Source organism: Choloepus didactylus (assembly GCF_015220235.1).
Source record: "Choloepus didactylus isolate mChoDid1 chromosome 25 unlocalized genomic scaffold, mChoDid1.pri SUPER_25_unloc1, whole genome shotgun sequence".
Classification (NCBI taxonomy): Eukaryota; Metazoa; Chordata; class Mammalia; order Pilosa; family Megalonychidae; genus Choloepus; species Choloepus didactylus.
In genome coordinates, this window is record NW_023637606.1 from 2,264,764 (window position 1) to 2,323,603 (window position 58,840).

General features: G+C 50.6%; 2 protein-coding genes across 4 annotated transcripts; one reads left to right on the forward strand and one right to left on the reverse strand.

Annotated features, from left to right (window-relative positions):
- Positions 1-18,529: 18,529 nt before the first annotated feature.
- Positions 18,530-32,495, forward strand: TLE6 (TLE family member 6, subcortical maternal complex member). The gene is made up of 16 exons (XM_037823810.1): positions 18,530-18,578; positions 20,144-20,280; positions 20,996-21,079; positions 21,683-21,768; positions 22,759-22,804; positions 23,838-23,879; positions 28,391-28,453; positions 28,540-28,819; positions 29,486-29,589; positions 29,792-29,829; positions 30,468-30,720; positions 30,816-31,066; positions 31,323-31,464; positions 31,735-31,885; positions 32,128-32,204; positions 32,391-32,495. Exons 1-16 carry the CDS (start codon positions 18,530-18,532, stop codon positions 32,493-32,495), a joined length of 1,908 nt encoding a protein of 635 aa, XP_037679738.1.
- A 2,701-nt stretch (positions 32,496-35,196) lies between these two features.
- TLE2 (TLE family member 2, transcriptional corepressor) lies at positions 35,197-58,600 on the reverse strand. 3 transcript variants are annotated; one of them, XM_037823929.1, is made up of 20 exons: positions 58,310-58,600; positions 58,119-58,216; positions 57,684-57,747; positions 57,258-57,302; positions 54,958-55,020; positions 53,948-54,022; positions 53,553-53,736; positions 53,192-53,211; positions 49,493-49,600; positions 48,071-48,115; positions 47,294-47,443; positions 44,630-44,711; positions 43,725-43,885; positions 43,029-43,105; positions 42,052-42,301; positions 40,800-41,047; positions 40,561-40,708; positions 38,946-39,096; positions 37,554-37,630; positions 35,197-35,509 (listed from the first exon to the last, which is right to left on the reverse strand). In XM_037823929.1, exons 1-20 carry the CDS (start codon positions 58,331-58,333, stop codon positions 35,402-35,404), a joined length of 2,178 nt encoding a protein of 725 aa, XP_037679857.1. In that variant the 5' UTR covers positions 58,334-58,600; the 3' UTR covers positions 35,197-35,401. The 3 variants fall into 3 exon arrangements, with proteins under 3 accessions (XP_037679857.1, XP_037679856.1, XP_037679855.1); XM_037823928.1 differs by having other exon boundaries at positions 44,630-44,768; positions 53,553-53,733; positions 58,310-58,599; XM_037823927.1 differs by having other exon boundaries at positions 44,630-44,768; positions 58,310-58,599.
- Between the last annotated feature and the right edge of the window lie 240 nt (positions 58,601-58,840).

Consider the following 58,840-nt stretch of genomic DNA (forward strand, 5'->3'; position numbering starts at 1 on the left):
CACACGCCTCACATTCAGGGCAGACGCCTCCAGCAACACACCCAAACTGAGTTCTCCAACTGAACCCCACAAGAATCATTTCCCCACACACCGCGGGGACAAGGTGGAGAACTGACTTGAGGGGTATAGGTAACTACCCAGCAGATGGCATCTGCTGGGTAGTTAGAGAAAGTGTACGCCACCAAACTGTGTTTCTGAAAAATTAGATAGGTATTTTTTTTTACAACTTGAAAGAACCCTATCAAGCAAAGCAAATGCCAAGAGGCCAAAAACAACAGAAAATCTTAATGCATATGATAAAACCAGACGATATGGAGAATCCAAATCCAAACACACAAATCAAGATATTGAAAGAGACAGAATACCTCGCACAATTAATCAAAGAACTACAATCGAGGAATGAAAACATGGCAAAGGTTTTAAAGGACATCAAGAAGACCATGGCCCAGGATGTAAGCGACATAAAGAACACCCTAGAAGAGCATAAAGAAGACAATGCAAGACTAAATAAAAAAATAGAAGATCTTATGGAAATAAAAGAAACTGTTGGCCAAATTAAAAAGACTCTGGATATTCACAATACAAGACTAGAGGAAGCTGAACAACGTCTCAGTGTCCTAGAAGTCCACAGAACAGAAAATGAAAGAACAAAAGAAAGAATGGAGAAAAAAATTGAAAAAAACCGAAATGGATCTCAGGGATATGACAGATAAAATAAAACGTCCAAACTTAAGACTCATTGGTTGTCCCCAGAAGGGGAAGAGAAGGGTAAAGGTCTAGAAAGAGTATTCAAAGAAATTGTTGGGGAAAACTCCCCCAACCTTATACACAATATAAATACACAAAGCATAAATGCCCAGCGAACTCCAAATGTAATAAATCCAAATAAACCCACTCCGAGACATATTCTGATCAGACTCTCAAATACTGAAGAGAAGGAGCAAGTTCTGAAAGCAGCAAGAGAAAAGCAATTCACCACATACAAAGGAAACAACATAAGACTAAGTTGTGACTACTCAGTGGCCACCATGGAGGCAAGAGGCAGTGGCATGACATATTTAAAATTCTGAAAGAGAAAAATTTCCAACCAAGAATACTTTATCCAGCAAAACTCTCCTTCAAATTTGAGGGAGGGCCTAAATTTTTCACAGACAAACAAATGCTGAGAGACTTTGCCAATAAAAGACCTGCCCTACTTCATATTCTAAAAGGAGCCCTACCAACAGAGAAACAAAGAAAGGAGAAAGAGATATAGAGAATTTTAATAGACATATATAGTACCTTACATCCCAAATCACCAGGACACTCATTTTTCTCCAGTGATCAGGGATCTTTCTCCAGAAGGCACCATAAACTGGGACATAAAACAAGCCTCAAGAAATTAAAAAAAAAAAAAATTTGAATATACTCAAAGCACATTCTCCAACCACAATGGAATACAAATAGAAGTCAATAATTTTTGAACTGTAACTCCACTATTTACTTCCTACATGATATAAAATACACAAACTCTAATGGCAAATCAGTGGTTTTGAACTCAATGTAAAATATGTAATTTTAGACAACTTTATAAAGGTGGGGGAATGGAGGAGTATAGGAACATAGTTTACGTGTCCTATTGAAGTGAAGGTGGCATCAAAGGAAAAAAGATTGATATGGATTTAAGAGGTTAATTTTAAGCCCCACAGTAAACACAAAGAAATTATCAGAGAATATAATCATAGAGATGAAAAGTAGAGTTTGGGTTAGGAGAAATGGGGGAAGGGGCAATGGGGAGTTAAGAAATGAGTGTTGCTGTTTGAGGTGAAGGGAAATTTCTAGTAATGGATGGTGGGAAAGAGCATTACAACATTCTAAATGTGATTAATCCCACTAACGGATGGCTAGGGAGGGGGTGGAATGGGAAGATTTAGGCTGTATATGTTTCCACGATTGGAAAAAAAAAAAAAAAAGACAGTCTAAATAGATGACAATTGAATGCCAAGGATGAGCCTGGATGGAATTGGAGGATGGAGGACAGGTGGCTCAAAGGGACACACTTGAGACATAAGGAAAAGGAAATATAGAATGTAAGCTTCATATCATTGTTGAATCTCTTGTACTTCTTAGCTGCACTTAATGGGATTGCATAAAAGAATGTTCTTGTTCATGGGAAGTGTATATGTGAATTATAGTGTATGTTCAAGGATGTGTGCAGCTAGCTCTCATATGTTCAGAAGACAGAGCAATAGATGATGGATGATAGATAGGGAGGGAAAGAAACAGCGATGTGACAGCATGTTAAAGTTGATGGATTGAGCTATCGGGGGAGGGGGTCAGGGTGTGATGGAATTTTGTGTGTGGGGTTAGTATTGTTTTTGCAACTGTTCCTATAACTTTGAATTTATTTCAAAAAAAAAAAAAAGCCAATCCATTTCTGGTATTTTGCATAACTGCAGCATTAGCAAACTGGAACAGATGTATAATCAGCATTAAATCCCAAAAATAATGTTGAATGAAACAAAAAAGTTGATAAGTTGCTGATGAATATGCACAGAAGGATTCTGTGATGGCAGTTTTAAAAAACATACAAAATATTACCAATACCACTTACGGGTACACACATATGTTAAAAAAAAAAAAAAAAATCCACACACAAACACAAACACAAACAAACCTCCAAAAACATTGACTAGAAAGTTACATATCAAATTAGAATCCTGAACAGAATAAAAATTTTCCCCACCTGGGGAACTCCTGATATTCTCTCAAGCGTTAGGGATTCTCAAGCCCTTGATCCTGGGGCTGGCCCTCAAGAAACTTACTCCTGCAAGGGAGAAACTAAGCCTACTTGTCAGTATGCCTAAGAGTCACCCCCAGAGAACCTCTTTTGTTGCTCAGTGTGGCCTCTCTTTCTAAGTCCACTCGGTGGGTGAACTCACTGCCCTCCCCCCTACATGGGACCTGACTCCCAGGGGTGTGACTCTCCCTGGCAACACAGGATATGACTTCTGGGGATGAATCTGGACCCAGCACTGTGGGATTGAGAAAGCCTTCTTGACCAAAAGGGGGAAAATAAATGGAACAAAATAAAGTTTCAGTGGCTGAGAGATTTCAAATAGAGTCGAGAGGTCATTCTGGAAGTTATCCTTATGCATTAGATATTCCTTTTTAGTTTTGAGTGTGTTAGAATAGATAGAAGGAAATACCTGAAACTGTTGACTATAATCCAGTACCCTTGATTCTTAATGATGATTGTATAAGTATATAGCTTTTATAGGGTGACCATTTGATTGTGAAAACCTTGTGACTGACACTCCCTTTATCCAGTGTATGGGCAGGTGAGTAATAAAATATAAATAAATGATGGGGGGAATAAGGGGTATGGGATGTTTTGGGTGTTTTTATTAATTAATTTATTTTTGGAGTAATGAAATGTTCTAAAATTGACTGTGGTGATGAATGCACAACCATATGATGATACTGTGAGCCACTGATTGTACTCTTTGGATGGATTATATGGTGTTTGAACATATCTCAATAAAATTGCATTAAAAAAAAAAAAAGAATGGACCTAAACAGGATGCCTAGATAGATCAATAAAAATACAATGGTGATAAATCTAAAAACAAAATCCGTGGAAGCACACTAAACTGTGAACTCTAAGTTAAACCATGGACTTTAATAGTACAATTATAAAAATGTGATATCATCAATTGTAACAAATGTTTCACTCCAATGCAAGTAGTTGGTGTTGGGGTGGTGTATGGGAATCCTGTATTTCATGCATGATTGTTCTGTAAACCCACAAGTTCTCTAACAAAGAAAAAAAAAAGTTAGAATGCTGCCTACCCCTGGGGAGGGAAGATGAAAAATGTACCATTTTACAAATATGTGCAGCAAATATGGCAAGATGTTAAAATGTATATATTACTCCTGTATTTTCCTTCGAATTATCCCATTAAAAAGCAAATATGGAAATCTTATAAAAAAGATTGAGGAAAAAACTTCAATATGGAAAATTCTCTCCATGAGAATTCATCAATTAAAAAGAATAATAATACTGATATCACAGAATCTAATAAATGTCTACTCTACGCCATGCATGACTGTAGATGGGGTTTCTCTCCTTGGCACTACTGACATTTGGAGCCGAATCATTCTTGGTTGTGCAAGGGCCTTCCTGGGCACTGTAGGGTGCTGACTGATATCCCTGGGCTCCACCCACTGGATGCCAGTGACACTTCCCTCTCTAACTGTGACAATCAAAAATGTCTCCAGCCATTGTCAAGTGTCATCTGGGGCTCAAGCACGACCAGTTGAGAATCTCTTCTCTAGACCCCTTATTTGATCCTAAGCCCATGGATAGCCCCTGTAACTCTGCAGCCTGCTCTTCAGTGTTCTATGGCTTTTACATGAGGACAGTGAACATCATGATGAGTTGACAATAACAGTAATCAACTCTTTGCGTAGCACTCATTGCCTGCCCAGTGCAGGACTAACAGCTCGCGAGGCAGGTATTGTCACCTATTTTCATTTTACAGATGTGGAGACTGAGACGCTGAGAGAGGCTTACCAACTTGCCTAGAAACACCCAAAAGAGCTGATGAAGGCTGGCGCCCAGTTTCCCCAAGAAAAATCTCCCTGTGACCGGATGCGAGTGAGACGGTAAAAATCAGCTCGGAATGAGAAAGCATCTGCCCTGACATTTATCAGTCTGAGACACCCAGGTAAAGCCCGCTGCAAAATTAACAACAACAAAAAAACGCTATTTCTTCCCACGACAAGCTGCAGCTGTGCAGTGTCAAGACAAGCCCTCCTTCTCTGAGCCGTTCCTGGGGTCTAACTCGCTGAAATCCTTGGCCACTAGAATCGTACACCGTAATTGAAATCATGCAGGTTAAGAATTAAACACCCCTTTTCTTGCCTGGGGAATCTAATCCTCTTCGACACAGAAAAAGCCGCCTCGATTTCCAGCCTAGGTGCAGAGCTTCGGATAAGGGGATTCTGGACATAACAATCCACAGCTGTTTTATCTCGGTGGATCCCAAGGAGGTAGCCGGGGACACTTAACAGTTCCAGCCCTGCTTTGATTTGAATCCATGCAAATAAGCGATGATCCATTTAAATTTCACCTAAAGTCCACCTTTCCCCCAAATCCTCTGGTGGGACCGTCGCGGGCTCCAAAGTCTGGGGATTCCAAACGCCCCAAGCCCCCAACCAAGGCCTCCCAGGTCCACCGGCCGCCAGCGCCATCTCCGCGGGTGCTATTCGCCATTAAGGTGGCCCCGCCCCCTGCCCTTTGAACTCCGCCCCTGTCCTTTGACCCTCCCGGCACTGCCCGCCATTCGCCGCGTCCCGCCCGCCTACCCGAGCCCGGGTCGCCGTGGAGAAGTGGGGTCAAAGCCCTGTCGTGGAAAAAGAAGCAACCGCCCTCACAGCCGGTGGGCGGCGGAGGAAAGCTACCCCTGCCACCAGCTCGAGGACCGGCGCTTCCGCTTCCGGTTTCTGGTTCGCCGCGAGCGGAAGTGGCCCAAGGAAGGGGGAAGCCGGAATGTGGTGGGCGGAGCCTCAGTGACGGAGGGGCGGGTGCATCCCCCAATCACAGGACGGGATACGCTAGTTCCCGCCCACATGGAGCACCATTGGATCCGGTGGCGGGATCGCCCCTTGAGGGCGTGTCTGAGGGCACAGCCTGACCGTGTGGGCGTGGTCGGGGCTGGGCCCGCCCCCTGGGGCGTGGCCAGGAGACCGAGGGGCGAGGCCCCGGAGAGCAGTTAATGCTTAATTTCTCCAGCATTTTCCACGTGCTAGCACACACCCATAGGAAGACATTCCCATCCTTAACATTTTTTTTTCTTGGAATGTCACATCTTCCAGCAATGGGGTCTGATTTCATGCATTTCTCTCCATCTGGCTTTGCTCTCCGATGAAGTCTCCGTGAAACTCCGTCCCGGCCTCTGGATGGCGATCCGGCTCCATTTTTTTTACATTTGCGAATATTTTTTTGTTGCAGTTCATTGGGTCATCTGAACACACGGGAAAAATTCAGGAGATCCAAGTCTTATCCTTTCCCGTTATCCCCTTCCCCAGAGACAAACACTGTCACCACCTCCTTGGATGACCTCCCCAAACCCAGCAAAAATGTGTGCTTTTTTCTCCAATAAATACTCATGAAGCATCTTCTGTGTCCCAAACTCTGCTCTCCGTACTGGGGATGCAGCAGTAAACAAACCACAGAAATCCTTGTCCACTGGAGAGGGACAAACTGTAAACCATATGAATAAATGGAATATATAATATACATAATACATACCAAGGTGGTAAGTGTTAAGGGGACTGTTAGGATAGGAATCGTGTCCCCCAAAAGGATATGTTGATTGAAGTTCTAACCAGTGGTACCTGTAAATGTGACTTTGTTTGGAAATAGGTTTGTTGGGGATGGAATTCATTAGTTAGGTTAAAGTGACATCATACTGGAGTAAGGTGGGCTTAATACAACTAGTGTCTTCATAAGGAGGAGGAGAGACCCAGAAGGACAGACAGACACAAGAGACAAGGTGGCCGTTTGGAGACGGAGGCAGGTAGTGGAGTGACTGCCACAAGTTAAGGGATGTGTGGGGCCACCAGAAGCCGGGAGAGGGGCGTGGAACAGTCTTCCCTGGAGACCTCAGGGGAGCATGGCTCCACTGACATCTTGACTGCCAACCTCTGGCTTCCAGAGCTGCGAGACAATCAAGTTCGGTTGCTTCGAGCCAGCCAGTTTGTGGTTCTTTGTTTTGGGAGCCCCGGGAAAGGAAAGCAGGGGCAAACGGGCAGGAAAAGAGCCGGGGGAGGCTCTGAGCCCCGAGCCCTTCCGCCCCAGCCCTCCCCCAGGCCCTGCCCAGCTGCTGATCACATCACATGCAGAGAAGACTCCACTCTGCCCAGCTACCCCAGATCCTCCCTTCTGAGGGCCCAGCTGCAGGCTTTGCCAGGTTCAAACCATGATGCTTCCCAGGGGGTTCTGGAGGGCTGGCCCAGGGTGACTTGCAGAAGATCAGATGAGCCCATAAGGTCTGGAACAACAGCTTGGAAGTGCATCGAATCAGCAGGTTTGATTTAGGGAGAACTGCAAATCCGTACACGTCTGTGTTCTGGTTTGCTAATGCTGCCATTTTGCAAAACACCAGAAATGGATTGGCTTTTATAAAGAGGGTTACAGTTATAGTATTAAGGCCATGAAGTATCCAAGGTAAGGCATCAACAATAGGGTACCCTCGCTGAAGGAAGGCCAATGGCGTCCGGAAAACCTCTGCTAGCTGGGAAGGCACGTGGCTGGCGTCTGCTGATCCCGGGTTGTGTTCCAGATTCTCTCTCAGCTCCTGTGTATTCTTCAAAGTGTCTCTCCTGGCTGCAGCACCTTCTTCTGTCTGTGAACACTTTTATAGGACTCCAGTGATTTAATTAAGACCCACCCTGAATGGGTGGGATAACACTTCCATGGAAATTATCCAAAGTTCTAGCCCACAGTAGATTGGGTCACATCTCCATGGAAACAATCAAAGGATTCCAACCTAATCAACACTAATACGTGTGCCCCCACAAGATTGCATCAAAGAACATGGCATTTGGGGGGACATAATACAACCAAACTGGCACAGTCTGCCTATTCAGAAAGTATGATTTCCTTATCCTATAGTGTTCCCAAATGAACTTAAAATGTGAGAGCTAAAACTCTAGAACATTCAGCAGGAAACAGATGTTTCCTTGTAACTTTGGGTCAGGCAAAGATTTCTTAGACAGGACACAAAAATGGAACAATCACAAAAGGAAAAAAAAAAAAAGATAAATTGAACTTCGTTAAAATGAAAAACTTTTGTATTTTGAAAGCTGAGGTGAAGAAAACAAAAAGGCAAGTCATAACAGAGAGGAAATATTCACGAAACATATACGACAAAGGCTTTGTATTCAGAATATAAACAGAACTCCCACTCTCAAAACTGTCCCAGTTTGCTATTCTTTGTAAATAGTATTTAGGGATAAAGCGAGACAGAACGAAATTTACTCATAGTGTTAAGGGGAGAAACTTTCATAATGTAGATATATGATTGCATAATGTATATTTATATATATAAATACATATTTTTATGTATGTATATATATTTATATATAAGATGTGTAATATTATATATGATATATAATATAATATAATATGATATTTATTTATATTTATATTGTATTTATACTTATATTTATAGAGAGAAAAGAGGCAAAATGTTAACATTGGGAAAACTGGGTGAAAGCTCCTCAGGAATTCTTTGAACTGTTCTTGCAATCTTTCTGTAAGTTTGAAGTTATGTCAAAATTCAAAGTTACCCCAAGAGAGTTTCTCGGTTTGGACAGAGAAGTAAATGGAGAGCCGATCGATCATCTACAAAGAATTCTGTAGGTGATTGCATTTGTTTACAACCGTTTGCTTTTGTTCTTTTCCCTGTATTTCTGGTTTTATTGCTGGCTTTTCCAAGAGTACAACTGGAAAGATGATTCCAACATGGAATTTTAGGCTGATTTATCGGTGGTAGTAGACAGTGGGTCCAAAATAAAGCTGTTTACCCAAATCACCCAGAAGCTTTTCCTTTTTTTTTTTAATTCTGATTTTTTTTTCTTGCAATTATTGCTGTAAGGCAGATTAACTTGGACGGTGACAGGGAAATTTCATTAAGTGAACTCTAAATGATCGTTGCCTGGAAACTGCAGCCGATGTTTTTTTTTTTAATTGTTATTTTCTTCCCGTGGCCTCTGGTGCAATTGATGTTCACAGAAGAATGTCATTTTCTTATATTTCTGCTAGCATGCCTATGTTTAAAGTTAATGTTATTTACAAACACTCCATGGCCGCCAAGCATCCTTTTTTAATGGAAATTTTTACTGAGCTCATTGGAGATTCATCTGCAGTCGTAAGAATTAGTGCAGAGAGACACCCTCTGTACCCAATCCAGATACTCCCGTGGTAACTAACATTTTGCAAACATATAAACAAAATCACAACCAGCACACTGACACTAAGACAATCCAAAGTTCTTATTCATCTGTATCTATCTATCTATCTGTCTATCTCACCATCCATCTCTATCATCTATCTATCTCACCATCCACCCGTCATCTTTCTAAGCTATTTATTCATCCATCCATCCATCCATCCACCCACCCATCCATCCAACCTATCTATTTACTCATCCATCCAACCATCCATCTACCCAGCCATCCATGCATTTATCCATCATCCATCCATCCTTCTATCTTACCTATCTATTTATTTATCCATCCATCTATCCATCTATCCATCCATCCACCCATCTATCTAACCTATCTATTTATTCATCATCCATTCATCTATCTATCCATCCATCTATTCATCCATACATCTACCTATCTGTCTATCCATCCATCCATCCATCCATCCATCCACCCATCCATCCATCCAACCTATCTATTTACTCATCCATCCAACCATCCATCTACCCAGCCATCCATGCATTTATCCATCATCCATCCATCCTTCTATCTTACCTATCTATTTATTTATCCATCCATCCCTCCATCCATTCATCCACCCATCTATCTAACCTATCTATTTATTCATCATCCATTCATCTATCTATCCATCCGTCTATCTGTTCATCCATACATCTACCTATCTGTCTATCCATCCATCTATCCATCCATCCATCTCTATGTATCTATCTCTCTATCATCTATTTTCTATTTAGAGTTCTTATAGAGTTCCCCAGTTTTTCTGCTACACATTTGTGCACGTGTGTATGTGTAGTGTGTGTGTGTGTGTGTGTGTGTGTGCATTTGGTTCTATATAATTTCATCATCTATGCAAATTCGCATATCACCAGCCCAGTGAAGATACTATTTCCTCGTGGATCCCTTGGGTTGCTCTTTCATAGCCACATCCCTCTCTCTCCTATCTGTCCGCAAACCACCAGGAAGTTTTGGAAAAAGACAGTGACCACCTAGTGTTCACTAGGGCTGCCTAACAGGGGACCACAAGCAGGGTGGCTTAAGACAACAGAAATGTATTGTCTCTCAATGGCTGGAAGACATCGGAAACAAGGCATCAGCCAGGACTTACTCCCCCTGAAACCTGTAAGGGGGACCCCTTCCCGGCCTCTTCCGGCTCCTGGCGGCTGGCAGGGAGTCCTTGGCCCCCTTGGCTGGCGGAGGCAGCAGGCCCCCCCTCTGCTCCATCCTCACCTGGGCTTCTCCCCTCGTCTGCATCTGCATCTGAATTTCCCTCGTCTAAGGACACCGGACATGTTGCCCAGTGGCCCACCCTAACCTGGTCCCGCCCAATTTTAGCCAATCCCATCTTCAAAGATCCTGTTTCCAAATAAGGGCTCAGTCCCTGGACAGGGGGTTAGGACTTGAGCATATCTTTTGGGGGGACCCAGTTCAGCCCCTTACACCCACTATGAAGCCCCCAAAATCCACTCCTCAAACTACTGAACTAGAAGCTCCAGGCTCCAGCTTAGGAATCTGTGTATTTTAAAAGGTGCCCAGCTGTTTCCAGGGCTGGGGCGGGGAGCTTACAAGAAGAACCAACCCCATCCTGTGATGCCAGGCAGTGAGGAGGCCTCAGAAAATGACAGGGGGTGTTTAGAAGATAGATGATAGATAGATAGAGATGGATGGGAGGATGGATAGATAGATGATAGATGATAGAGATGGGTGGATGGATAGATGATAAATGATAGAGATGGATGGATGGGAGGATGGATAGATGACAGATGATAGAGATGGATGGATGGATAGATAATAGATAAATAGATAGATGATAAAGATGGATGGGTGGGAGGATGGATAGATGACAGATGATAGAGATGGATGGATGGATAGATAATAGATAAATAGATGATAGATGATAAAGATGGATGGGTGGGAGGATGGATAGATGATAGAGATGGATGGATAGATAGGTAGATAGATAGATGATAGAGATGGATGGATGGATAGATAATAGATAAATAGATGACAGATGATAGAGATGGATGGATGGGAGGATGAATAGATAGATGATGGATGATAGAGGTGGATGAATGGATAGATGATAGAGATAGATAGATAATAGAGATGGATGAGTGGGAGGATGGATAGATAGATGATGGATGATAGAGGTGGATGGATGGATAGATGATAGATAGAAAGATAGATGATAGAGATGGATGGATAGATAGATAGATATGATGGATGGACAGATAGACACATGACAAGTAGATAGAACTTAGATGATAGCAATAGATAGATGGATGGATGGCTAGTAGATATAGATAGATAATAGGGCAATATAACAAATGTGGCAATATGTTAAGAGTTGGTAAATCTGGGGAGAGGGGAGAGGGGTAGGTTGGAGTTGACCAGACAACTCAAAATAATTGTAAGGAGAGGAAAAAAAAGCAAGGAAAAAAGGCAATTACACACTAGTACGAACAATTCAAATGTCCATCAACTTACAAACGGATAAATAAAACATGATCACCCACACAATGGAATATTACTCAGAAATAAAAAGGAATGAAGCTCTGGTTCACGCTATAGTATGGATGAATCTTGAAGACATGATGCTCAGTGAAAGAAGCCAGACACAAAGGCCTCATATTATATGCTACCAAGCATATAAAATATCCAGAAAAGGTAAATCCATAGAGACAGAGAATAGATTCATGGCTGCCAGGGGCTCAGGGGAAGGAAGGAATGGGGAGTGACTGCTAATGGGTGTTGGGATTTTTGAGGGGTGATGAAAATGTTCTAAAATGGATTGTGATGATGATTGCACAAATCTGTGAACATCCTAAAAAAAATTGAATTGTTCACTTTAAATAGGTAAATTAGTATGTGATTCCTGTGTCAATAAAGCTGTGAACAATTAAAAAAAATAAACTAGAGTGAAAAAAATGAATACTTTTCTCTGACTTCTAAAGTAGAGCTATCCAATGGAGGTATACCATGAGCCCCATGTGCAATTTAAAATTTTCTGGTAGCCACATTTAAAAAAGGAAGAAGAAACAGATAAAATTAATTTTAATGGTATATTTTATTTAATCCAATATGTCCAAAATATTATCCTTTCAATATCTAATCAGCATTGCGTGATGCATACAGCATCTCCCACCTGATCAGGGGTTGACATCGCCATGTTCCCTTCCTGGCCATCCATCTCCAAAATTCCCTGGGAGCTTACCGAGCTTTGGCTGCTATAATCTTAAACACTGCCTGACCCAAGCACATCTTGTTTTGAGAAAAGAGCACAAACCAAGGTGTTTTCCCAAAACTTGCATGCATTTAGGACTTTTGTTCCCCAGCCCTACAAGAACCAGTCTCCACAGGTTGGACATACTCTAGTGAACTTCTCGCCATCTTGCTGTCGATTGTGAGGGAGTTGCAGCTCTCCATACTTAAGTCCACCAAATAAATGTTTAAGGACCGAAAGCCCTGCTATTCTTTGGAATTGCAACTGGCCCTGTTGTAGGAGGGTTTGGGACTCTCCTAGATGGATCTCCCCTATATTTCCTCTTTTGTTCTGCAGGATGCGACAGGTATAAAATTATTAATGAGATAAGTTAGATTCTGTATTTTTTATACCAAGTCTTTGAAATCCTATGTGCATTACATACAGCACATCTCAGTTCAGACATTTGTTTATATTACAAATGCATAAACTGTATTCAGAGTTCACAAAATTTACAGTTTTAAAGTTAGATTTGCACACCTAAAAGGGTCCCAAACATACTTGAACCTTTTACTATAAATTTAAGGTGCCCATCTCACCCCGGCTAGCCCAACACTGTCCTGATTTGAGTACTGAACATCTGCCTGGGCAAATCTGGATAGTGAGTCATCCTAATCGAGTGTTCTTTTATAAATTTAAATTTTAATCCACTAAATTTAAATAAAATTAAATATCCATTTCCTCAGTTCCATGAGTCACATTTCAAGCTATCAAAGCCACGTGGACAGCACACCCCAAAAGAAAATAACATTTATGTAGGCCCGGTCATAAAAACATCCAGTATTGATCCAACTGAACTTAGTGAAAACAGCATGAAGAATTTGGCGTGATGGAGCTGAATCAGCCATTGTCACATGAAATCAATAACATCTGCCAGTGCAGATCCAAAATAACTGCCTGACAATATACCAAAGCTAAATGCATATGGGAGGGGAATGCAGGAAGGATATGGGACTCCTGACATTGGTGATGTTGTTTGACTCTTTATTCTACTTTAGGTTAATGCTATCTTTCTTTTTGTTGCTTTCTGGCTGTCATGCTTTTGTTGTTGTTTTTCTCTCCTTCTTTCTCTTTTCTTTTTTTTTTGTCTCTCTGCTTTCTTTCACTCTTCCTCCTTCTTTGTGGAAGAAATGGAGATGTCCTTATATAGATATATAGATAGTGGCAATGGTGGTAAATACATAAATACAGGACTATACAGGGAACCAATGATTGTTTACTTAGGATGGAATGTATAGTGTGTGAACAAAACCGCCTTAAAAGAAATAGATTGATGACAAAAACTTGAGGGCACTATATTGAGTAAAATAAGTCAGACACATAAGGACAAATATTGCAGGGTCTCACTGATATGAACTAATTATAATATGTAAATTCATCAACATGAAATATAAGTTACCAGGATATAGAATGAGGCTAAAGAATGGGGAGCAGTTGCTTATTATGAGCAGAATGTTTAACTAGGGTGAACTGAAACGTTTGAAAATGGACAGGGGTGATGGTAGCATGTCGTGAGAATAACTAACAGTGCTGAATGGTGTGTGAATGTGGTGGAAAGGGGACTCTCAGAGTCACACATGTCACCAGAAGAAAAGTTGGAGGTTAAAAAATGGGAATGTATAAAACAGTGAATCTTGTGGTGGACAATGTCTGTGATTAACTATACAAATATTAGAAATCTCTTTCACAAACTACAACAAATGTATGACACTACAGAAGTTAATAATAGAGAGGCATACAGGGGAAAAATATATAACTACTGCAACCATATACTACAGTTAGTAGTATTTTAACATTCTTTCATCAACAGTAAGAAATGTACTATACCAAAACTATGAATCAGTAATGCAGGGGGGCGTGGTTAGGGGTGTGGGAGGATTTGAGTTTCCTTATTTTTGCCTTTATTTCTTTTCTGGGGTAATGAAAATGTTCTAAAAATTGAAAAAAATTGTGATGATGGATGCACGGCTCTATGATGGTACCATGGGCAACTGATTGTACACTTTGGATCTTTGGATAATTGTATGGTATATGAACAATCTCAATAAAATATATATATATAAAATAAATAAATAACTGCCTGAGCTTTAATATTTATAGCCAGGCTTCTTAAGCTGTGGACCCCAAAGCAGCAACCTGGCCCCCCACCCCCAGAACTGCTGAATCAGAAACTCTGGGTTGGGATCAGGAAGCTGTGTTTTAACACAGTGATTCTGATGCATGTTCAAGTTTAAGAACCACTGATAAAAGGACACGAAGGTAGATACTCAAAGAAAAGATCGAGGACCTGGCAGGTGACAATAATTTTTCACCTAGAAGGAAGGAGCTCCCACCTAATTTAAAAGTTTTCCCACTGCGAGGATGTGGAATTGCTGGTGGGAACTTAGTATGGTGCAGCCACATTGGAAAAAACGCTTAAACACACGCTTCACCCTGCAACATAACAATTCCACTCTGAGGTACCTACTCAAGAGAAATGAAGGCAAGTGCCCACACAAAGACTTGTTTGAAGGCTCGTAACAACTTTATTCATAATCACCCCAAATTGGAAACAGCCCACATGCCCCCCCAACAGGGGAATAAAATAAAATAAAATGTGAAAATGTGGTCCAGCCTTACAGTGGAATACTACGCAGCAGTGAAAAGGAACACAGACCACAATAACGTGATTGCCCACTAAAAATAAAATCATGCTAAGTGAAAGAAGCCCCACACAAAAGACTACATTTTATGATTTCATCTCTGCGACATTTGTAGAAAAGGCAAACCCGTAGAAACAGAGCTTTGGGGGTGGGAGAAAGGGCTTGAATCCAACAAACAGCAAGGAAATTTTTGAAGTGATGGAAGTTTTCTAAAATTGGATTGGGGTGATGGTTGTACAACTGCACAAATCTACTAAACATTGGCTAATGGTACACTTAAAATGGATGACTTCACGTTACATAAATCAGACTTCAATAAAACTGTTAAAAGTTCTACCCATAGAGGGTGACAGAGACCACAGGTTCAACTCAGAACCAGCCAAGGAAAATGGGTCTAAAGAGCAAGGTCTATTTTTCCAGTCGTCCAACCTTATAAAAGGAGTGAACCAGACTCTCCAGAATTGCATCTGCAGCCCCTCCATGGAGAGAAAGCCCCACTGTCATCAAAATGACACCATCGGAGTTAACAATTGGCCAACTTGGAATTGACACCATCGGAGCTAACAATTGGCCAACTGGGAACTGAGCATTCTGGGAACACAGCCACCACCCTCCTCAACGGTCCCCTCCTGGAAGCCAGAGGAAAATGCCTCGTGCAGCCACGTTGGGCCCCACGGCCTGGGCTCAAACCCGCTGTCTGGATGGCCAAGTCTCTCGACTAAGTTACAGGGAGATTTGGTGGTGTTGGCCCGTCACCCATCCCAAGTCCGAGAAGCCAACTGTGAACTGGGGTGGTCTCTGGATGTGACGTGATGCGAGCCACAATCTCACAGACTAAAGACCCTGCTATGGGTTGAATAACTGCGTCCCCCGAAAGATATGTGCATGTCCCAATCCCTGGCTCAGTGAGTGTAACCCTATTTGGAAATGGGGTCTTTGAAGACGTGATTAGTCAAGATGAGGACAAACCAATTTAGAGTGGGCCCCGGTCCAATCTGTCCAGTGTCTTTGTAAGAAGAGGAAATTTGGACACAGAGACAGACAGACAGGAGAAGACAGCCGTGGGACGGTGGAGGCAGACATCGAAGGGCTCCAGCGGCAAGCCAAGGAGGGCAAAGGGCTGTCGGCCAACACCAGACGCTACAAGAGGCAAGGAAGTTTCCAGAAGGAGCATGGCTCTGCTGACACCTTGATATCAGACCAAGGGCTGCTAGAATCTGACCCTTTCCCCACAACTCAGAGGCGGGGCAGAAGCAAGACCCAGTCCCCTGCCCCCCTCAAGGGCCCTGTGGTCCCAGTTGCAACTCCACCATCACCCCCAAGCCCAGTGGGGACAGGTATCCAGAAGGCACACTGGGACCCCTGTGGGATGATGACATCTGAGACTCTTCACCAAGGACACGCGAGGAAAATAACCACATGAAGAAATGTATGTGCCCGGAAGCAAGTCTCATGCATTCAACCGCCACTAAGCAATCATTTGTTGGGCGCTTACCCAACAGACAAAAAGAATAAAGAAAACATCACAGAATGGGGCATCCAATTATGAACCCATGAGAGATGGAGTGATGGGGATAGGAGAAGCCTGAGAACAGATTCTGAAGTTGAGTTCTGGGTGGCAGAAGGTGTCCTCTGTATAGAAGGGAAAAAGAAATATTCAAGCATGGACAGCTACTCAGCAGCCCAACATTAAACCAACGAAGTCATTTCCAGATTCCTGACCACCAGAAACCATATGAATAATAAATGTGTATTGTTTGAACTCACTAAGTTTGGGGGCAATTTGTTACGCAGCAGTTAGCTGACTGATGCATCTGGATTTCTTTAGAAAGGGGAGCTTGGTCCAGAAGATCTAAAACCCACTCCTGCAATAGATGCACCATCCCCTAAGCTTGGGTCCATGGGGAATTTCAACCTAAAGCCACCACATGGGGTGTTTGGTGGTGCAAAGCAAATCAGATCTCGGCATTATGGTGTGAGGGTTACAACCATCCATTCTGAAGCAAGATGGCCTGGGTTCAAATCCCAGATTGGCCACGTAGTCCCCTGTGTGACCCTGGGTAGACCAGTTAACCTCTCTGTGCCTCAGTTTTCTCCTCTGTAAAATGGGGCTATCAGGGTCGATGAAAGGATTAGACAAGCTACTATATTTCAAAGACTTGGAGCAGTATCTGGCACATAAGTCACATGTGCGCCAAATGTGACTGCCTTTGTTTTCCGTAACTGAATTTAATTTCTCCTTGAAACCTCTTTCCACCAGGAGGCAGAAAGCAAACCTCCATCAAGCCCAGGTAATATCAATAAATTCGCTTTTCCCACAATAGGGAGAGGCTCCCTGATCTTGTCCCTTCCCCTTTTGCAGTAATTCTTTTGAGTAAAGTCTCTCTCCTTACCAAGTCCAGATTTGTTTATTATTTGATACCTACTTCCTCCAACCCAGAGAACATTTTCCAGGCTCACACTCTGATCAGTCCTGCCGTCTCCTTACCTTGAGTTTTTGTGTTTTTTTGTCGTGGCGGTTTTTTGAAAATAAAATCCCAAAGCTTTTGGAATGCAAACGCCTTTTCTCTCAAACCACCATCCAGGCCCAGAGTTTCCAAGTAAACCTTAAAAACACAAAAGCCAGGAATAAAATCTTTGTTTCCTCCCTTCCTGTCTGCTGTGTTGTCCCCTCCCTTGCGGCCAGGCTGGAGAATCCAAGAACTCCTCAAAGGAAAAACCAAGAGTGAAAAACATACCGGGTTAAACTACCAAAATATGACCAAAACTACTTAAGAAGGGGCTTTCAACCAGTGGCAATTGAATGACTGCTATAAAATGCCACAGATTTCTGCAGACACCCAGGAATTTTTCCTTTTCAAGAACATCAGATCAGTGCCATTCGGTGGAACTTTCCGGAATGACGGAAATGTCCAGTCTGCGAGTCTCCAGCCACATGTGGCTATTGAGCTCTTGCAGTTGCCCAGCGCGACCGAGGAACTTAAAAATTTTTAGTTTCATGTCATTTTAATCCATTTTAATTTAAATAGACACATGCACCCAGTGGCTACCGCTTGAGACAGCACAGCTGTAGATAAACGGATGTGCTCGGGGAAAATTCTAGAACCGCGGAAGAGGCATAGAGGGAGGCAATTAGCGGGCTGGTCCATAAATAAAATACACTGCAATTAAGGACCAGTTGTGGGATATTGGGGATGAAAGCCTTTTTGTGCCTCATAGGAGGCAGCTCTCACTTTCTCCTCCATACACCAGCCGCAGATCCCACAGTATTGCATGTTTGCATCATAACCTCCAGGGGCTGCACATCCCAAACTTCAACCCTCAGTTTCCCCCCAATGGCAAAGCACAGTAAAGGGGGAACATAGGAGCATACCTAGCCAGGTGTTTCCCGCCAGGTGCAAAAGTTACAGTGAGGTCAGGAGAAGGAACAGGGGACCGAGGGGTTTCTTGGCTCTGTAAGAGAATCCCACCAGCGTTATGTGGATTTTGAACCCAGCAGGGTTTAGAACCATCCTGTGAGGCCACTGTCATGTGTTGCAAGATTAGCTCCAATTCAAACCACATTTGGAGTAAAGTAAAGCAAAGAAAGGAGACTGAGGGGGTTGGGTTTGTTTGTTTTAAGGGACCCTCAATGGAGGGGCTCACTGAAGAGGTGAACTCTGAGCAGACAGCTGCAGAAGGTGAGGGGGCAAGCCAGACGCTGCCTGGCCGAGGAAATTGCAACCAGAAAGTGCAAAGGCCCTGGGCTGCAGTAAACATGGCTTTCTGCTGCAGAACTCTGCACTGACCAGTTAACATCTGGAATAGGCATTTTATACTGGCCCAAAATATACTCTTGAACCCCAAAAGCCTGGCATACTCAACCATGGTAGATTTCCCCATTCCAGAAACCGCCTTCCCACCTCGTGTCTGATATCATCCCTCCCTGGGTTTCTTTCTTGACCCCATCTAGGCCCAACAGACCCAGCTCTTCCCAGCTTCGGGCCTTTTTTAAAAAAATTCTTTGTTTTTATTGTGGTAGCATATACATATTTCCAGTTTTAACCCAAGTATACAACTCGATTGTGTTAATTATATTTGCAATGTTGTGCTACCAGAATCACCATCCCTTACCAACTCTTTTCTATCCCCCCAAACAAACTCTGCACCTCTTAGGCATCCACACCCCGTTCCCTTCTCCCATCCCCACCCAGCCACCCTGGAATCTATTTTCTATTTCTATGAATCTGCATATTCTAGCTATTTCATGTAAGCAAAGTCATACAGTATTTGTCCTTTTGTGTCCGGCTTCTTTCACTCCACATGATGTCTTCGAGGTTCACCCACATAGTAGCAGAGATCAGAACTTCCTTCTTTTTTTACGACTGAATAATATTCCATTGTCTGGACAAACCCCATCTTGTTTGGCTATTCATCTGCTGATGGACACTTGGGCTACTTCCACCCTTCGGCTTTTGTGCAAACTGTTGCTAGGAACGTGGGGGTACAGATATTTGTTGAAGTCCCTGCTTTCCGTTCTCTGGGGTATATATACCGAGAAGCGGGATTGCAGGGTCACATGGTAATTCTACATTTCCGAGAAGTGGGATTGCAGGGTCACATGGTAATTCTACATTTTCCGAGGATGGCCAAGGCCACGCTGTTTTCATAGCAGGCTGCACCCTTTTAAATTCCCATCAACCTGCTACAGGCTTTTTTTTCTTTTTCCTTTTTTTTTTTTCTTCCCCCTTGCTTTTCCCTCCGCCTTGGAATACCCACCACTCCTTCCCACCCTGGCCTTCAACCTGGCAACAGTGCACCAGCCTGGAGACACCTGCTGTTCTGCTGGGGACCAAGGGCACTTGGGAAAATTCACTGATAAAACGCCTAGCCCAGGGTTTGGCTCACAGGAAGCCGTGGATAAACCGGAGCGTCTCAATTCTCTCCTGAAAGGGGCTTGAAGCTTCGTTTGCATTGCACGTTATTTAAGGATGGGAGTGGGGGGCTATAGGCGCCCCACTCCCCAGAAGCTATCCCTTGGCCAAGCAGCAGGGTTATTAACAAATAATGCAACCACACGCCACCCAGCCCCTCCCCTGGTTCCATCTCCGATCCCTAAATCTCAGTCCTCCTAAATACCCCCCTCCTCGTCTGGCCCCCAAACCGCCTGCGGCTCTGCACGCCACTGTTCCCCGCAGCGGGGCCTCAAGGGTTAAGCGAAGGCTCGCGGAGCGATGAGTGACAGCCCGGCCGGCGGCCGCGGCAGACCGGCCAATCGGCGGCCGTGACCGCGGCCCACGTGGGCAGGCGGCCTCGCGATTGGCCGGCGCCTCCTGCGGCCGCCTGCGGATCCTGAGCCCACGTGCAGCTGCTGCTCATTCATTGACCGGCTTCGCGGTCCAGGTGGCGGCGGGGCGGGGCCAGGGAGGGGCCGGGGCGGGGCGGGGAGGGGCCGGGTCACGTCAAATAGCCCCCCAGGGGGAGGGGCGGCTTTCTTTGGGCCTGAACTTGGCCGACCCCTGCAGTGCTCTCCCTCCACCTCCTGCCCTGGGCCCCCACCCTCGGGGAAGTGAGTTGGGGGCCAGAGTTTCCTGGCTGGGCTGGGAGCTGGGGGGGGTGGTCCTCAAGGGGCACAGAGAAGTAAGGAAGGGGCTCAGGGCCCTGGGAGGCATTAGAGTGCAGAGGGGTCTCTTCCTCCTGCCTGATAAGTTCCTCCCATTTCAGCCAGCTAACTCCTACTCATCCTTCAAAACCCACTCCCAAGGATCTTCCTTGCTTTGCAATATTGCATCAAAACCGAGGTTGAGATCTGGCTTATTACTCTGGGCTCCTCCAGGTAGGGAATTTGTGTGTCTCACCCCACCTCATAGGGTAAGGTTTGGGGTCCAATCCTTCTGGGTCCCCACAGCTGGAGGCACCAGAGAGCGTTTGATGAATGAATATAGGATCTAGGAACGCGCGGTGGGGCCAGGGAAGGGGTTGGGGGTACAGAACTGGGTCCTGGAGATATTCAGTGGTGGGTGATGCAGGAGGTCCCTGGGCAGGGTAGGGGCTGGTTCTCTCCAGCACCCCTGGGATTTCCACTCTCTAGGATCTCCCCTCTCCTTGTTACTTTCAGAGTCTGAAGATGACCTCTCAGAGCCCGCCCAGCTCCCAGGGGCACTCTCACGGAGTCGAGAACGCCGAGCCCCCAGGAAACTTGGTGAGGAGGACACACATGGCTTGGCATCAGCCAGGTGGACTAGCTAGGGAGCTGGGGGTGCCAGAAGTTAGGGAGCCAGGCGGATAGGGCCCCATTCACTTCTCCTGCTCCTTCTTGACCGATCTGCGAATCCACCTGTGAAATGGGCACGCGCAGGGCAGGCCTCACAGCCGGTAGCATTAACCCGTCACTAGCACCGGGAGTCACAGAGTGCCACGGCACTTTCTTTTTTAATTAAATTTACTTCTGATGATGCAGGTGATCAAACACATGACTACATCATCTCCTCAGTCTGTATTTTACAAGCAGAAGCGACCCTTTCTGCAGCCCTTTTGAGAGGCCACCCGTTCTAACAGTTTAGAGCACGGTGGGCAAACTTTTCTGTAAAAGGCCAGATGGTAGATATTTGAGACTTTGGGGGGCAGGAGGCAAAACCGAAGATATTCTGCTGGTACTTAAATAGCAAGAGAGAGAGAAAATTTAACTTCAGCTTTTAGGAGGTCCTGCTTTATCCCTGGGGGTTTCGGGTAGACCTAATGAGGCACTGGATGGGACGGAGATGGGGCCTGAAAATCTTCTTAAACCCACCTCTGATTTTTCCAGGTGGAATCTCTGTCTTCTGACTCCAAGGCCCCTCGGGAGCTGACATCTTTGAACACCCTGGATGAATTCAAGGTGCATTTCTCCAGGTGAGGGCGATCGGAGGTGCCCTCCATCCCGTCAGAGGGGAATGAATCACCCACACCCACCCCCACCCCCGCCCCTCTCCTTGGGGCCCTGATGGGTGGGTCAGTAACGGGGGGCCTTGGGGAGCCAGAGTGGAAGTTGAGGCAAAAGGAAAACTCAAGTAATACCGAACCTGGCTTTTATTTAAAAGTTTAGAATTATGTTCAGCGTGAATTGGTTAACCTTAAATTTGACTTGGTTGGAAGATATTGCGTTAAAATCTTATTTTCTTTACGACTGAGCCTTTGGGTGCCGCCTTAAATTTGGCTCACCCATCTTCTTGACCAAAAGGGGGATGTGAAAGGAAATGAAATAAGCTTCAGTGGCAGAGAGATTCCAAAAGGAGCCGAGAGGTCACTCTGGTGGGCACTCTTACGCACACTTTAGTCAACCCTTTTTAGGTTCTAAAGAATTGGGGTAGCTGGTGGTGGATACCTGAAACTATCAAACTACAACCCAGAACCCATGAATCTCGAAGACAGTTGTATAAAAATGTAGCTTATGAGGGGTGACAATGGGATTGGGAAAGCCATAAGGACCACACTCCACTTCGTCTAGTTTATGGATGGATGAGTAGAAAAATAGGGGAAGGAAACAAACAGACAAAGGTACCCAGTGTTCTTTTTTTACTTCAATTGCTCTTTTTCACTCTAATTATTATTCTTGTTATTTTTGTGTGTGTGCTAATGAAGGTGTCAGGGATTGATTTAGGTGATGAATGTACAACTATGTAATGGTGCTGTGGACAATCGAAAGTACGATTTGTTTTGTATGACTGCGTGGTATGTGAATATATCTCAATAAAATGAAGATAAAAAAATAAATATCCATGAAAAAAAAAAATTTGGCTCACCCTCACCCCTCTGCCCTGGAGTTGGGGTTGGGTGGGTGGGGGGGGTACTCTGGGGCCTCCCCAGGCTGCTGCTTCTAGCCACTCTTTCTTCCCCCCTCAGGTTTCCCCCCAAATTGATGGCACAGGTGAAGAATATTTACCACTTGGTAAGCCAGACCGGACAACCCCTCAGGGCAGGGTGACACGGGGGTGGGGGTTGATGCAGGTGTCTGGCACCCCGTGGGGGCTGCTGCAGCCCCTCGGCCCTGCAGGGCTGAACCTCTATTTATTTTTTGCTTATTGTGGGCAAGCAACGGAACCCCTTGAACCAGCTTCTTCCTTGTGAATTTTTCTCAGTAGTAACTTTGCAGTGAAAACCGGAAGTTCCATATTGAAATGAGGTTTTCGTGCAGTCCAAGTTGGCTGTTCAGGGATACGGCAGATGTTTGGAGCCACTTACCCTTCGGGAATCCACCCTCTAATGCAAAGCTGTCATCTAGAACTTTCCACCATGATGGGAATGTTCTGTGGCTACGGAGTCCAATTCGGTACCCACAAGCCACTTGAAACGTGGTAACTGCAACCAAGGAGCTCAATTTTTAACTCGATTTAATTTAAATAGTTGCCCTTGCTAGTGGCTGCCTCAGTGCGCAGCACAGCTCTCGGTGTAGGAGAGAGAGAAGTTTACAGAGAAACCAGTTTCACTAATAAGTGGTCTAAAGAAAGTACCAGGTGATGGGCATGAAAGGAGACTTCATCCCGAGCTAAGGTAGCAGAAAGGGTATGTCAGAAGAAGCGTTGATCAGAATGAGTTGTGGAAGATAAGAATCTGCAACCTTTAGGGAGAGCAGGGAATGGTGTCTCTGGCAGAGAGAACAGCCTGTGCAAAGGCCCTGAGGCAAGACAGGGTCAGGCGTGTTGGAAGAACAGTGAGGAGGCCCCGTGGCTGGAGCGGAGGGAGCGAGTAGGAGGAGAGGAGGATGTGGAGGGGACTGGTCAAAGGGAGAATCTTGACCTTCAGTTCCTGTTGAGTGACATCTAAAGGGCTCCCTGATTAGCTCAGGGAATGGCAGGGACCAGAGAGGCAGGGTGACTTCTCCAGGGTCACACAGCTGGGGAGAAGCACATGCAGCACTGAAACCCCAGACTTTTACTCGCCTCCGTCAACCACCTTCTGATCTGGTCCCCATCCCTCCACAGCTCCAGAAGGTCCAGGAGGATCTCCAGGAACATAACAGGCAGGTAAGTTGCATGACCAGGAGCTCGGGGTTATGTCTGTCCTGCCTTGAAAAGGGGAGAGTGACGGGGCAGGGCGTGCAGGGCCTGGTGGGCCATGAAGACTCTTCCCTGAGGAAGGTGGGAGCCATGGAGGGCTGTAGGCAGAGGATATCCGTGGATCGCCCACACCTCGTGAGTGCAGCTGCCGTCTTCCCTCTGAGCCTCGTCCAGGAGACGTGCTGGGTCAGGCCTCCCTGGCCTGCTTCCCGTGGCTCCCTCATGGCTCGGCAGAGGCCGGGGGGCCTAAAAGCGCTTTGCAGGTCGGTTGTTCCGGACATGGAAGGCCCGTGACGTTCCAGGCCCCGGGTCTGTGTTCCTCCATACATCTGAGCAGTCTCCAGAGCCTGCATCACGTGCAGGGCTGGGACAGGCCTGGACTTGGGCCCGGACCCCTGCCTCCCAGCCCGGGGCGCCTTGCCCAAGCTGAAGCATGTCTTCTACCCCTGCCACCTGGCCCCTTTCTCCTGGGTGCTGGCGAGACTTTCCGCCCACACCAGATGTGGCTGGCAGGAGTCCAGGGCCGTGTCTGCAACTTAGCAGTGGGGTGGGCAGCTCGGGGAACAGGGAGTGAGAGCTCCAGGGCGAGGGGGCCGGGAAGCAGCCAGAACAGTTGTTCATTCAACAGATATTTATCCGTCACCTCCTTGCCAAGTACTGTTTTGGGCACCAGGGAAACGGCAAAGAACAGGGACAAATCCCTGCCCTTGGGGTGCAAGGAACATGATAAACGTAGAAGCCTGTTAGGTGGGTGTGTGGGGAGGCGGGGAGCAAAGAAAACAGCCCCAAGGGAACCAGGGAGCCAGGGTGGGAGTGGGTTGCGATTTTGGGAAGGCTTGGGGAGAAGGTAACCCTTGAGCCAACATTTGAAGGAGGTCAGAACGGGAGCCAGGGGGATGTCTTGGGGAGGCGGGAAGGGTGTTGCAAGCAAAGGGAACAGCCCGTGCAAAGGTCCTGAGGCAGGACGGGGCCTGGCGTGTTGGGGGAACAGCGAGGAGGCCCGTGGGGCTGGAACAGTGAGCAAAGGGGAGAGCGGAAAGAGGGAGGGGACAGGGCAGGGCGTGCAGAGCCTAGTGGGCTGCAGGGAGGACTTGGGCTTTTCCCCCCAAGGAAGGTGGGAGCCATGGAGGGTTAGGGACAGAGGAGGGACAGGCTCTGACTTGGTGCTCACAGGCGCCCTCTGGCTGCTGTGGGGAGGACAGGCGGGCTGCAGGGGAGGTAAGGGCAGGGATCTGATCACAGTTCTGTCAGGACCATCTGGGTGTGGGATGCCAGTCTCTTACCCCACAGGGATGGCATCCGGTTGTGGACATGAGCTGGAGAAAGAACCTGCCAGCATTTGCTGAGAATCAGGATGTAGAGAGAGGGAGGGGGGGGCCCCCTGGGCTGCTTGACCCAGGAGGCATCAGCATGCAGCTCTGACTGCAGGAGGCCCCCACACGCCAGCAGCTGAGCCTGGCATCTGGTTCCCCCCCACACACCATCTGCCCCGCCCCATCCCCCCTCCTTCCCGCTGTTTTCCAGCTGCCTCCTCCCTGCGCCTTTTAAAACCCCAAACAGCAGCAGCCCCCCTGCTCCCAGAGCTGCCTGCACACCGTGCTCCCGGGGGAGGACCCGCTAGCAGGCAGGAGGGAACGTGCGCTCCTCACGCTGAGCACATGAAAGTGCTGGTAAATTGCGCATTAACGAGCCGGGGTGAATTGGAGAGGGCTCCCTGGGGCCCGTGCAGCAAGGCTGGCTCGCTGGGGAAATCCATCACGGGCAGCCCCAGGAGGCTGGCAGCCTGGAGCTGCGGGCTCAGATGGAGAGGGGGGGTGTTTCCCACACCCAACGCGCCCCCCATTGCACCCCAACAGGCTGGGGAGGAGCAAGGTGGTGGGCTCGGGCCAGTAACTACCCCTTGGCTTGGCCCTGATTTTCCCTGACTTGGGGAAAGTGCTTTGTTTCTCTGGGTCTCGATTTTTTCTCATCTACCAAATGGGAATCCCAGTAGCACCTGTCAAAAGGTGACAGCCCCTGGCACCTACCTGGCATGGGGATGGCCAACAGCTGGGGGCTGTGTCCTCCTTGTGCAGGTGAGAACATTCTTCCAGGTTTCTCGGGTTGGCTGGATAGTTCTGGGGGGCTTGTTGGCATCCGCTGTGGAGGAGAGTGTGCACAGCTCTGGCAGGCTCTGCTTTCAAAGCAATAGGCCAAAGACAAAATCCATTCTATCCAATATGGCAGCCATCGGCCACATGTGGCTATTTAAATTTAAGCCAACATTAAACAAAATTAAAAACCATGTTCTCAAGTGGCACCAGCCACATGTCAAGGACTCCGGGAGCCACCTTAAGCTAGCAGCTACCATATTGGACAGCACAGGTCTAGAACATTCCATCTTCCCTATATTTAGTTCACCACTGGTCTATACATAGCTGCACACATGCATGCTCCCATATAGTACCGTCTCATGCCGAGTCCGTGCGTCTGCTCTGGGGCTCGCTACTCACTGTTCCATCTTGGGAGGAGCAGCTGGGGGGTTCCTTTCTCTTCTTTTGTCTGTGTCCTCAGCATGTCGCTGAGCGTGTTCTAGAAACCACAGCTCTTGGTGGCTGGAGCCATGCTGAAATCTTAGCAGTCTTCAAGACAGTTCTGCACAGTAGGATTGTGGTCAATCCCCGTTTTTGATATAAGGAAACTGACCCTAAAGAATTTCCTTGCCCAAGTTTACTGTTTGCTCAAAAGTTGGAGCTCCTACTAGTGACTTCATGAATTTTACCCCTTGCTGTTGTTCACAGCTTGAGTAGAACAGGTAAATAAAGCCCAGCCTTCTTGGAGCTTAGGGCTAGTGTGGCGTTGATCAGTAGAACGTTCTCTGACAGACAGATGGATGCGGTCTTCTGCCCGTCCCATGTGGCCACTGAGTGCTTGAAGTGGGGCCAGTGCAGCTGAGGACTTGAATTTCTGATTTTTTTTAGCTTTAAACAGCCACCTATGGCTCCCATATTGGACAGCACAGTCTAGAGGAAGGAGAGGTTAAAAATTAATGAAATATAAGTGTCAGGTAAGTGCCAGGGAGAAAAAGCATGAGTAGAAAGTGCTAGAAGAATTAAATAGCCTCAGGAAAGGCTTTGCTGGAAAGGTGATGTTTGAGTAAAGTCCTCAAAGAAGTGAAGGAAAGAACCAGGCAGAGGGGGAGAATGTTCCAGAGGGTGACAGAGTGAAGTCAAAGGCTCTGGTGTATAGGGTCGTGTCTCTGGTGTGGTTTCACGTTAAAGGAGCAGGAAGACAATGAGTAGCTGGGGTGGCAGGAGCAAGGAGAGCAGAAGGTGAGACGCACCAGATGACGGGGATAGGGTGGAGCAGATTGGAGTTCAGGTCTTTTGGGATGGGGTCAGGTACCAATTGCACAAGCAAATGTGAACTTAGGACTGACACTTGCTATGGAGCACGGGAACCTAGCTTAAGAGGGGCCAAGATGGAATGTGGCCTGGGTGGTAATGCTTGAGAAGAGATCTAAAGGCAAGAAGGGATTATCTTAGGCAGGGGATTAGGATGGGGGTGTGGGGGGAGCAGGAGAAGCTATCCCAGGCATATCCCACTAAACAGTCCATGTGGAGTTCAGAAAAAGGAAATTTAGAGATTTCGTTGCTCATTCCCATCCATGGCTGCAGAGCCGTGCCATCCAACACTGTAATTGTTCGCTGCATGGGGTATTGCACTCTTGGAATGGGGCTAGTCCAAATGATATACCAACTTTCAGAAACTTAGTGGCCAAAAAGAGTGGAAGATGGCTCAGTCTTTTTATGTGGGTTGCACGTTGAAAAGTTATTTTTGATGTATTGGGTTAAATAAAAATATACCTAACACTAACATCACCGATTTCATTTGAATGTGGCTACTGGAACATTCAGTTACATACGTGGCTCCAATTGTACTTCTGTTGGACGGCACCGATCTAGATTTTATTCTGAGTTTGGGAAACTACTTTTCACTTAAACTTTGAATCGGTAGTCATCACACAGTTTGATTTTAAATATGAAAATATGGTAACACAACCCTCCCACTGGGTCCTCTACTTACCTTTTTGCCCTCCTTTCTCCCCAGCAGGTAACCATTGGCTTGTTAGTAGCATTCTAGAGTTTGTTTAAGCTTTGCTTCTTGAAGTGGTGTTCAGATTTTAACTTTGAAATGCATCTTCTTGGGATTTGGACCCAGGTCTGATTTCTATTTGGTACCTGGCCATCAAGATTAGATTTTGTCACCAGCTGCTGAGGCTGGCTTCTGCATGTTGAGTGCTTGCATAATGCTAGGTGATGTCCTGAAGAATTTGCATTATCACTCGTCTGCCCAAAAACATTCAAGGTAGACAGTTTTTCCCCATTTTCCAGGTGGGGGAAGCTGGGTTACAGAGATGGCCTTAGCAACTAGGACTGTCAGGTTACAGAACCTCAACTCTGATAACATTTAACCATTGACCTGCTTCTCCCCTGTAGGCAAAAGACTTCTTACAGCTCATAGAGATCTGGGACCAACCCCAGGACGTACAGCCTACCAAGGTAGGTAACCAGGTCCTCGAGGATGGGGGCGGCAGACTTGGGGAGGGGGGCATTTTCTTTTGGATCTTGTGACCCACTGTTTGTAGCTCCAGGTAAGCCAAGTCTCATCCGGCAAACCAGCCAGCCAGGAATCCAGGAAACCAGCCCGCTCTGAGCCTTCCCAGCAGGCAGAGGTCCAGTTCCCGCAGCCCTGCAGCCTCCAGAGGCCAGACTTTGAGGACGTGGCAGACACACGGTTGTCAACCTGGTCCCAGGGGCCATCTCAAGGGGACGTCGTTGCATTCCACCGGCCGCAGATCTGGGACACCCAGGAGCCCCAGTTTTGGCAGGATCTTCTAACGAGACGACTGTGGCAGATTTTTTCTGGTACCGACAATGAGGCAGTGATGGGACAGCTGAGACCCAGAGGTGAATATCCCTTAGGGTGGGGGGCAGGCTGTGTCTGAGAGGTGGCGCAAGTTAAATCCTTCTGTTTTACTGTCTCTCCAGCTTTCTCCTACCCTTCTGTGCTCGTAGGAACAGAACAGGCACCAGGCTTGGTAAGTCTGCACCCGGAGAGATGGATCTCAGGGCTGGGTTGTTATCCTGGTTGGACATTCTGGTCCTGAACTAATTTGTCCACCAGCTCCGTCCTTGCCCTTCCACCTTTCCTCGATGCTTGTCCTTACCTCCCGAAGCAGGACTCAAGCAAGATGAACATGTTAGATCAGGTGAGGATCTGCAGCCTGAGGCTTCCAGGGCTGGCCAGACTGTTCCCTGTTTCAGCCACCTGGACGAGAAGTGATTTCATTCAGTCCTGCACATACTGTCTTGGAATAAAACTATGGCTCTCAGGTCAGTTGGTCTAACCAGAATCTTCTATTTCCCATGAACAGGAAAACCAGGAGGTTCCAGCCTCACATGACTCATTAGCAGCCAAAACGTGTACTGGAGCTGCTTTGGGTAACGCCACGGGAAGGGGGTGACTCGGAGGGTGGGGGGAGCCTCCCTTAGCAGCCCGCTGCCTGCTCCTAGCCATTCCTGCCTGCCCAGGTCCCAGCCTGCCCACCTCCTCCTCCAGCAACTCTGAGGGTTCCAGAGAAGGGAGAACAAGTCTGGACACGGCCGCGGAAGGGGTGCCCTCCCACGTGGCCCAGGTGAGACCCCCGGCCTGAGCTAGCATCTTCCCGTTCTCCCGACACACCTGTACCTGGATACCTGCCCACAAAGGCTGCCCACCTGTCCTTGGGCCAAAGGCTGGGATGAGGCAGAGGGAATGGATAGGGGAGAAGGCAGGGAGGCGGGTGCGGGTTGCGGCAGCTTCTGGGGGGACAGCTAGGATTCTCATCCCACCTGCAGGAGCCTGTGGAAACAGCCTGTCAATTTTTGAAGCCAGTGTAAGTGTGTGGACTTCCCCCTCCTCTGACCCCGTGCCTGGGGGAGGGTGATGGGATCTCACCTGTCTCTGTACCTCAGTCCTTGGCCTGCCCCCCACCACTTCCCCATCACCACCATGCTGTCCTCTCCATCCTGAGCTGAGGAATCTGGGTGGAGATGTTACTACGTTCATGCAAACATCGCTGCCCCTTACACACAAAACTAGCCCCGGGTTCAAGGAGTTTGAGAGAAGGAATGCCCTAGTGGTGGTGGGGTAAGTGCTGGAGCTGGATACAGATTGTCTCAATTTGTGATTGATGTTGGAGAGAAGATGGGGGAGAGAAGTCTTCCTGGAGGGATGGGCATAATGGTTAGGACCGTGAAGGATGAGTAGGAGTTTGCCAGGGAGGCAAAGCATTCCAGGCAGAAGGCAAAGGTGTGTGGTTATAGCAGAGGAAGAATACTTAGAGGAACGTAGATGAAACCTTGCTGACAGTGTAGGGTAGTGGAGAAACAAGGCCTGAGAAAAAAAAACACAATGTTTGACAAACAACGAAGCCCCTTTGAACTTCAGATACCACAACGCGTGGCCCCCTGCCCTCCACCGAGCAGAAGGGGCTAGCAGGCAAGCCGGTAACTCTGAGCCTCCCTTCCCAAGATCCTGGGACCCCGAGGACTTCGAAGATACTTGGAACAGGCCGGGGTCCTTTCCCTGGCGATCCAAGAAATTGGCCGTCCCATACAAACTGGAGAAGATGCGGACACTCAAACACGGGAAGCCAGTGCTCTCCACGGCCATCAGCAGCTTCACACACCACGTGTTCACCTGCAGCAGGGGCGGCATCAAGGTGTGGAGTCTAAGTGGCCAGGTGGCCAAGGACAGGTTCCCAGAGAGTTACCTGCCCGTACAGGTGAGGGGCTGGGTGGCCTGCTGGAGGGCGGAGGGGGCTTCTGAGAGCCTGCAGGGCTGGACCTTCACCCCTGCCCCTGCCCCTGTCCATCCCAGACCCCCGGTGCCTACCTGTACACCTGCCTGCTGTTCCCGGACAGCACCACGCTGCTCGCAGGTGGCAGCAGCCTGGCCGGCGTGAGCGTGTGGGACCTGGCCGCCTCCCGGCTCCACGTGAAGGCCGAGCTGCCCTGCCAGGGTCTCACATGCCAGGCCCTGGCCGCCAGCCCCAGCGACAACCTGGCCTTCGCCGGCTTCACCGACGGCACCGTCAGGATCTGGGACTTGCGGAAGCAGGGGCTGGTCAGGTGGGGCCCGGGGGTGGGCCGGGTCCCGTTCCGTGCCGCGGACATCCATCGCCGAGGCGCTTCGTCAACACCTTCCGTCGGACCCCATCTTCCTGGGGCTCATGTTTAAAAAAGGGTGCAGCTCTGTCTCCTTTTGGCTGAGTGATTGTGCTCTTCTGTGCCTCAGTTTCCCCCTCTGTCAACTGAGTGGGATAGACCCCGACTCGACAGAATCTTGGCCCCTTCCCCAACCCCTTCCGGTGTCTCCCCTGCCCAGACAGCTCCCGCGTCACCCAAATGGCACCAGGAATGTCGCCGTCAGAGGTCACAACGTCTGGACGGGGGGCCTGGACGCCTGTCTGCGGTGCTGGGACCTGAAGATGGTTGGGGAGCCCCGGGAGGTCCGGTTTGAGTCTCAGGTGCGGGGCCGGGGGGCTGGGGGGCCGGGATGGGGCCTAGGGTGGGTGAGACCTGAAGGAGAGAGGCTGTGCTAAGTCGGCTGCACTTAAGGTAGGGAAGATGATACGCCCATTTTCCAGACAGGGAAACTGAGGCACAGAGCAACAGCTAGGAAGTGATTTGGGACTTGAACCCCAGCCGTCAGCTCCCCCAGAGCCCCCTGGCCTTGCTCTCGTCTACATCCTGGATCAGACACTCCCTGCCCCTCGTCCCTTTCCCCCACCCTCCAGATAATGAGCCTGGACCCCAGCCCCAGAGAAGACTGGGTACTGCTTGGCTTGGCCAATGGTCAGCAGTGGCTGCAGCACCCCAGCCAGGACCAGAGGCATCTGGTGGGGTGTGACCGCAGAATCATCTTCGATCTGAAGTTCTCCCCCTATGGTGAGTGGCCGGGATGGGGGCAGTGTGTGTGTGGAGGGGGGACCCTATGGCCCAGAGCAGCCCCAGCCTCCCACCCCACTCGGATCCAGTCCCCACCAGTGCTAGCTCCCATCCCACCCAGCTCTCTGCCCCCAGCAGAAACCACAGGCTCCCCACAAGGAGGCCACAGTCCCCAGGCCCTGCTGCTCGCTGCCCCCGTCCCCCAACCGTGACCAGGGTCCCCTCTTGTGTCCTCCTTCCAGGCCAGTGGTGGGTGAGCGTGGGGTTGGACGACTTAGTCGGCATCCACGGCATGCCAACAGGAAGACAAGTGTTCCAGGTACGGCGGGGTGGGTGAGGGTGCTGGACGTTGGGATGCAGGTGTGTGAGCAGGCAGCCAGCAGCTCTTCTGGGCACACGAGGCTCCGAGCCCAACCGCACTTGAGCGCATGGAGAGTATTGCACCCAGGTTTGGCATATGAGCCCCACTCTGTCCTCTTTGCTCTCCCCCACCCCTTCCCCCCAGGTTCCTGAGACCTCCTCCATCTATTGCTGCGACGTGGCATCCAACAACCGCCTGATCGTCACGGGGTCTACCAGCAGCGCCTCGGTGTACCAGATCACGTACTGAGGGGCCTCGCTCCCTCCTTCCCTTACTGCGGCCATGACTGAGTCATGTGTGTTTGTGTGCACATGTGTGTGTGCATTCCCCACCGACAGGGGTGATGGTGGAGGGGAGTGGTCGAGGCAGAGGGCTTATTTTGTTTTTGCTTTATTTTTTTGGAGTTGCAAGCTTTGGCCAGTGGCTTTGCAGGCTCTGATCTTTATCACACGTCTAATAAAGCAATTGGAAAAAGCAGAGCCGGCCTGGGTCCATGTCCTGACCTCTGGAGGGGGCGGGGGTGGGAAGGACCCTTCCCCATCCTGCCCATTTTGCAGAAATTTAGGATTTCATCCGGACTTGTGGATCGGAGGCTTTGGGGAGCCCCCATTCTCTTCCTTTGAGAACCTGAGCTGGAGAAATGGATATTTTGCAACTTGAAAGGGGAGGACACGAGCTTCCCCACACCATCCCCTGTTTACTCCAACCTCACGCCAGGGTTCCAGGGATATGGGGTTCAGGCCTTCCCAGGGTGTGCTCCGTTACTCGGTGCTGCTAGGCAGGGGCCGTCCTGCCCCCCAGGGGACATGTGACAATGTCTGGAGACACTTCTGGTTGTCACAACTGGGGAGTGCGCCTGGGATCTCGTGGGCAGAGGCCAGGGATGGTCCACAACACCCTACAACACACAGGGCAGGCCCCACAGCAAAGAACGACCCTTCGCCAAATGCCAGCAGTGCCAGAGCGGAAATCTCTGCCTTGGACAAACTGCTCTCTGTTTAGCTGCCTTGGCTGAGCCCTGGGACTCCCTGCATTTCTGGGGGCTCCTCACTAGCTTCAATATTCTCAGTCCCAGGCAGGGCCTTTGGGGTTCCAAGACGGGGCAGGATCTCTAACCCAGACTTCACCTGGCTCTCCATCCCCAAGCCTATTTAAAGGCTCCAGCATCCCCAAATGGACTTGTCCCTCCTTCCACAGTCTGGGTCTCATGAATATCATTTATTCTTTTGGATGATGTGGTTTGGGAAGGTGGATGTCTGAGGGAGTCTATTCCCCCTTACTTGCTGTCCATCCCTCTATCAGGCTGGGTCACGTCACCAGTTTGTGATTTGTTGTGCTCTTTCCTTCAGCCTTGAAACCAACGGCTCCTTGGTATGGGGCTGCCCCTCCAGTCTGGGTACAAGAGTGAAGACCTCAGCAAACAACAGAGCAATAGTGAAAGCAAGAAATAAGCCTTTGTTAGCCATTGGGTTTGCAGGGATGTTTGTTACTGCGTCATAACCTACCATATACTGACTGATACATCTCCCCTGCCACTTGCTCGGAACTTCTTGCAGGAGAAGCAACAGGGGCACTATAAGGTCAACATATAAATAGAGGTCTGTGCCTCTTCAAAAGCAGGGACCCCCAATCTCGTTTTCTGTGCCCTCCCTCCCTCTGGCCCAACCTCAATCTGGCTGTTTTCACCCCAACCCAGTTCCTAGCCCAAGCTTCCCTGACTCAGTTGATGTCGCACTGTCCACACAAAGTCCAGGGTGGAAACTGGGAGTCGATCACGTCCCCTCTCCCCACCCCCACACCCAAATTCCCAGCACGTCCCGGTCATCCCAACTTCAAGATTTCTTGCCTCTACTTCTCTGACCAGGGCCAGGGGTTCTACATTTGCCCCTCGCCCCTCTTTCAGCCTGCTCTGAGCCCTAAGAAGGAAGCTGGTTCCAAACAACGTCCTGTTGCGTTTGGCCAGTGGCAGATGGGGTGGGTGATGAAGATACAAGGTTGTTCTTTGTTTTTTGCTCTGCATCGTCACGGGCTTCTCAGTCTCACCCAGAAGGGATCCAGCCCCCTGACACTTGACAGTGTCAGGAGCCTTTGGTGAGGTTGCAATACACAGAACGGCCTCCTCAACAAGGAATGATCCGGCCCCAATGTCAGTAGCGCCAAGGTTGACAAACTAATTTATGGCAACAGCTTCCACCTGTCAGCCTGTCTCCCACCCTCTCAAATGGGCTCTGAAAACACTATTGCTCATCCCATACCTTCCGGCCTAAGAAGGCTCCCAGGTGGCCTCAATGGCCCAAGTTGTTTCCTTAACTCTGCCTGCATCTCCATAAAGTGTCTTCAGAAACCCCACCAGCAGCCACCCTGCCATCTCCTTCTGGAATGTTCCCAATAGCATCTCTGCTCCCCACCCCCCACCTCCTCCACATGGCAGCCCCCCATGCAGTGAGCTTCCAGAATCAGATCCAGCGACATCACCACCCCAGCCCTCCCCGCACCAGCTCACAGCATATCCAAAGCTGTAGCTACTCAAGCTTCATCTACGTGAAGCTCAAGCTTCATCTACATGAAACGCTGGGGCCAGAGTGTTTAACGGTGGTGTGCAATTCTTCTCCCCAGCTGGGTCCGACCCAGAAGCCACCCACTGAGATGGTGAAAACCTCCACAAACCCAGAGCCCTAAGCTAATATTTGCAGTAGGGCCTGGCACGCCACAAGGGCACGATCACAAGTGGGAAATAAACGTGTGTTGTATTAAGCCACTGAGATCTCAGGGGCTATTTGTTACATGGCATAGCCTAACCACTCCCGCTCATTTCTCACAGTAACAGCCTTTCACACGGCAGGCAGACACCCCATCTTCCAGAAAAGGAAAAGGAGTTAGAAAGTGGCCTCCCCTCATCACGATGCCCAGGCAATGGTCTCCCAGCCCCCAGCCCAAGACAGAAGGACGATTGTGATAAATACATTTATTTCCCCAAAGCCCCGCCCCCACCCATCTGTCCTCACAGCCGCAGGGGAAGATGGGAAGGCGCCAGAAAGAGAGCAGATGGAATGTAGCGCTCAGAGGTATGGCTGAGAGGGGGCTGCCGGGGGTCTCTGAACCCCAAGTCTCTCCCCCAGGAGTCGAGCTCGTGTGGCAGGAAGAGGGGGGGGTTCTCAGTAGACCACCTCATACACGGTGGCCTTCTTGTCCCCCGAGCCTGTCACGATGTATTTGTTATTCCCGGAGATGTCACAGCTCAGGACGGAGGAGGATTCCTTGGACTGCAGAGGGGGCGGTGGGGGGAGAGGGAGAGAGAAGCGAGAGGTGAGGCAGGGCCAGGCCGCACGGTTCCTGGTTCCTAGTTCCCGAGCACCTGGCCGATGCAAAGAGGACACTCGGACTAGCACCTGCCCTCAAGGATAGATCTGTGAAGGCCGGGGCATGCTCGGGTCTCAGGATGGGGAGGCACAGAGAGCGGAGCTGCGATTCTCCTGGCAGGGGATATGGGGGGGCCAATTGTTTTCCTGACAGATCCCTTGGAGCTGAGCCTTGGAAGACAGGGAGGCTTTGGACAGGTGACAGTGCCCCCGGGAAGGGCAAGCCACCATTCTCTTGACATCAAGTAAAATCAGACCCAAGCACTGCCCTTTCCTGGTGGATCAGAGAGGGCGTGTTCAGGCTTGAGGCTGCACAGCACAGCAGAGGCCCAAGGCTTACAGCGGGGTGACTGCATCCAGGGGGTGGCAAGTATTTTCTATAAACAGCCCCCATAGTAAATATTTTAGGCTTTGCAGACCACCTAAGTCTCTGCAGCATATGCTGTTTCATGTGTGTGTTTTAACAATGCTTTAAAAATGTAAAAACCACTTGACACCCACAAAGATGGCTAGAATCAAAAAGACAATCACAAGTGTTGGAAAAAATGAATGGGGGGAAGTGGGAACCTCATAGGAATGTCAAATGGTGTCGATGCTTTGGAAGACAGTCTGGGGGTTCCTCAGAAGGTTAAACTTAGAGTTACCCTCTGACCTGGTGATGCCATTCCTGGGGTTGATAAATATACATACCACCCAAGAGAAATGAAAATCTATATTCGCCCAAAAAGTTGTACATTTAATAACCAAAGGTGGAAGCAACCCAAATGTCCATCAGCTGATAAACGGACAAACAAAATGTGGTCCGACAGTACAATGGGACACTATTCAGCCATAAAAAGGAAGTGCTGGTTCATGCTACAACATGGATGAATCTTGAAAATAGTCTCCTGAAATAAGGCAGACAGAAAGGGACAAACGTGGTAAGATTCCACGTGTATGAAATAACTAGAATAGGCAAATCCATAGCGACAGAAAGTAGATTTGAGGTTACTGGGGCTGGGGGAAAGTGCAATGGGGAGTTACTGCTGAATGGGTACAGAGTTCCTGTTTGGGGTGATGAGAAAGTTCCAGAAATGGATAATGGTGACGAATGCAAGACATTGTGACTGTAATTAATGTCAATGATTTGTACACTTAAAAATGGTTAAAATGGCAAATTGTATGTTACTCGAATACAAATAAATTTTTCAAATGATTAAAATGGTCAATTTTATGTTATGTCTGTTTTACCATAATTAAAAAAAAAAAAACACGTAAAAAAAAATAAAAGAAAAATAGACTGAAGGACTGACTTGGCCAAAGTTTGCCACCCTTGTCTTAGCAGCAGGGTTGTGGGTGGGGCTTTTGAGGATGGGGGCAGGGTGGTGGGCGGGGCTTTGGAGGGTCCGGGAGGGGCCAGGGTGGTGGGCGGGGGCCTTTGCGATCTGGGGATTGGCCAGGGTGGTGGCGGGCTCTTGGAGGATCAGGGCGTGGTCAGGTGGTGGGCGGGGCCTTGGAGGATCTGGGGATTGGCCAGGGTGGTGGGCAGGGTCTTGGAGGATCAGGAGGGGGCAGGGTGGTGGGCGGGGTCTTGGAGGATCTGGGGGGGCCAGGGTGATAGGCGGGGCTTTCGAGATGGGGGTAGGGTGGTGGGCGTGGCTTCAGAGGGTCCAGGAGGGGCCAGGGTGGTGGGCGGGGGCCTTTGCGATCTGGGGATTGGTCAGGGTGGTGGGCGGGCTCTTGGAGGATCGGGGCGTGGTCAGGTGGTGGGCGGGGCCTTGGAGGATCTGGGGATTGGCCAGGGTGGTGGGCGGGCTCTTGGAGGATCCCAGGAGGGGCCAGGGCGGTGGGGGAGGCCCAGGATGGCGGCTGTGTAACAAGGAGCGGGGAGCACTTCCTTCTAACCACTGAGGCAGCCACCTGGGGCAGCTGGGAGCCTGGCGTCCCGCTGGGGACACTGGACAGGTACCTGGAAAATGCTGGCTCCGTACGGCGTCCTCCAGGCATTAAGCAGATTGTCCTTCCCGGTGCTCACGAACCACCGCCCTGGGGAAGGCGAGCCCGGGAGGCGACATGATGTGGGGGTGGGGGATGGGGGGGTGGGAGCCGGCGGGGGGGGGGGGGCGGCTGAAGGGCGTCCGGGCCAGGCCTAGGTGGGACAGGCGTGTCTGCATTCTCCCTTTCTTTGCCGGCACCCCGTTTGAGCTCAGGCTCAATCCGGCCCCCCACCCCAACATTTCCCAGATGGTGAAGTCAAGGCTTTAAGGGGCTGCCCCTGGTGGTGAAGAAGGGGGTACCCCTAGGATAGGATCACCAGATGAAATACAGGACGTCCAGTTAAATTTGCATCTCAGATAAACAACAAATAATATTTTAGTACCTGTATGCTCCAAATATGGCATGGTTGGTTTTTTCCGTATATCCTGTGCAGCATTTGGGACATACTTATACTACCAAGTAGTTTCTTTAGTATAGGTATGTCTGTGCAATATTTGGAACATATTTATACTTACAAATTATGTTGTTTTCTTTTTAGTGTAAGTATATCCCATGCAATTCTTGGGACACACTTATACTAAGAAAGGACTTGATTTTTTAGCATAAGTATATCCTGTGCAACACTTAGGACATACTTATACCAACAAATTGCTTTTTACTATAGGTGGTCTGTACAATATCTGGGACATATTTCCACTTACAAAATGTTTTTTAGTATAAGTATATCCCATGCAATACTTGGGACACACTTATACCAACAAAGGACTTGTTTGTTTGTGTATGTCTCATGCGATACTTGAGGCCTATTTATACCAACAAATGATTTCATTTTTAATATAAGAATATTCCATGCAATTTTTGGGACACACTTATACTAAGAAAGGACTTGGTATTTTAGCATAAGTATATCCCATGCAACACTTGGTACAGACTTATACCAACAAATTGCTTTTTAGTATAGGTGGTCTGTATAATATTTGGGACATATTTCCACTTACAAAATGTTTTTTAGTGTAAGTATATCCCATGCAATATTTGGGGACACACTGATACCAACAAAGGACTTGTTTGTTCGTGAATGTCCCATGCAATACTTGAGGCCTATTTATACTAACAGACAATTTGCTTTTTAGTATAAGTATATCCCGTGCAGTATTTGAGACATATTTATACTCACGAATTATTTGGGTTATTTTTTAGCATAAGTTTGTCCCACGCAATACTTGGGACATACTTACACTAACAAGTTTTTCGTTTATTTAAGATTCAAATTGTTTTCCTTTTTCTTGCTTTCTTTCTTTTCTAAATCTGGCAGCCCTACCCTAGGACCCTCGATCCCCACCCCACCCTGGGGAAGAAGTACCGCAGGAGGCGAACTTGAGGGAGAGCACACAGCTCTCATGGAGGTGCAGCTGATATTTCTCCGGCTTTCGGACGTGCAATATCTCCACATTGCTGCTTTCCATGCCCACAGCTAACCAGTCCTGGTTAGGGCAATGGCCCAGGGAAAAAATCTGGGGGTGAAGCAGAAAGATGGGGTTCCAGGACCCCTTTCAGGAGCTGGGGGCTGCCCAGCCCAGCAGGGAGGGTCCAAAACGCTCCCCCTTTGGCCTCTGCATGAGGCAGCTGGCCCGGGACCCACAGCTGAGCAGGCAACAGCACGTTAGGATCATTAATATTAATCAGAATTACACGGAACCCCTGGGGCCGCACATCCATTATCTGCTCTGAGCGCACAACAGCTCTGGGAGGGAGGGCAGGGAGACGGGGACAACCGCCCCCCTTTAGCAGATGGTGGGAGCTGAGGCAGCATCTTGCTCAAGGTCACACGCGGGTCCGTGGGGGGATTCCTGATGCCCAACTGCCAACACTTCTTTTTACTTGAACTTGAAAAGACTCCATGTCTTATCATTCTGTGCCCCACCCTATCCTGGGCACAGAGAGCCATAAGGCCCCTGTGCCACACTCAGCCTCTCCATGTCTTCCCTGGCAAATAAGACATGTGCAGATATAACTGTACTCTCCGGCAGAAAGAAAAAGGACAGGAAGGTTCCAAATGTTCTTGGAAATCCCTCCTAGTCATGTAGGAACTATTCCTTTACAAAGATGGGGCCCCCCTGGAATGGGAGCTACTCACTCTGGCATGCCCAGATATATAAACAACCCACTTAAGTCTTGGGGACACAGGATGGAAGCTATATCCCTGCACCCCTGATTTCCCCACCAAAGGAAACTTTAGGCTACAGAGAATAGGTAAAATATAAAGAGCTTGGGAGCTAGCTCCCTCTGGATTTCAAGAAGGGAGGAGGGCAAATTGGAGATGGGTTTTGAGGGATGAGTAGGAGTTCACCAACTGGAGAAAGGAAGGGAGAGGCCTGTCAGCCTGAGAGAACAATATGTACAGAGGTCTGGAGGAATGATACAGTATAATGTATGTGGGATCAGAGTGTGAGAGCCTTAAATGATGGACCAAGGAGTTTGGACCCTGCCTCCCAGGCAGTGAGAAGCAGGATCTGGGTCCAGGGTGTCTGAAGACCTGAGGAGACCCCTGACCCTGTGCAACCATGTTTTTCAGTCTGGGATCCCCATAGAGCCCTCAACAGAGACCTGTCTGTGCCCAACTCCTATGTCAGCCTCCACCTGTCCCCCCAGGTCAGTGACTCTGTGTTGTATGGACCACTGCCCCATGGCGAGGGCACCAGGACCTGTCAGTGGGGTCCAGGGACAGGAACCAGCTACACAAGAAGAGACAAGGGAGTGGTGTAATGGCTAGGCAAGATCGGGGGGAAGAGGATCTGAGGGTCTCAGTGGCCCCACAGACTCTTATGAATCAGCTCCTTTGTTTCCCTGCATCTTTGGAGAAATGCATGGCAAGCCTGTAGATCTGCATGGAGGACCAGAAAGATGGAATCTGGTCCCGCTCTGTGCATCTCACAGGGAAAGGACAGGGGTTCCAGAGCACCCGCACCCCCACGCACCTGGGAGCTAAAGTCGTGCTGCTGCAGCTGGCGGCCCTCCCGCAGGTCCCAGCAGCGCACAGTGTTGTCCAGGCCCCCTGTCCACAGCCGGGTGCCGTAATCAGAAATGTCGATGCAGCTGGCACCATCCGTGTGGCCCTGGAACTGCCTGGAGGGAGATGGGCCCCCCAGAATTTGTCCTGGAGCTGGGGACGCTGCCCAGGCCCTGGAGCACCCACCCGCAGGGCCCCACCACCCACCTGACCATGGTCTGGTTCTGCAGGTCCCAGACCACGATGTTGCCGTCGCTGCAGCAAGAAAAGCAGACCTTGGCGTCAGGGCTGACTGCCAGGGCGTAGCAGGCGGGGGCCGAGGAGGTCAGCTCGGCCTTGATGCGGGGGGTGGGCGCCGCCAGGTCCCAGATGGACAGGGTGCTGGCCTCGCCGCCCACGATCAGACTCCGGCCGTCGGGCAGCAGCTTGCAGGAGCGGATGTAGTTGTCCCGGTTCTGGGGTTGGCAGAAAAGGAGGGCGGGGGGCTGGCCCCAGACCGGCTTCCAGGAGCCCCGCCCGAGGGCCGGGTCCCTGGAGGGCGAGATAGCCCCGCCCCTGTTGGCTTGCAAGCCCCGCCCATCAGCTAAGCCCCACCCCTTTGGGAGGCAACTCTTGCCCGGGTTGCCAGCACTCTACACCTGGTTGGCCTGCTGACCCCACCCCATTTCCCTGTAAGCCTACACCCGGTTGGACTGTAAGCCCCGCCCCTACTGGTCGGTAACTCCGACCCCAGGTTGGCCTTCAAGCCCCGCCCCTGTTGGCTTGCAAGCCCTGCCCATCATTAATCCCCGCCCCCTTTGGGGGGCAATTCGCCCGTGTTGCCGGCAGATCTATACCTGGTTGGACTGCAGATGCCACCCTACTTCTCTGTAGGCTCTACACCTTGTTGGTCTGTAAGCCCCGCCCCTGATGGCTTGCAAGCCCCGCCCATCAACTAAGCCCCACCCCTTTGGGTGGCAACTCTTGCCCCGGTTGCCAGGAAGCTCTACACCTGGTTGGTCTGCAAACCCCACCCCATTTCCCTGTAGCCCTACATCTGGTTGCACTGTAAGCCCCGCCCCTGTTGGCCTGTAAGCCCCGCCCACAAATTAAGCCCCGCCCCTTTGGGAGGCAACTCTTGCCCGGGTTGCCAGCAGACTCTACACCTGGTTGGCCTGCAGACCCCACCCAATTTCCCTGTAGGCCCTACGCCCGGTTGGACTGTAAGCCCCGCCCCCATTGGTCGGTAACTTGGGCCCCAGGTTGGCCTTCAAGCCCCGCCCCTGTTGGCTTGCAAGCCCTGCCCATCATTAAGCCCCGCCCCCGTTTGGGGGGCCACTCTTGCCCACCCCATTTCCCTGTAGGCCCTACACCTGGTTGCACTGTAAGCCCCGCCCCCATTGGCCTGTAACTCCTGCTCCAGGTGAGCCTTCAAGCCCCGCCCCCGCCCCGCGGCCCCGCCCACAACCCGCGCCCTCACCAGGCAGTCAAGCTGGGCCACGGGGGTTTTGGCGCCGGGCTGGCCCACGTCCCACACCTTCACGCAGCCCTTGCCGCCCGTGTACACGTGCTGCGTGGAGCCGCTGATGGTGACGGCGCAGACCACCTCGCCGTGCGCCAGCGTGTGCAGCTGCCGGGCGTGCCGCGGGATGCCTGCGCCCACCAGGGCGTCCGAGGGGAAGGGCACGGGCTGCATCTGCCCATCGGCAGACACGTGGAAGGAGTAGGCCCTGGGCAGGGCAGGAGGTGGGGGATGAGCCAGGCTCCGGGGACAGCCCGGGGTGGGGTGGGGGGGGCTGCACCAGGACTCCCGGGCATCCTGCCTGGTGCCCTCTGGGGTACTCAGGGGATGGTCCCCTGAGAGCTGGCATGGTGGGTTAGGGACAGAAGGGAAGGGTGGGCGGTCTGGGAGACAGTAAGCAAATGCATAACAAATGTTTGTTGAACAGAAGATTCAGGAAGCTGCCAGAGAGCTCCAAAGCTACTGCCAGTTTAAATTCATTGAGATTAAATAAAAATAAGTTTTCAGTTCCTCAGGGCACACCAGCCCCACTTCAGGTGCTCAAAAGCCACACGTGGCTGGTGGCAACCAGACTGGACAGCAGAGATCTAGAACCTTCCCACCACCACAGAAAGGTCTATTGGTATTTTTTTTTTGGGGGGATAACTCTTTTTGCTAGGCACTGTGGGGTGTTGAGCAGCCTCCCTGGGCTCCCCCAGGAGCACCCCCAGTTCCAACCATTAAAGAAGCCCCCAGTCGTTGCCAAATGTCCCCTGTGGAGGTCAAATCTACCCCAGTTGAGAACCACTGGTCTAGACTTTTGCTGGTTACATAATGTCCTCTCCGGCGAGTTCCTGTGGGCCATTATCTCACAGAAGAGGCTTTCCAGAAAGGCAGCAGGAACCCCACCTCCCGCCTCCCAGTTAGAGTTGGCAGGAGCCCACCCTCGTACTCACGGCTTTCCCCCAGGGATGCTGGGCAGCGAGGAAGAGATGGACGAGCTGCGGAGATGTGGGTGCGATTCAAAAGCCATCTGCCAAAGCCAGAGGGGGTACCACAGGGCAGGTGACTCAAACCCACCCCCTGCCCTCGCCCATGCCCAGCTGACATGCCTCTGAGTACCCACAATGTGTCTATCAGCCCCTCCCCAAAAAAGCAGAGATATTCTCTCCTCAACCCATAAACAGATGGGCAAGCTGAGTCTTTTACTGGAGAGAACCCCAACTCTCTGCTCAGGGAATCCTAGAGCCCCAGTGTTGGAAGGATCCTTAAGAGTCCTCAATTCATGCTCACATTTGCTCTAAAATAGGGGGTTGCCAATCTATGACCCCGGGGCCAAATCCAGCCAGCCTCCTGTTTTTGTAAATAAAGTTTTATTGGGACACAGCCACGCCCATTTGTTTACATGTTGTCTATGGCTGCTTTCAAGCTATAAAGGCAGAGTTGAGTAGTTGCCAAGCCAGCCCAACACGGGTAGTGATTCATATTAAGCTTGTGGGACTACTGAGACCCTCAGATCGTCTTCCCACATTCCCTTGCTGAGCCAAGTCTCTGCTCCCTTTGCCCCATTCCCTTGTCTTTGCTTGTGAGGTAGTTGGTTTCTCCTCCTGGCCTCCAGCTAATAACTCCCAATGCCCCCACTGAGGACTCACCATGGGGGAACGTCCATACACCACAGAGCCGCTGACCTGGGGGGACAGATGGAGGCTGACGTAGGAGCTGGGCATGGAGAGGTCCCCGTTGAGGGTGCTGTGGGAACCCAGGCTGAAGGATGTGGTGAAGGGGCTGGACAGGCTCAGGGGGCTCCTCAGAGCTGAGCGAGGAGAGACAAGGGTGGTCTTCAGGCACCCTGGACCCAGCTCCTCTCTCTCACTCCCTTGGGAGCGAGTCCAAGCTCCTTGGCCTGTCATTTAAGGCTTCCAAGCTCTGGTCCTGCATATGCCATACCCAATTGCATCTCCAGGCCTTAACAAATGCTGTTCCCTCTGGCTGACATACCTTTCCCTTTCCTTCTTCAATTGGTGAACTCCTACTCATCCTTCAAGACCTAGACTCGATGTCCCTCAACATCTCAGGAGCATCCTTGCACCTTCTCCTGCTCCACAGGCTTCCCCATCTTGGGTGGTCCCTCCCTCTACTCCACTCCTCTACCCCACTCCTGATTACACAGGAGGCTGGACCTCCTCCCCCCATGTCTAGGAGCTCCTCAAGGGCAGGTTCCAGGGGGGAAACTGAGGCCCAGAGAGGTGGGGTCACTTGCCCAAGTTCACACAACTGGTGAGTATTGATGCCCGGCCTCAAACCCAAGCCGGTCTGTCTCCAAAGCTCATCTTTCCAGTGCACTTACCCCGAGCAAGTCACTTCCCTCTCTGGGCCTCAGTTTCCCCATCTGTCAAGCAGAGACTATGAGGAAACTGAGGCACTGCATAAGTCAGCATCCAGCATGGAGTCATAAAAAAGATCCAAGGGGAGGCCAGGGCTGGAATCCAAAACTCCTGCTTCCCCCAAACCCTACCATATTACAGAACCCCCCAAGCCCAGCAGGCAGGAGTCTCACCAACACTGTCCGTGGATGGCGTAGGTTTGGCAGTGAGTGGGCGGAGGTGACTGGCTGAGCTGGGCCCGGGGGTGGAGGCATCCTGGGGTGGGGAAGAGTCACAGGACTTGGAGGCTGGGGTGCTGGCGGGAAGATCGTTCTGCAGAGAAAGGGGAGGACTGAACCCCACTAGGCATGTGCCACCAAGTGGCCCAGGGGTGCGGTCAGAAGCTGGATGAGGGCAGGGGGCAGGTACACCTGAGGCCCGCAGGTGCCGTGGGAGGAGGCTGCCCTGAGTGCACTTTTGTGTTTTCTGGAGTGGGCCCCAGAGCCGGTGGCCTGAGCTCTGGGGGGCACCCATGAATGTCCTCACAATAGGGGCGCCAACCAGGCACCTGAATTTAATGGGCACACAGCATTTGCCCACCTGTGTACGTGCCCACGTGCACCAACACACACTTCTGCTCCGGGAATCTCTGCACACAGATGACAGCATCTGGAGTGGCATGTGGGGATATATGGCCTGACCCAAAGTGGGTGCATAGCAAGGGCAGGGGTTGGGGGTGGGAGTGGGGGAAGGCCACCAGGGGACAATGATATGTTGCCTGCAACAAGGCAACAGACAAAGTTAGAGGCAATCAAGATTCTTTCGGTTAAGAAATGAGCTGAGGATTTGAATAGATATCGCTCCAAAGGAGATCTACAAATGGCCAATAAGCACATGAAAAGATGCTCAACATCATTAGCCATTAGGGAAATGCAAATCAAACCCACAATGAGATCAATGACGTCATCCGTGATTGTGCAGATTTTTCACCAGAGGATTAATAAAACTATAAAATCTTTGGCAAAAAAAACACCACAATGAGATAGCACTTCATATCCACTATGATGGCGATTATTAAGTTAAAAAAAAAAAAAGGAAAATAACAGGTGTTGGTGAGAATGTGGAGAAATAGGAACCCCTGTGCCTTGCTGGTAGGAATGTAAAATGGGGAAGCCACTGAGGAAAACAGTTTGGTGGTTCCTCAGAAAGTTAAACACAGAGCTACCACATGACCTGGCAATCCCACTCCTAGGTGTAGACCTGAAGGAACTGAAAGCAGGGGCTCGCACAGATCTTTGCACACTGATGTTCATCACAATTGCCAAAAGCTGGGAACGACCTTCGGCAGATGAGCAGACAAACAGAATGTGGTCCATCCATGCAATGGAATATTATTCAGCCATGAAAAAGGAATGAAGTTCTGATACATGTCACAACTCGGATGAATCCTGAAGACATTAGATTAAGTGAAATAAGCCAGACACAAAAAGACAGGTAGTGTATTGTCTCAGTGACATGAAATAACTAGGAACTGGCAAATCCATCGAGACAGGAAGTGGATTTGTGGTTCCCAGGGGTTGGAGGGAAGGGGGATGGGGAGTTAATGCTTCGAGAGTGGAGAGTTTTGGTTTGGGGGGGCTGGAAAAGTTTTGGTCATGGATGATGGTGATGGGAACGCAACATCGTGAGTGTACTTAATGCCACTGACTTGCACACTTGAAAGGGGTTACAATGGGAAAATGTCATGTGTATACATGTCACCACAATAAATTTTTTAAAATACTTTTTAAAAATAAAGATTCTTTAGGGACAAAGAATCAGATACTTGGGGCTGGGTTCCGGAAGCAGGAGATGGCCAGCATACTCCCCGATGGACGCCCAGCACCTCAGCCACAGTGGAACCCCCCAGCCCCCTAGGAGCACGCTGTCATCCCTGGCTTTCTAGCACCGTCTCCCTTGCCTTTAAAAACAACTTTACATCCTCTTCTCGTGTCGGTTGTGTCTTTTCCATCACAGGAACACGCAGTGACAGCTGTGCTCACATGTCACCGAGAGCCAGTGGACGGAGCCATCGGCGGGGACAGTGGGCCCCGGGGGGGTGGTGTGTTGCTCCATTAAAACGGGGCGGCCCCTCCTCCTTCCCCAGTCTCCACGGATCGCGGGGAGTGGGAGGAGGGCACTTAAGATGGAATGGGAGCCCCAACCTTGGCAGTTGCCATAGCAACCTGCTGGGAGGGGGCGCCTAGAAACCGACGCAGTCTCCAGGGTAAGTGCAGGGCAGGGGCCTGGGGAAGATTTGGAGGTGGGGGGATGGTGGGGGTGGTAAACACGAAGCCGAACGGCGAATGCCCAGGGGAGGGGCTTCTAGGGGGTCCCAAGACCTCAGCCTTAAACTTTGGGGTGCTAGATGAGAAAGTTTTTCCCAGATCAATTCTCTCTCTTTTCCAGGGGAACCAGCGTCTCAGGTTGGAGCTGGTGTGTCTCTAGCACCCCTCCAAGACCTTAAGGCTTGCAGGCCTGGAGTTCAGCCCGGGGGGTTTGATGTTTACTATGTTTTATTTCCAGGAGGATTTTCTATTCATTGCAAGAAACTCCAGTTTTCCATTTAGTGCAGGGATCCAAAGTTGCCTTTTAGATTAAACAAAGTGCCTAATTTAAAAGGACAGATTATCTCACAAAAGTAGAGGTGGCTTAGGAAGATGGAAAAACAAAAAACAAACATAAGGGGATCAATCAATCGTGGACAATACCAGCCCAGCTGATTTCTCGTCGCCTGATGTCTGATGTGGTAGTATCTGTTTCTGGCTCCCCAGGATTAACAAAGTGAGTTTCAAGGCCCCCCCCCTCCTGCCCCTTACCATGGCGAGTTCCTTGGCTCTGGGGAGCGGGGAGCCAAGGCTGGAAGCCAAGGAGGCCGGGCTGTCCACCAGGTCCCGCCGGGTGGGGACGCAGATAGAGGCCTTGCCACAGGGGGTGGTGGCCGGGCTCGGGGGCTCCGAGGGCTGGTCCTGGGTTCGAGGAAGTGACAGTGAGTGGGGCTGAGGTGACAGCAGAAGAGCTCCTCTCTCTACCCTTTTAGACCCCACAACCCCAAGCCCTACTCCCACCTCCAGCCCAGGCACCCGGGATCCACCAAGCCAAGGACCATCACGGACGGACAAACAGAAACATGGAGGGGCTGGAGCTCCCCTGCTCCCCTCATTTCTAGCAGGGTGAGCGCCCGTGCCTCGGTTTATACATCTGTCACATGGGTTTAACGACCGGCTCTACCCCTAAGCAAAGTGCTTAGAAGTACGAAGGAAGTGCTTGGTTGTGCTCACCCATTGAACAGATGGGGTGCCGTGAGTACAGAGAAGGGGGAGGGGATCCCCCAAAGTCACCCAGTGGGTAAGGGCCATTCATTCCAATGTTCTTGTCTCTGGGCCTCAGTTTCCCCAATGAGCCACAGAGGGGAGGTTAACCGACCCCCACCCTCCTTGGCTCCCATGCTGCCCCATCCCAGGAGACAAAGATCCCCCCTCTAGCTCTGAGCCCCCCATTCTGGAAAACCCACCATTGGCTCTCTCCCCAGACCTCCTGGTTCCCCTCTAGAAGTCAGGGTCAGACGGGGTTGGGGTGGGAAGCGTGTGACTCACCTCATCCACCACCAAGTTGTAGTCACTCTTGTCTTCGTCGCTCTCCTGGGGGGTGAAGGGGAAAAACTCATCTTGGCCATGCTCCTGCCTCCGTGCCCTTTCACACGGGGGCCCCTGGGTCAGATTTGCAGATGACAGGAACCCAATTCCCCCAGTTAGAAAGGGAGGGTTGCTTGTGCACCCCGTGCAGACAGGGCCCAGAGGGGAGCGGGTGGAGGGGGAGTAGAGGCTCAGCAGCCCTGGGCCTCAGTTTACTCCTCTGTGCACTGAAGGCGTGGGGTGAGGGGTGCCCTGCCCGGGAGAGCTGGAGCCTGGGTTCATCCTCACCTCCTCCCTCCCTCACAGCCCACAAAGCCAGCCAAACGCTCAAGCATGTCTGTCTGGCTCATCATCTGTCTGTCCACTCACCCCCAGGGTCCCAACTGCCACCTCATCCTCTCCCAGCTCCTCCTTGGGCTCCTGGCGAACAGTCTTGTCCCCTTCCAGAGATGCCCCCAAGCTGGCTCTGGGGGGATCCTCTGGAGACCTGTCCCAGCTATTCTACAGCCTCAGGGTGAGAGACCAAAATTCCAGCCCCCCTCGCTGATGCAGAAGCCACCATCCAGAGCACCCCGGGGTTGGGGTTGGGGGGTGCCCTCGGGGAACTTCCAGTTTGGAAGGAAAACAAGGGAGCCCAAAGGTGGTCACCTGCCACCTGGGAGTCAAATGCAGCCGGCTCCTGGGTTTTCTTGAACCCCCGTCCCCAGTTTTCTTCTTTAAATCAGCATTCGTTGCTGTTGACATTTCATAAACAAGCAACCATGCAAAAACCCAGATCGGAGGCTTCTACCGAAAAACTGCCAAGAGTGACCACACTGAGCCAGCATTCCCCCAGGCTGCAGTCAGCTGGGACCCGGTTGCAGCTGTCTGTCCCTGTGGATGGGACAAATGCCCCCAAACTGCCCACAGACCTTGCACACACACCCCCACCTTCAGCCTGGCCCCTGGGATGCTAAAGTGTGAGATTCTTGATGTGCAGAAATCACTTTTACTAGGAGAAAGGGGGTTCCAGCTTTGGACGGGGGATCAGGGAAGGCTTCCTGTAAGAGGCAGCATTTTTGTGCCTTGGTGGACAAGCAGGTTTCTGAGAGGCAGGAGGGAGGGGGATTCCAGGGGAAGGAATAGCTGGGGCAAAGGCCAAGAGGCTGGAAAATGGATGCACGACCCAGCGGCTAAAGGGACTTGCAGCAACTAAAGGGTTAAGCCTAGCACCACAGGGCTTCTTCTGATTGGTTGGTGCCCTGTGAGCAATGGGGAGCTATGGAAGGCTCCGGAGTGAGAGTGTCATGGACAGAACTGGGCCCAGGAAGGATCTGAGGGCTGCGTTGGGGGCTCGTCACGGCCGTGGGTGCCCACCCCGGCCCTCCACCTGTCCCCACTCACATAGGGCACTGAAAGTTCCTTCTCTTCTGCTCTCTGCTTCCCGTTGCCTCCTGGACCACCGGGTCTCTCCTCCTCCACCAGACTTTCGGGGGGTGAGGGTGACACGCTCTGCAGAGAGAAGGGGGTCAGCACCCTGGGCCCCCCAGACTGTGTCCTGCCCCCCAGCCAAGACCCCACACCCCCAATGCTGCTCTTAGGATCTGTAATAGACCTCGAGCTTCCCATCTGAGAAATGGGATTTTCCAAGGGTAGGCTCAGACATGTGTGCCTCCAAACCTCACGGCGAGTTCTTCAGCCGTGAAAAGGAACGAAGTCCTGACCCACACGCTACCAGATGTGTGAGCAGGGAAGACACGATGCCCGGCGAGAGAAGCCAGACACAAAAGGACACAAGCTGTCCGATTGCATTTCTACAAAATGTCCAGAATAGGTAAATTCACACAGACAGAAAGTGGTTTAGAGGTTGCCAAGAGCCAGGAGGAAGACAGAATGGAGGAATTAATGCTTAATGGATACAGAGTTTATTTGGGGGGGGAGTGATGAAAAATATTTGGTAATGGATGGTGGTGATGGGAGCACAACGTTGCGAATGTAATAAATGTCACTGAATTATACGCTTAAAAATGGATAAAATGGCATTCTATATTACCATGATTTTTTTAAAAAAGCAAAACAAAAGAAAACCAAAATGCAGAAAGCTGGTGGGGAGCAATGGTTAACTCCGGGGGACAATTGGGGAAACTGAGGCCCACAGAAGGCCCCAGTGAGTTGGGTCTCGGATGGGACACCCCACCCAGCCCAAACGCCATCCATCCAGGACACTGACAGCACAGCCCTGGAGGGTGGGAGGCAGGGACTCCAGGGCAGGGCCAGCTGCCCCCTTCCACGTGACCTTCAGGCAGCTTTTCTCTCTGTCTGGGCCTCAGTTTCCCCATCCATACAAGGGGACCACCCAAGCAGTGGTTTCTCAAACATTTTAGCCACGGAACCCCTTTCTTCCATTGAACTCTTATCTCGAAGGCTGACTTACCAGACTGGGCACACGGGAACACGGGGCAAAAGTACGGACACAGGGAGGCAAAGACACGTCAAGCAAGATGGGGCAACTGGGAAATAATGTGTGCCTCAACCATGGGGAAAGAAAAGTTAAAAAATAAAAAAAGAGAGAGGAGAAGGAGGCACCGTCAAGGAAAACGGACATCACACAGCAGCAAAATAGTATGTAGAGAGGCAGCTGGCTTGGGTTCAAATCCCAGCTTGGCTTCTCCTTTGCTGGGTGACCTGGGGCAAGTCACTTAACCTCTCTGTGCCTTGAATAATCACAGCACCTGCTTACTAGGGTTGCTATGAAGATACAAGGAGGCAACTGCCTGGAAAGCTTAGGGCAGTGGCTGGTACACGATCTCCATAATAATGACTTTATTTTTGCACAAATAAATAGAGAGACACATCAGGGTCCTCCCCCATCCTCGGCTGACATTTGGGGCTGGGTCATTCTCTCAGGTGGGGCCATCCTGGGCTTTGGAGAGTGTAGAGCACCCCTCCCAAGTCATGCAACCAAAAATGCCTACAGACATCACCCGAGAACACTGGGGCAGAATAACCTACTTGAGAAACACTGGAGCACAGGCATAGAGAAGGATCTAGAAAATGACACTAAGTTTTCCAAAGGGACACTCTGGGGGGAGGGCAGGGGAGGGGGAGGGGAATTGCCCGAGAGCAAAATGAAGGAAGGAAAGCGTTACCTTTTCTTTTATCCCTGTTCAAATTGTCTGAATTTTTCCTGCAAGGAACCCAAACTCCCTCTGTTACAATATATATTTTTTTAATTTTTTTTAAAGAAAAAAAGAAAGGAATGTGTGTGCAAGGGCACGAAGATACTGGGGTGAGGATGACCGCTACATAGCTACTTATCATGCGTGAAAGTGGAAATATCCAAATTGCCCATTAATCAGGAACTGGATAAATAGTAGCCAGTGTCATATACCCTGCAGAGTTCAAAACAACCACGACAAAGTGTGCCCATCTGTGCAAAGTGAAAATAAGAAGAAATAACCATGTCTCAGAAACATGTCTTTTAAAATAAAATGTGCACGTGTGTGTCTGTGTGTGAAACATGTAACACGGGGAGAAGTTCTGGAAGGAGTCATTCCCAAGGAAGGAAGGAAGGAAGGAAGGAAGGAAGGAAGGAAAGGAGCTGGGACAGGGATACGGGGTGACAGCTGATCACAAGGACAAGAGAAGGCAAGTTCCCTTTCCTACATCGTTCAGTTCTCTGGAATTCATTGCTATCAGCCCAGACAGCCTTCTGTTAAACAAAAAAATCTGGGCAAGTGGCAACATCCATTCCTTCCAGGAACAGATCCCACGGACATGCTCCCATCGACACCCAAAAGCGTCCCTATGAAAATGTCCACGACAGTGTTGTTTATCTCGGTGAGCCAGACCTGCCCGTTTGAAATGCTCTGCAACACAGATGAAATGAGCAATGCCCAGAACAGAGACACATCTTTCTCTCGCCTGTATTAAATATAAATGTGTTTGATTGCAGCGGCTCTGGATTTTCAGAACGATAGACAGAAATTATGAATAGTGCAAATAGTGCATTATGGTGGGAAGGAGACAAAAATTATATATTGTAACTTCTTGGTTCAGCACCTTTTGCACTATTTGAATTCTGTGTGTTACATTGCTTAGTTGCTTCTTTGTTTTCTAGCACATCCCGGAGCCCCCACATTTGTCCAGCTAAGCTGACCATACATTGAGCCCCTGAAATTTGTCTAAAGCAAAACAAGGCGAGTCGTAGGTACAAAATACACTCCCAATCTTGGGGACTTAGTAAGATGAAAAGAACGTATAAATCTCGCAAATAATTTTGTCTACCGATGACATATTGAAAGGATAATATTTTGGAATATACATTGTGTTAAATAAAATATACCATTGCAATGAACTGTGCTCAGTTCTTCTTTTTTTTTTTTAATGGGTTACCAGAAAATTTTAAATCGCAATGGACATGTGGTGGTGATTACGTGAGATTATACGTAACAATCTAAAAATCGCATAGAACGATACACACACACCCAGAGTGCACGTAAAGCTGATGAACACTGGATAAACTCTGCGGCTTTATCCCGACATTGGTGTCTGGGATTGGTTGCATCTTAAACAGGATGTTATCACTGGATAATGGTGCAAGTGGTGATTGTAATTTAATGCCACAAATTTTATACCTGAATGCAGTTAAAATGAGAAATGTGTTGCACATATGTTAGTGCCCCGAAAAGAAAAAGTTCTTTTAAAGTTTCCATTGGGGAGTGCTGGTGCAAGAGCGCTCCCTGCACGTTTCTTTGCAACCTCCTACAAATCTAAAACGATCTCGAAATAAAACGTTATTTTGAAAAGCACATACATGGCCTGCATTGTGTTCCCATTGGGCTACGCCCTTGTCAATCACCATACTGAACAGAGGACAGAGAAAATAATGAATAGAGGGGTGGGGAGATGGAGACCCCAGGCAGATGCTCATTTATTCAATCACAAAACAGGTCAAGTTGGGAAAAAAAAGTTAAATAAATAGATCTCTAGCCCTAGGGGCAGCTCCACAAAAAGGCTCACGGGGTGCAAAAGACAAAACCACATGCGAATACAAAGCGAGGTTCATGCCAGAGGGCTGTCCTCGGAGGCCCCTCAACTTACCCGGCTTGGGGCTCTCTCCACTGGCAGGTTAAGTGTGGGAGAAAAGGGGAGAAAAAGAGAAAGAATGAGGATTTCACAATCACGTGCCAGCCCTCTACAGTTTATAAAGCCCCCTTCTTCCCAGCTCAGAATCTCCCTTATCCTTCCAAGCTTTTGTCAGGAGCAGATAATCCGCTTCCCCGTTTGGATGGGTGACCAGAGAGGGAGTGTAGAACACCCTGAGACACACAGCCAGTCACGGCCGCCTCTCGTTCATTCATTCCCTTCCACTTAGATGAGTTTGGTGCTTTGGGCACAGCTGCCTGCCCCCCACCCTGTGCCCCCCACTCCTGGCCAGTGCCCCCCACTGCAGCCCACTCACCTCGGGCCCCCTCGGCCTCCACGCCAGCCCGCTCCTCCTTCGCGGCAGCCGCCAGCTGCGCCTGGGCTGCCAGTGCTCCGGACAGGGTGAGCAGGCCCGTGGCGCTGCCCCCCACCAGCCCAGCTGGGCGAGGGGTGAGGGGTACCGGGGGAGCATGGTGGGACAGCGGCTGGAGCTGCTGCTGCTAGAGGGGGGAAGGGATGGGCCAGGGGCGGCCAGGGGGACGGGCCCCCACCAGGGTTGGGACAGAGGGGTGCACCCTTGGGGTTTCCAGGGCAACCAGCGCCCAGGCCAGCCACCTACCCCCAGCCCCCACCAGCTTTAGCACCTGCTGGGTGCCAGGTCCCTGGGGCGGGGTGGGGGTGGGGGGTCCCCAGCAGGACAGGAAGGCTCACCCCAATGAGGCTGTTCAGCTCCCCGACAGTGACCTGCTTGGCTCGCTCTACAGCCTGCAGCACCTGCTGCTGGTGCTGGGGGAGCGGGATGGAGGGCAGCAAGAGGGGGCAGTCAGGGGGCCCCCAAAGGCCAGAGAACACACAGGTGTTTCTGAGCCACCACCTGCCCAGGTAATGCCCTGTAGGGCCCGATATCACACACACCCTTTTACTCTTTATCTCTCCTTCCCTCCCTTTATTGGTTTCAATTGTGACATAAACAAACATACAGAAAAAGAAATAAAATATATATGTGCAGTTCAATCTAATCTTTATAGATCAGGGTTTCTCCTCCTGGGCCCTGTTGACATAGGGCTGGGTTGTTCTCTGGGTGGGGGTGTCCTGGACACTGGGGGGTGCTGAGGAGCCTCCCTGGGCTCCCCCCACTCCATGTCAGCAGCAGCCGTGCCCCCCCGGTTGTCACAACCAAAAACGTCTCTTGGGAGCCAAACTGCCACCAGTTGAAAATCAGCCCACCCCAAGCCCTCCCCACTCCTTTCCCTGCCTTCACGACAATAATTTGCTTTTCTGTGTAATTTCACCACTTACGATCGCCTTCCTAAACCTGCCTGGATTTGCCCAGGCAAATTTTGCTCATCTCAACTTCACCACAACTCGGGTGGAGAAACAGAGGCACAGAGAGGGCAAGCAGCTTGCCTAAGGTCACACAGCTAGGACACAGGCTCAGGCAGCCTGGACCAGAGGCCCAAATGGGACAGCCCAAGACTTTCCTTACGGATCATGGAAAAAAGCCCCACTCCTTATAGGGTCTAAAAGGTTCAGCCAAAACAACCCTCCATGCCCGCAGCCTCTCCCTGGTGCTCTACCCACACCCCTCACACACACACACACTGGCCAGGCGACCCCCAGATCTTCCCCCAGGCAGAAGCAGTGCCTGAGGCTTAAAGCTGGACACCTCCCCTACCCACATCTTCTTCCAGCCCCTGCCCCCCACCCCCAGGCCCACTCACCTCCTGGGTCAGGAAGGGAATAATCTGGGCACAGATTCCACTGAGGCGTTTCACAATCTCAGCCTGGCAGGAAGCAACAGAGGAAAGGCTTGGAGTGGGGAGACCCTCAGCCCAGCTCCTTGACTCTCTCGGGGTAACGAGCACAGGCAGAGTGTTGGGGTGGGGGGAGCTGTCACATGCACAGGTGCAAATGGGGGGAAACCCGGAGGACTCAGAGCCTGGAGAGGCCAGGGATGGATTCATGCCCCGGGCAGCCTTGGGTTGGTCAAGGGAGACGGGCCCCATCCTGGGTTCCAGCCCCGGATGAGCCCACGATTCTCAGAGGCAGAAGAACCTTCTCTGGGTCTCTCTGCAACCCGGGGCCAATCTACCCGCCTGGGGGGGTGGTTTGAGGCAGCGATCACTGCACCCCAATTCAAAGCAAGAAACCGGGAGGGTTTTTCATCTTGGACAGGGGCTGGGCTGGGGGTGCCCCAAAGAGGCTGAGTGGAGGGAAGCCGCCTGGGTGGGGAAGGGGGAGCACGTGGCATTGCCACATGTGTGCGTGCCACCTGACGTGTGTGTTGCATCTGCTGTCTGCGTGTCTGCAAGGTCTGGGTCTAAGTCTGTCATCTGTGGGGCTGCTTCGGGTGAATCTCAAGTGTGTGTGTGTGTGTGTGTGTGTGTGTGTGAGAGAGAGAGAGAGATCAGGCCCCATACCGGCCAAGGGGGTGTCTGACCAGAGCCCCGAGCCCCAGGAACTGTGCCGGCCAGAGCTGAGCAGAAAGTGAGAACACCTAGATCAGCCCCCACCTCTGCTGTCCCTTCCCCTGCAGGAGAGCAGAACCAGGCTGGGGGGGACCTGGTTGGAGAGAAGTCTTGTCCCTGCCCCATGCCCTCCACCCCACGAGAGGGTCCCTTCCACGCACCCATGTGACCACACCATGCTCCAGGCAGAACCAGCAGACCTGGGAAAGCACCTCCAGTCACCCCACACTCCCAGACATCCACCCATCTCTTCTTCTCATTCACCTGGAAGTCCCAGGCATTGGCTCTGACAGCTGATTCTAATATGCTGACGGACAGAATCTAAGAATCTATCAACATCAGAACCATCAAAGAAACTTGAGCTCAGTCTTAGAACCTTAGGGTGAAACTCAGAACCTTGAGGTCAATCTTAGAACCTTGAAGTCAATCTCAGAACCCTGAGGTCTATCTCAGAATTTTTAGGTCAACCTCAGAACCTTGAGGTCTATCTCAGAACCTCGAGATCAATTTCAGAACCTTCAGATCTATCTTAGAACCTTGATTTCAATCATAGAATCCTGAGGTCTATCTCAGAACCCTGAGGTCAGTCTTAGAACCTTGAGGCTATCTCAGAACCTTGAATTCTATCTCAGCACATAAGGATTAATTTCAGAAACTTGAGGTCAATCTCAGAACCTTGAGGTCAATCTCAGAAACTTGAGGCTAGCTCAGAACCTTGAGTTCCATCTCAGCACATAAGGATCAATTTCAGAAACTTGAGGTCTATCTCAAAACCCTGAGATGAATTTCAGAAACTTGAGGTCTATCTCAGAACCTTGAGGTCAACCTCAGAACCTTGAGGCTATCTCAAAAACTTGAGGTCAATTTCAGAACCTTAAGGTCTATCTCAGAATCTTGAGATCTATCTCAGAACCTTGAGGTCTATCTCAGAAACTTGAGGTCTACCTCAGCACACAAGGATCCATTTCAGAGCCTTGAGATCTGTCTCAGAACCTTGAGACCACACTCAGAAGCTTGGGAAGAGCCTCAGAACCTTCTACCCCACATCATACCACTGGGGTCAATCTCAGGACAGTCACAGAACCTTCAGGTCTTTCTCAGAACCTTGAGACCACACTCAGAAACTCTGTGACCCCTCTTAGAACACTGGGGTCAATCTCAGAACCTTGAGAACAGTCCCAGAAACTTCAGGTCCATCTCAGAACGGTGGGGTCAGTCTGAACCATGAAATCAAATCCAGGAACTTGAGTTAATCTCAGAAGGTTCTGGCCAGTCCCACTGGGATCAATCTCAGAACCTTCGATAAGCGATCCCTGGACATGGGTCATCTCAGACCCTCAGGATTCCCATTTCAAAACTTCAGACTCGTAGGGCTAAAAGGGATCTCCAAGGCCATCTTATCTGGTCTTCTCCCAGGACAGAAGTCACCTCGACAGTGACCCAGACCTAGCAGGCTTCAGAAGCCAGTGCTGGGTCCCTCCAGCAGTCTCCAGACCCCCATCCTCCCTTCCAAACCCCCTCCCCCAACTCCCACACCACACACAGCTAGTTACCTGCTTATGCATCTCAATGTTAAGTCCATAGGACATCTCGTAGTACTGCAAAAGAAGAGCCAGAGTGGGGATGACCAGGATGTCAAGATATATACTGGACTGGGGTCTTTCAGGGGCCCCCAGACTGGGGGGAATCAGAGTGGGACACAGAGCCCCTCAGCCCCGAGGAGTTCCAGAAGGGGAGCCCCGAGGAGGAAGTAAGGGCTCCCCTTGGAGAGAGGGGACCCCCTCCACTCTCCCCCAGGCTGGTGGACATGCAGTGAGGGCAGGGGACAAATGTCTCTCATTGTTCTGGGGAGCTGGGAGGACCCTCCCAGCCCAACTTACAGATAAGGGAAATGAGGCCAGACAGGAGCAGAGTGTCCCGGGGGTTCAAGATCAAGGCCAGCTCCCCTCCCCCCACCAGGGCACGATAACCCCCCTCACCATGACATAATGTCGCTGCATTTCCGTCTTCTCGCTAGCCAGCTTCTCACACTCCAGCTTGAGGCTGCCAAGGAGAGGGGACATGGGGGTCTCACCCACCCCTGCCCCCCAGCGGGAGCCCCCACACCCCAAACGGGCCAGTTTCCAAATTGCTGGATTTCACCTGCCCCCTTCCCCAGCTCTCCCTTGTAAGGGGTCCTTACAAGCCTCCCCCAGCCCCGGGGGCCTATCCCACCCCCACCGTCCCCCTCCCTGACCCCCGTCACCTGCGATTCCACCTGGACCCCTTCTCCTCGCCCCTCGGGAGCCCCTCGCTGCTTCCCTCGCCCCGCCCCCGGGTGCCCCCGTCCCCGCCGAGCCCCGCCCCCCGGACCCCTCCCCGCGCCCCGGGGCTCTCAGGTGCGCGCCCGCGACCCCTCTCGGGGGACCCCGCACCTGTGGTACTGAGCCTGGAGAAACTGGAATTCCTCTTTGATCCGGTCGCAGATCTCCAGGATCGAGAACTTGAAGGGCTGGCCCGACTGCAGCGGGGTCTGGGGTGCAGGTGGGGGGAACGCCCGGGTCTGAGTGTCCCGCCTCCAGGAGACCCCCCACTTCTCCCCCGCCGCCCGGGGCCCCTCACTCACCGGGTGCCTCCCCTGGGGGTACATCCTGCCGATCCCACAGGCACCCCCAGGCCGCCGGAGCTTGACAATATCGGGAGGTGGGGGGAGCCCCGAGGCTGGAGGGGGGTATTGGGGGGGGAGGGAAATTGCCCGGAGAAAGAAGAAGCGGGGGGACGGCGGCGGCCCGGGGACCCCGGAGTCCTCGGCGCCCCCCGAGCGCCCCCCAGGACGCGGGGAAGGAGCGGGGGGCGCCGGAGCCCCCTCCCCCGGGCTCGGGGCGCGCAGGGGGCGGGCGGGGCGGCGGCGGCGGCGGCCCGGGGCGGGGGGCGGCGGCGGCCGGTGCAGAAGGTCGGGCCGCGGCCGGGTTTCGGCGGCGGCTGTGCGGGCGGCGGGGCCCCGCGCGGAGCCGCCTCCCTCCGGCCGGGCTCGGCCGGGAGCCGCGGGCAGAGCCGCCTTAAGGTGGCGCCGCCGCTCCCCCCCCACCCCGGGCTCTCCCCCCACCTCCCCAGCCCCGGGGCCCCTGCTCCCCCCTGACCCCCACTTCTATCCCGG

What these genes read in the sequence shown, in the direction of transcription:
- TLE6 (XM_037823810.1), top strand. Translation starts at nt 18,530, where the DNA reads ATGGAGGGGCTCACTGAAGAGGTGAACTCTGAGCAGACAGCTGCAGAA. An exon ending in TCCAGGAACATAACAGGCAG is followed by an intron (nt 23,880 to 28,390) that starts GTAAGTTGCATG and finishes TCTCCCCTGTAG; the next exon opens with GCAAAAGACTTCTTACAGCT. An exon ending in CAGGAAGACAAGTGTTCCAG is followed by an intron (nt 32,205 to 32,390) that starts GTACGGCGGGGT and finishes CCTTCCCCCCAG; the next exon opens with GTTCCTGAGACCTCCTCCAT.
- TLE2 (XM_037823927.1), bottom strand. Translation starts at nt 58,333, where the DNA reads ATGTACCCCCAGGGGAGGCACCCG. An exon ending in CAGAACCAGACCATGGTCAG is followed by an intron (nt 40,709 to 40,799) that starts GTGGGTGGTGGG and finishes ATCTCCCTCCAG; the next exon opens with GCAGTTCCAGGGCCACACGG. An exon ending in ACGGAGCCAGCATTTTCCAG is followed by an intron (nt 35,510 to 37,553) that starts GTACCTGTCCAG and finishes CCCCCTCTGCAG; the next exon opens with TCCAAGGAATCCTCCTCCGT.